At 41.5% G+C, this 71,468-nt stretch overlaps 1 protein-coding gene across 3 annotated transcripts; it reads left to right on the forward strand.

Moving 5' to 3' along the window:
• Nucleotides 1-1,326: 1,326 nt before the first annotated feature.
• Nucleotides 1,327-29,573, forward strand: dapp1 (dual adaptor of phosphotyrosine and 3-phosphoinositides). 3 transcript variants are annotated; one of them, XR_014699658.1, is made up of 10 exons: nt 1,327-1,669; nt 3,282-3,404; nt 3,902-4,035; nt 5,256-5,386; nt 13,313-13,360; nt 13,539-13,601; nt 15,518-15,603; nt 17,809-17,934; nt 22,005-22,092; nt 26,024-26,046. XR_014699658.1 is itself a non-coding variant. In XM_084569027.1 (9 exons), exons 1-9 carry the CDS (start codon nt 1,614-1,616, stop codon nt 26,045-26,047), a joined length of 753 nt encoding a protein of 250 aa, XP_084425153.1. In that variant the 5' UTR covers nt 1,327-1,613; the 3' UTR covers nt 26,048-29,573. The 3 variants fall into 3 exon arrangements, 2 of the variants coding, with proteins under 2 accessions (XP_084425153.1, XP_084425154.1); XM_084569027.1 differs by lacking the exon at nt 17,809-17,934 and having other exon boundaries at nt 26,024-29,573; XM_084569028.1 differs by lacking the exons at nt 17,809-17,934; nt 22,005-22,092 and having other exon boundaries at nt 26,024-29,573.
• The last annotated feature ends 41,895 nt before the right edge of the window (nt 29,574-71,468 follow it).

The raw sequence follows: 71,468 nt of genomic DNA on the forward strand, positions 1-71,468 counted from the left end.
ACATTACAATAAGGAGCTGCAAGAGTCCAGTATGGTTAAAGCACATTCTAAATTTCGTAAAATGGACTATTTCACCAAAGGTCAAAGAGACTCACTTTAAAATAATCAATAGGGTTTACCCTGTTGCAGAATTTCTTAAACGAAGATTTAAGTTTGAGGTGGACCCTTGCACCTTTTGTAGTGTTAATGACGAAACATTGGAACATTTTTTTTTTTCATGGCCTATAGTGAAAAATTTTTGGTTGGACATTAGAAATTGGATAACACTGAAGGTTGTTGACATTCCGACCTTTGATATGTCCCATATTCTTTTCTATTTGGATGGTCTGAACTCAGCAGTTTCTGATATGATTAATGTGGTGATACTTATGGGTAAATATCACATTCATTGTTGTAAGTGGAGAGATACAAAGCCCTCCTTTAGCCTATGTGTTTTATTAATGACTTTAAATTGTTTTTTTTGTTTTTTTATCTCTGAAGAAAATGCACTGTGGAAAAGCAAGAAAGCTTTATGATGCTATATCTTGTTTTTTGTTGTTTTAATCCATGTCTCCCCTTCAGTTTTTGCTACTTGGCTGTCGGTTTTTGGTTTTTGATTTTACCTAACTGTTATACATGTTAAAGAAGGAAGGACCTGACCTTATGTACCCCCCCAACACACACTTTTTTTCTATTTTATTTATTTTATTATTTTTTTTAAATTAATTATTGTTCAGTATCCGACAACATTATTTTTGTTTCTTTTTGTATGAATATTTCCTCTGCTTGTATTTTGTAATTTGCAAATAAAAATAATAATAATAAAAAAAAGACTAGCAGACCAGTGTGCAAGCAAGGTTGAGTGACAGCGGGGACGGCCAATCACACAAGAAACGACAGAGCCAATCGAGGAGCTTGTGGGCGGTCTGAACTAAGGAAAACAGGCTTCAGCTTGAGCGGCCGTTTTCCGCTTGGTCCTAGTGCGTGACGGGTCTCTGTTTACTATAGCGTAACGTTGTTTTTGGACGGTAAAATGTGCAGGGAACCAAAACGGCCTTTTGAAAAAGTGCAGGGGACTGTCTGTGTAGGGGAGGCAGTGCCTCACCTGCCTCCCCTGACTGCACATCCCTGAATAGTATCACATTACTGAGTAGTAATGATTTTGATGACACTATAAAGAATATTAGTAAAACTATATTTTTTTTCATATAATTATTATTAATTTTTTTGTGAACCTCTTCTCAGTGTTCCATTTTGTAGACAGTCCCTGCGCATGCCTCTCTCAGTTGCTGCGCAATGAGATGAGTGATTTTTACCCAAGACGTCTCCTTTTTGTACCTTATCACAACAGGAGCGACTAGTTTTTATTCAAATTCAAATATATTCTAATTTTCTGCAACACATTTTCAGAGTTTCAGATTTGTCACTCTTCTTCCTGTGTATTTATTTTATTTTTTTCAGGGTTTGAAAATCTCATAAATAGTGGTCTGGCCGACAGACGTGTATTATTACAAATGTCTCCTCAAAGTTTATTTCCGTGTTCGATTCAAGCTAACCGCTCTCACTTCTCTTTTTAACTGTTGAACTTTTAAGACCTACAAATTTAGACGTGGTGCCTGAATTCTTCTGGAGAGATGAGTTTTTACAGTGATGCGTCTTCCGAAGAAATCGACGAATTAGAGACTTTGCGGTAAGACCGTTAACAGTTTGATGTCGTTATTGATACCTTTCACTGCCTAGTACCTTTAAAAACTAATTGTAAAAATTTGGAACCAGATAGCTTCCGCGATTCAAGTTCCTACTTTACAAGATACTGAACAAAGAATGGTCGTAAGGGAGTGGTAGGCTACAGATTCACAAGCATCGAGAAACTTTAACCTTATATTAAAAAAAACAGTTTTGGTAAAATTACTCTTTGGTTTATAGCCTTATATTACCTTGCATTAAAATGTTATAAGTTCTAGGCAATTTCTCCAATTACTTTTACAAACAAAATCGTGACACGTATGCGTACACTTACGATTTTTTTCTTGGTGTTTCAATACTGCAATACACAGTAAAAAGTAAGAAATAATAACAACAAAAAATATATACAAAGAATGTCTGATAAAAAGAAGTTTGGATATAAATAAAGAAGCAACCATTTAAATAAAAAGGGAACTGTGCAGATTGTGCTTGAACTGTTAAGTACATTTTGATCAGAATCAGAATCAGGAAAAGACTTTATTGCCAAGCATGGTTATACATAGAAGGAATTTGCTTGGATGTTGTTGCACTCATTACACGTAAACAAATAAAATAAAATGAAAAAAAATAAAATAAAACAAGTATTTTTAATAAAACTCTAATCTTTCAGTTCACTGTGTTTTCTAGTAGTACTTCTAGTTTTCTATTGCTACTTTTATGTTTAACGTTCCCTTTTTTGGTTTGACTGGTTGTAAAGCATGTAGCAAAACATTATCACCCAATTCTGTGTTTCCTCTTGTATCTCCTTCTGCACCTCTACTATCCGTCACCTGACAAAAATATATTGATGCATGATATGAACAGTGGGACAATTTGGGGTGCAACAATCGTCAATTTTACGGTCATAGAGGAAAAAACGTAGTTTCACAATTATCATCAGCTTTGTAAATGATGATCTTGAAGTGGATATGCTGCTTTATTGGGAGCCAGTGAATGTGTTGCAGGATGGGTGTAACGCATTTCTTTGAGTAATTTACACAAAGAAGTCCACTTTTCTTTTTAAACACCCTGGCTGCGCCTAATTACCAAACACACATGCACACACACACTCACGCACATACGCACATGGACACCGATTCAAACGTTAATGTAAATGAAACCTCTGATATTACAATCCTTCTAGCTGACGTGACCCAGGCAGAACAAACGCCCAATTCACAGTAGCAGATTAACAAGGACTCCTGACCGCAGACTAGCAGACCGGTGTGCAAGCAAGGTGGAGTGACAGCGGGGACGGCCAATCACACAAGAAACGGCAGAGCCAATCGAGGAGCTTGTGGGCGGCCTAAACTTTCCGCTTGATCCCACTGCTTGACGGGTCTCTGTTTACTATAGCGTAACATTGTTTTTTGACGGTAAAAAGTGCAGGGGACCAAACGGCCTTTTGAAAAAGTGCAGGGGACATGTCCCTTGTGCCCCCCCCTCCCTCCAAATTACGTCCGTGGTTAGGACTGTTTTGGAGACACGAGGAAGACCTACAAAGTGTAAGGCAGGTGGTCATAACATTAATGCCTGATCAGTGTATATAAATATATATATATATATATATATTGAAGGTGGTACCACTATGACCTGTCCCGCCACGCTGCAGAGGCCCTTCTCTTGTCCAATGGAATGGATGGAAGTTACCTCCTGAGAAACAGTAATGAGGGACCAGGCTGCTTCGCCCTCTCTGTCAGGTCAGTCTGCCTATTCCTACCATCATTCAAAATTTTTATCAGTCATTATTGAAAAGTGTAAGTGAGTAGATGTTGTTCTTCAATTCACTGCTTTATTAATAAAATGTTCGTGATTGGCTGCTTGGCTTGTGTTTAAAAACATTTAACATAAAATTTGGTTTATATTTTTAGAGTAGTTTAAGAAACTAACTAAACAAACAACAACAAAAAGGTAATCATTCCATTTGTATTTTGTACTGAAAACAAACCACTGTAGTGATGGGAGAAATTTTAACTAAAATTTGTTGTTGCAGCTGCTCTTTCTGGCAATAGTCATTAGTCTCCTTACTTGTCAGTATGAGTGAAATCTTCTCCAGGTAGACATTCTGATGTCTGCCTAACTCTCCTGAATTTTGCTCTGCTCACTTTGAATGCTAAAGTGCAAATAAATTATTATATTCTTGTAAAAAAATAAATAAAATCTGACATTAAATGTTTGTTTTAACTCTGACACATAGGGCAAAGGATTCAGTAAAGCATTTTCACGTGACACGCAAAGACAATGGGTATGCTTTTGGCTTTAACGAGTTTGCAACCCTCCAAGACTTTGTCAGCCACTTTGCTAATCAGCCTCTCCTGGGCAGTGACACAGGTATGTAGACCATGACCTTGACCTACAAGTTTACTGTACATTACCCCTCAAAACAGTAAAACAGTGTTTATTATTTTGCTTTCCTATGATGGAAGTATGTAGCCTATTATATGTGGTGTCATGGCAAACAATCTTTATTCTGAGTGTTGAGGCCAAAATGAATCTTGGTTAATCTATACATTTATTTATAACTTTATTTGAAAACAGACGTTTAAATTACTTGGTTTATTAGAACATAATATTTTTTTGGTATTGTAGCATATGTATTATGGACTGCAAATTTTGTTTATTGTTGTTTGCCCCTCCTTTTTTGGGTCAGAGCTGCCGCCTGCAGTGATTGAGAAGTGATTTAGGACACCCGGGGAAAGTAATGCAAACACTGGTGAAAGTGGGAAGCGGGACAGTTTTTTGACTGCAAAAGGCAGATTGCAGAAATGTTTTTCTTTTCCTTTTTTGTAACACAAGGAATATAATCAGCTGAAGTGTCCCCCTTTTTTTGTTATTAATAAATGGCATCCAAGCTGAAGTGACGCTGAATCTGCGACTGTCTTTTGTTCTTGACTGCGTGACCCGCTCAGTAGCGGCTTTTGCGAGTTCTAAAGAGAAGCCGTAACACTGAGACCATCTATCTTTATTCACAAAGGAGGCATTCAGGCACAATAGAGAAATGTAGTTAACATAAGCTCTCATGCGAATTTGTAGACTTGGTTTCAGCTTTGGCAGGGACATTGGTCAATGCTGGAACTTTTTGCAAAAAAGGTTGCAAAAGCAACCTACTTAGAAAAGCTTTCGACAGTCGTTAATCAAAAGTTTTTTACCGGTTACGTATAATCCCTAAGGCTCTGTTGAGATGGGCTGCGCTCCACATGGGTGAGTGGGTATGATGTTGAAAGACCCAAAACCCCAAATGACCCCAGGAATATCACTGATGAATCATCACAGCAAGTAATAGAGATATACTATCTTGTAACCTGTGGGTAACAGGCCATTGCCCTTGAATTGTCATTATATAAAATGAGAAAACCTGATGGTCAATCGGATGGTCAACTGTCAAACCAAACACAAGATTTGCATACCTCATACGTACAGATTACACACATGAAACAAAAACAGCTGTCATAAAATCTCCCTTATACATTGTGCTGGTGGATGTTATCTGTCCTTCTGTGTCTTAATGCTAGATAATCAAGCATCTAATCTCCTCTCCGTGTCCCAAACAGGAACCCTTATCGTACTGAAGTGTCCATATCCCTGGCATGTGGAGGAACCATCAATCTACGAGTCTGTGCGAGTTCACACTGCCATGCAGACAGGCCGCACAGAAAAGGATCTAGTGGCAAATGCGCCATCGGTATGACAACTACTACACACACCTGTGAACAACTGATTTTATTATATATCAAAATACCTCTGAGAAGATTTCTTTTTATATATTTTTTATTAATATTATGCAATTAGCTATGATGTACAATATATATCCAGAGAGTGTAAGAACTATCCAGTTTATTTTTCATAAAAAATAAGTATTTGTGTTCCCACTATGGGATAAATGACCATTTGCATACTAATGACAAATGTTGACAAAATACATTTATTCCTTCAATTCAAGAGTCTGAAAAGAGAAAAAAGAAGCAAGCCATCAGCGAGCTAAAACCTAGAAGCCAGACCAATTACAATTCAATTCATTTTTTCAATTCAATTTTATTCATTTAGCATCAATAACTACAAATTGTCTCAAGACGCTTTACAAAATCTGGTCTGAAACCCAGCCTGAAACCCCCAGAGCAAGCCTGAAGGCGACTGTGGCAAGGAAAAACTCCCTTTTAACAGGAAGAAACCTTGAGCAGAACCCAAAATCATATGGAGGGACCCATCTGCCTAAAGTCAGCCAGGTAGAGAAAGAAAAAGTGAGAGAAGAGAGGGGATAGGAGGAACGATATAAATACATAGATAGATAAATCTGATAAAAGCGTACATGTAGAATCTGATGATGATACAAATACAAGATATAGCTGATGATGTTACATGACAGTTTGAGAATATAAGAGATATCATATGAAAATTGTTCATTCAGGTAGGAGTGGGTAACTGCGGGGGGGGGGGGGGGGCATACAGCAGTTAACATTCTAGAAATTAGATAATAAATTGGAGGACGGGGGTGTGGCAATGGTGCGGAGCTGATCGGTCGCATTTTCGGGCTCTTTAGGAATGAGAACACAATCTTTATCAAATTACAGTTAAGTGTATCTGTAATCTAAGACATGTCGACCAAACAACCTAAAACTACCTTGGGCCATCATAAAAAGGCTCAGAGTAAGACCGAATGACTCAAGGAAAAAGGGGAAGATGCTAGCACGCTAACCAACAAGCAAACTCCATGAGCCGCGGTTATCTTAGGCAATTGCAGCAATTGAGTTTTGACTGCAAAAAAATGAGATCAAGTCAGACTTTAAGGACTTTGCAGGGAGACTGGAACAAGCAGAGGATCGTATTGGTGACATACAGAGGTGGCAAAGTATTCACATTCTGTACTTAAGTAAAAGTACAGATACTTGTGTAAAACAATACTCTGGTAAAAGTACTGATTCAACTCCTTTACTCAAGTAAAAGTAAGAAAGTACAGGCTCTGTAATGTACTTAAGTAGAAAGTAAAAACGATTTTGCCATTAATGAAACAATACATCCATTGATAATTTTGCAAAATGAAAAAAGTTCTGACAGAATAATCTAGACTGAACTGACCAGAGGTCCTGCATGAGCATCCGGATAATTTTTAAGGATAAATTGAGGGTTATTGGGTTGTTTTTTAAACTGAGAGCAGCTAGTGTTAGCTATGCATTCGCCATGAATTCTTGGAGCCAATAACATCGAACAGTTCTCTTAAATAAAGCCATGGATGGGGAATGTCTTCTGAAGCTTCGCTATCAGCACTACACTCCAGTTCACTTCCTTCCTCCATGCTGCTGGAGGTTCTCTCTCTAACTCTCAACAATACCTTTCCTTCGACTGTCCCTCTTCTTCTTCTTCGACTTTCCCTCTCTAGTCCAGTGCTCTAGTCATGTCCAATCATGTCACATATTTTACGTCTTGTCATCCATGGAGGTTAAAAAAGTAATGAGCCTGTGTTTCCAATGTAACGAGTAGAAACTACAGATATTTCGATTTGCATAAACATAATAATTAATTAGATTATTATTGGATTAATTAAGAGAACATTTCTGACAGAAATTGTATAACATCCTTCCAGAAGTTTTGGATCTTTGCACATTCCCATAAGCAATGGAATAAAGTTCCTTTTTCATTCAAACATTTGGTGCACACATATATGGTAGGGCTTGACAGGTGCTATGTGCACTCTCATCAACCACTTATTGAAGTAATTGAAACCTTGTGTTTATTGTTTGTTTTTGTGCTTTAAACAGGCATCATTCCGTTCCAACTCGTTAATATCTCCTTTTTCCAGGTGTTTACTTTATCTAGTGTTGTTTCTGTACAATGTGCAACTAATATACTGTAATATTTAGATACTTGGCGCTTCCCTTCTAAGTTAGTAAGTGTTATTTCCTCACATTTAGATAAAGATGGTATACACATTATCTTTTTGTGTTTTGAGTGCATGTAGCTTTTTAACTGCTAATATGTGAAGAAGTGCTTCTTCAGGATTTGGTATCTCTGACATAACCAATTGAATGAAAGAAAAACTCCATCTGAATAAAGTTACTTTACTTTCTGAATATCTTTTGCATTCTATGACCTAAATCCCCCATCCTTCCAGAAAGGTGTAAGCCGTTGATTACCCCAAATAGGAGTGAATTGAGACAATACAGGCATATCGCCTATGTCCGGGCTATTCAATTGGCGGCTTCTTTCTTTCAAGCCCGAAGGTTGGCTAACAAGACAAAATATCTCTCTCTACTTAAAAAACAAAAATGAGTTCAGTAGTTGTCCATATGAGGAGGTTTGCCAACCGTCCCTTGAAAAACAGAATCGTTCTGTATTTAGAAACAAAAGTATGCGTCCCGAATTACAGTGAGAATCAAAAATAGTGTGTAAAATGTCAATGGAATGAATGAATAACAGGGCGCTTTATGTGAAAATTCATGGTAAACTCTCAGGCTGTCTCCTGCTCTGTGACCAATGAGCTGACAGCGGGAATCCTGCTCATCTCAGTGGTCGAGGTACTGTTGTTTGCGAAGAAGATACTGGAAGACAACAAAGCAAACAACTTTTACTCACACTTTCTGTTAGAACATTTCTTATTGCACTTTTACAAGAGGGATGCTCTGCTTTCTATTGTTTTATATTAATTTATACAGTTTTAAATTAAGCAGGACAGATTTCCGTTAATTGTGTTATTTTGTATTAAAACTAAATTGTTGAATAATAATTTGTTTTGCACATGTTCATATCGCTCAAAAATATGAATCTAATTCAATTCAGGTTTGAGTCAAATAGTTTAAACATAATTTCACACACAAAAAAAAGCTAAAAAAAAATTGGGTGAAGGCAGTCAGGTCAGCTGGCCCTGCCAATGAGGTGTCCCTTATTTAATTTTCAGGGAGATGGCAACCCTTTGTACATATGCTGTTCTGCATTTACAAAATAGAATACACTGACTTCTTCAATATGTGGTTGTAATGTCTCTGGCCCCTTAGTTTGCCTCAGTTTCATGAGCTGGCCCCAATTCCCAATTAATTGAATAGCCCTGTGCTAGAAGATTGTTCTCTGCCATTACGTTTTCCATCTCACGCACCCCCACACTCCCATCATATCGAACTTATATGATGGAGTGTGAATGGTGTGTGTGCTTGTGCAAGCGAATAGATAGATGCGTCTGTGACTGTAAAGTGTTTTGAGTACCAATAGGTAGAAAAGCGCTATATATAAAAACTGCGCCATTTACAGTAGCTGGATTTAGTATCCAAAAAAAAGGTTCAAAAAAGGCAACTGGACATGTAGAGTTTTTTTGAGAAGACGTTTCACCACTCATCCGAGTAGCTTCCTCAGTTCTAGGGGACTGGTGGGAAGTCTGAGGTTTAAATAGGAACTCCTCCTGAAAAAACTTGCTTGTTATGCTAAAAACCAGAAACTGGTGCAGCTAATTTCCATTAACGACTGGGTACTTACCTGTTGTTGAGAGGGGACTGTTTTTGTCCCCCTCCTCTTCCCTATGAATGGTGCTCTAATGACTCTTGTCCGTCAGAGGCTCAAGTGTCCAGGTGTGAATGAGATTGAAACTTCTTGGGTACAGAAGTTAAAACTGTATTGTAAATGGATGGCAAATTAAATCTCAGTCCACCTCCTCTGTTTAGTGAAGGTTTTTCCAGTCTGACATGGATGGCTTACTTTACTCCTCTTTTAAACCATCGGTCTTCTCTGGCTAAGATTTGGACGTTGTTATCTTCAAAGGAGTGCCCTTTGTCCTTCAGGTGTAGGTGGACCGCTGAATCATTTCCGGATGAGCTGGCTCTGCTGTGTTGGTACATGCGTTTATGGATGGGTTGTTTGGTTTCCCCAATGTATAAGTCTGTACACTCCTCACTGCACTGAACGGCGTACACCACATTACTCTGTTTTTGCCTGGGTGTTTTGTCTTTTGGGTGGACTAGTCTTTGCCTAAGTGTATTTCCTGGTTTGAAATAAACTGAAATACGGTGATTTCTGAAAATTCTCCTGAGTTTCTCGGACACTCCAGCCACGTAGGGGATGACGATGTTTTTTCTTTTGTTGTTATTGTAATAGATTGAAGTAATTTACAATTGAAGTTGTCACACTGTGGGCCTTCACGGCAAAGGCCGTTAGTTGCTGTGTTATGTTTTGGTTGGCCAACACTTTTTGGATGTGTTTACTGAGCCAAGCGGCACCTGTAGTGGGTGTGTCTGTTGCTGGAAGTTTTCGAAGTAAAGAAGTGTTCTGAAGCCATGCCCGGCCTGATTATTGTCTCCTGCACAAAACACTACAGTTATCCTCCTCGCTGTCCTTTTTGGGGTATCTTTTTGAGCCTACAAAGGCCCAGTTTGGATATCCACATGTCTTGAGTGCCCGTTTAATGTGTTTTTGCTCCTTCTCCTTGCCATTCAGTCTAGTGGGTACAGTCTGTGCTCTGTGTTGGAGCATTCTGATGACCCCTAGTTTCTTGGAGAAGGACGTGAAGAGGCTGTTTACGAGGCAGAACCCCCGCAAGGCTGCTGGACCAGACGCTGTGTCTCCATCCACCTTGAAGCACTGTGCTGATCATCTGTCTTCAGTGTTCACGGATATATTCAACATCTCACTGAAGTCATGTCATGTGCCAGCTTGCTTCAAGGCCTCCACCATCATCCCAGTCCCAAAAAAGCCAAGGACTGGTGGACTCCATGACTACCGCCCTGTTGCCCTGACATCAGTTGTGATGAAGTCTTTTGAGCGTCTTGTGCTTTCTCACCTCAAGGATTTAACAGACCCAATCCTGGACCCCCTGCAGTTTGCCTACAGATCAAACAGATCTGTGGATGACGCCGTCAACCTGTCCCTCCACCTCATCCTCCAGTACCTGGACTCCCCCAGATCATATGCCAGGGTCCTGTTTGTGGATTTCAGCTCGGCCTTCAACACGGTTGTTCCGTCTCTACTACAGGACAAACTCTCCCAGCTGACCGTGCCTGACTCCATCTGCAGGTGGATCACAGACTTCCTGTCTGACAGGAGGCAGCATGTGAGGCTGGGAAAACACATCTCAGACTCCCGTACCATCAGCTGGACTGTCTAGTGCATTTGGAAGAACACCGAAGCCTCAACATTGAAGTGTATAGAAAACCCACACACAGATCAGCACTTATTATTCGATTCCCACCACCCCCTGGAACACAAACTAGGGGTCATCAGAATGCTCCAACACAGAGCACAGACTGTACCCACTAGACTGTATGGCAAGGAGACGGAGCAAAAACACATTAAACGGGCACTTAAGACATGTGGATATCCCAACTGGGCCTTTGTAAAAGGCACAAAAAGATACCCCAAAAAGGACAGCGAGGAGGATAACAACAAAAGAAAAAACATATATTACAATATATATACAATATTTTTTTCTTTGTAATAGCTGTAGCTGGGATAGGGGAGAGAAGGAAAATATCCAGTTTAATTTGCCTGAGGCTCCTTGGGGCTCTGAGTGAGGCTTTTGTATAGCTGTGTTGGCTTCATAAGTAAACAGCAGAAGTAGCAGAAACTGTGTTAATGTGTACAAATGAATGATGGGAAATGGAATGATTAGCCATAACATTATTACCAACTGTGGTGTCTGGGACCAAGAAATCAGTAGCAGATCCTTTAAGCCCTGCGAGTTGAAAAATGGGGCTTTCATTGCGATCTATGGAATTTGGAGGCCAACACCATGAAGTTGCTGTGTTCCTTAAACCTGAACCCTTTTTTGCTTTATGGGGGGGCGCATTATTCTACTGAAAGAGGCCACTGCAATCAAGGAATACCATTTCCAGGAAGAGGTGATCTACAACAATGTTTAGATAAGTAGTATGTGTCAAAGCATGACCCAAGGTGTCCCAGCAGAGCATTACCCAAAGCATCACACTGCTTCTGCCAGCTTGCCTTCTTCCTATAGTGCATCTGTGTCTGGCTGGAAACTTCATATTTCTGATCTGCACAGCTGCATGTTTCTCATCTGTGGTCCTGGCCTCATCAACCTGTCCAGTCTTCATAGCTTACAGTTATCTATTCCTATCGAAATGGCATACATAATTCTTTAACTTAGTTATGATACCTCATGTATTTGTCCATTGTCATAAGCAATGGGCCATTGTTTTTTCTTTATGAGTACACTATATACCTATAGAAGCTAGGCAAACGCTTTATGCCACAAGTGTTACCACGATAAAACTATAATTGATGAACTCATCTCTCCAATTAATATATCATAGTCCTGGACAAAACTTTGCATTGGATGAGCTCTGTCTGTACATTTTTCACCAGAACTTAGATCAATAGAACTCATATATCTACTAAACATTTCTACAATTACTACTATCAATCTACCGTGTAAAATGCATCACCTAGTATCATTTACTCTTGTTTCTAAAATGTACTGTTTATATTCTGCACAGATACTTCCATTTATCTAACCAGATCTTATTGTGGTATCGGCTGAAAGGGGGGTCTTCATGCCTTTGTGCAGGCTGAAGACAGGTCGCAGTTTAATCTCTAATCTTTGTTGCGGATCTAGAAAGCAGTGAGGACATGGAGGGCTAATTCATTGTAAGTGAGACAGCTAACAACAAGGGTGTGCCAACTGCCCGGTCTGTGAAGCTTGTGATGACCTCTGGTCCTGGACCTCCTGGGTAAAGGAGATGAAACTTGAAACTGATTAGGAGAGATGTTGTCTGGTAGGCTGTGAAATAAGTTTGATGGGGCACAAGGGGTTTTGTTGCAAAATGTGGCTGTGATTGGACTGATGTGTGAATATCATCACTGTAAAAAAATCCCTGAGCAGATCATTGCATGAATCTGTGGTTTTAGTATCCATGGTGAGTAGTTTTCTGTTTTCTCAAGGGAACTTTTAACCTGCTTTGATTTAAAAGTCAGAATCGCTGAATTTACGTATTTCTTGTGTGAATACAGGGAGCGACCATATAGGGAGCGACCATATAGGGAGCGACGCGAGTTGAGGCTTTATAGCACAAAACCCTGTCTGTTGCCATAATAACAGAGACAGACTGCATGCTTAAGCCACAGTTAGCTATGTCCATGAGTGTGGCCCTGCTTCTGAACTTTAGTTAACTAGTTAATTCTATTAACTGAAAATATTCCAATTTGAAGTAAAGCATCATTCTCCTTTGAGATGGTCTCTCAGGTTTATCCCATGCTTCCTCTGTACCAGATTGTTGTGTATTTCTGCAATAAAGTTCTAAAGTTTAGCATAGGGGTCTTTGGAGAGAACCTCAAGTGGCCATTTGGAGAACTGTCACTTTTGGCCCTTCCACTTAATTTTTTCAGCCCTTGAGGTAAGTATTTGGAAGCCCTCAGCTTGCTTTATCCAGTGTTGTTCAAAGTTTATTCAAGGCATGTTTAATTTCTCTCTGAAACTGTTCTACTGACGTCAATGTTTAATTGAATTCTGCATATGTTGTAATGGATCTTTTACATTTTATTCATTTTATACTTAAAGTATAAAATAAATTGACAGTGCACAGTCTTTAAGTACAATAACCCAGAATTATACTTGAAAATAATTGCTTCTCACTCACTGTATAATAATGTTTCCACTGACACAAGCATGTCTTTTTAGCTGGGCACAAAGGAGGGCTATCTCGTGAAACAAGGAGCAATTATGAAGGTAAGAGTTGCATCTCCCCATGTCTAAACGCAAATAAGTGGTTATCAGAAAATGGGATATCAGTCTCACTCCCTTGCTTGGACTAGTTATGTACCTGTTATGGAGCAGGATTAAGTTAATATTTTGGGGCTCAGTGTTTGTGAGGCTGTTAAAAATATATTTGTGTACTTTTTTGCAGAATTGGAAACGGAGATGGTTCACACTCAATAGATACGAACTGAAATACTTCAAAAACAAAATGGTGAGTATCTATTCAGCTTTTTAACTTTGTGAGATAAATGCTCTTTCTGTTGCTTGAGCGTACCAGAGAAACAACAATAGCGGTTGAGCTTGTAGTACATTCATGTAAAACAGCCGGGGGGGACTGGGACAAAAAATCGGCCCTGGCATTTTGGACCAGACCGGCCCACCACATTCGGTAACACACACCTTTTCGGCCTTTTTGGTCTCTTGATTGTGTATACCAACTGTGCAACTCTTAACCACGTAACTTAAGCATGAGTTAACGGGAATCAGTGAGAATGGACACATTAAATACTTCCATAAAGTGTAATTCATTAACACTACACTCGATCACAGTAATGAATCTTAAAGCAACATTCATCCATTTTTACTAGTGAATACCCTTTGCACTACTGGATTTTTGGCATTTTATTGTGGGTGGTGTTTCAAAAAGCTCTGTAACATAGCAGGCTCAGGACGGGCAAAGTAATCTGTGTCCTCCTGCTCTCTCACTGTGTCTCTCCTCACTTTCGCCGACACTCTCCTCTCTCTCACTAACACTCTTCTCTTCTGGGGAGCTCAACAAAATATGAATAGAGACTGTGGGGTTAGTTTGTTTTTTGTTGTTTGTTTGTTTTAACATAAGGATGAAGAATTATTGGATTTTCTGATAAAACACATACACAGCTGCATTGGCATATCACTGGCAACGAACAAAATTATGTCATTTTAAAAAGTGTAATGTTCTTTCATTGTAGCCTACATTGTCTTTACCCACCTGGGCTACATAAAAACGGCCCCAAACTAATTTTATCCAGACCTAAAAAGTAGCTTAGCCTAGTCCTATTAGTTAAACAATTAATAGCCTAATAATGAAATCAGAATGTTGCCCGCTGACTCACTTTTCATGTTGGTGAGTGGTGGCTTCACATTTACAAATACGCCTAGAATTTTTGGATTCTCTTGTAAAGAGGCACACAGCTGCATTGGTATAACATAGGCAATAGATAAAATGATAGAATTTGTGTGATTTTCTTTCATTTCTGTACATTGTCCCTAACCACCTACATAACAACTGCCTAACACATTTTCCCAGGGCCAAACAGTAGCTTAGCCTTGGGCTAGCCTACTACTCACTCCACCAACAATAATAGTCCAATAATGAACACATTCAAGACTATTTAGTTAGGACGGAAGACATAAAAGTACTAATCTAGGCTGATTTTCTCATCTAGTCAGTGTGCACAATGTATTATAAATAGCTGCTAGTGGTAAGGATGTTAACTAATTTCACCTGGGTTTACAATCCAAACTAACTTGGCCATAGAACATTAGCCAAAATTATTTTATTGACGTTTTATCGTTTTTGGGTTGCTTTAACCTGTTCATTACACAGCCTAAGTGTTCTGAAAGCAGTCCAGCTTACCGCAGATTCTACTACATGTTCCTGTTCACTGTGAGTGCCACTACCAGAACCACCGTCACCACCACCACCACCACTGTCATCAGCCACGGGAGCTGATGAAGGCCCTGCCATGGCAAACATGTCTGTAATTTTGGCACATTTAGCGAAAGAGCAAGTTTCTTTTTTTTCTCGCAGTTTCTCTGCACCTCCTTTGCGTTTTCTCTCCATCTCAGAAAATCCTAACAGATAACTTTACGTTCATCCTACATTGCACTGCACACCGGCTCACCGAGCCAAAGGAAGGAGGTGTTTCATGATATGATTGGGCCAGTCCCCTGTTAGTCAAGAAAATAACCAATGGGTCGCAGACCAGTGTGTGTCAAGGGCCGGTGGCTCTTGAGATGACTTTTTTTATTTTTTGCCGAATGCATTACGCAGGTAGGACCAAAGTGAAAAGGGGTTGGTACAAAATGCCTGGTATGCCAGATGGACAGTCCCTCCCTGTAAACAGTCATACTTTCCTGTTGCAGTGTGAGGAGCCTGTTAGAGCCCTGGATCTGCGAACCTGCTCTGCAGTCCAGTTTGACTACTCTCAAGACAGGGTCAACTGTTTCTGGTAAGTGACCCCATTAGCCATACTTAAATTTGCTGAAGATGAACCAAACTGTTGTGCCGTACGGTAGTGTCTTTATTAGTGGCAAGTGTTTAATTAGAATACCTCCTCTTCTCCACCTTGGCTCAGAGAGCTCCTCTAGGCTACAGAGACTGTAGTTATGATAATATGATATTTACACGTCAAATTAATCAAAATCTCAGCACAGCATTTGTGCAGTACAGAGCAGCAGCATGAAAATTGCTTGGACATGACTGCTGGTTATAACATGTAGTTGTAATTGGCATTATTCAGAGAATTTCATAGTTGTGACAACATAAACAAAGGATTTGTGAGCGTAATGAGTGAGTACGAGAGAAACGTACGATGTGAAGGACTGATTAGCTGACACTAATTAATTAATCAGAATCAGAAATAGGAAAAGACTTTATTATATAAGTATGTTTTTACATACAAGGAATTTGCTTTGGTGTTGTTGCACACTGTATGCATAAATAAAATAAAATAGCAATAGTAAACAGAGAACTCGGCACTCAAATATACAAAAAATATACAGTATACCCTGTATATACAACAACAGGAACATTTACATTGGGATGGTGGCAGGTTTGATGTGTTCATTGGGGGGCTCTGGCATTGTTCAGCAGACACACTGCGGATGGGAAAAAATCCACAGTTTTAGCTGGAGTTCTGGAAGTGTACAGCTTGTCGAGAGACTTCGGACTGCGGAGCAAATGACACGCTGTAGTCTGCTCTTGTCCTTAGCAGAGGTGGCAGCATACCGGGTGGTGTCTTTGGCAGTTTAAATTTCTAAAGCTGCCGCAGGTACATCCTCTGCTGTGCTTTTTTGATTAGGGCACTGATGTTCAGCTCATATTTGAGGTCCTGGGAGATGTTGGTGCCCAACAAACGGAAGGACTCCACAGTGTTGACTGTAGAGTTACACAGGATGGTGGCCAGGAGTGGGGCTGTGTTCTTTTTGTAGTCCGCGATCCTCTCCACTGTCTTGGAAGTGTTCAACTCCAGGTTGTTACGGTACACCAAGTCACCAGGCAGTCAATCTCCAGTCCGTAGGCAGTCTTATCTCCATATGAGATGAGCCCGATGAGAATGGTGTCATCCGCAAACTTCAGGAGCTTGACAGACTCATGACTGGAGGTGTAGCTGTTTATGTACAAGGAGAAGAGCAGAGGTGAAAGGACACAGCCTTGAGGGGAACCCACGTTGATGGTACGGGAGTCTGAGATGTGTTTTCCGGCCTCACATGCTGCCTCCAGGAAGTCTGTGATCCAGCTGCAGGTGGAGTCAGGCACAGTCAGCTGGGAGAGTTTGTCCTGTAGCAGTGATGGACAGGTCCTGGCATATGTTCTGGGGGAGTTCTGGTGCTGGAAGATGAGGTGGAGGGGCAGGTTGACGGCGTCATCTACAGATCTGTTTGATCTGTAGGCGAACTGCAGGGGATCCAGGAGTGGATCTGTTGTATCTTTAAATTGTGAGAGCACAAGGCGCTCAAAAGACTTCATGACAACCGATGTCAGGGCAACAGGACGGTAGTCATGAAGTGGTCCTTAGCTTTTTGGGGACTGGGATAATGGTGGAGGCCTTGAAGCAAGCTGGCATGTGACATGACTTCAGTGAGATGTTGAAGATATCCGTGAACACTGAACATCTTTCTTGTCTGTAACCTTAATCACTTGGTGCTGTGTGGTAGTTGAAAAAGGCATACCCTGATAGCAGAAGCCTCTTTCAGAAGGAAAATTCACCCTGCCATAAAGCAAAAACTTTTCAGGAATGGTTTGAGAAACACTACAGCAAGTTCAAATTGATGTGTCCGATCGACCGTGGGATGTGCTGGACAAAAAAGTCCAGTCTATAGAGTATGGAGAGAGATATGTCTCAATATTATTCGTATATGCAAACACCGCGTATGATATAATTTGCAAACGCAAAGTCAAAATTTGTGACTTGTAAATTGGTATTTGCACAAAGGTGTAATGATTTATTCAAATGTTTGGAAACTTGCAAATTAAATCATACCAATTTGTAAAAATATATCACTTCTCGCATGTGCATCTGTCTTGAAATTTCATTTGTCAAGTGTTGAATCTGCATTTGCAGATCATCCAACACGCACATTCATCCCTGCTTCCGCTTGCGTAATGTTGAGACATTCCTTTCGCCTTTTTCCAATCCGATCCATATGCGAAGGTCTTAACCCATGCAAGAGCCCCTCCCTGGTCGGTGTTGATCCTGCTTTACCGATGTACATTCGTTCCCCACTCTATGTGCTGATTGCTGCCCACACACTCCGGTGAGACAGACAACAAAGACATGGTGAGTGAAATGCATTAGTTTTATGTTTACGATAACGTTTGTTTTTGAGACAATGCGTTGGCAGTTGGCATACAAAGACAATTTCTGTCTAGAGTCTAGCCTGAATGTTAACAAGGGGCGCTAACTTTTAGCTATGTGGCTGACGGTTAGCGTTAGCTAACGATTAGCGTTAGCCTAAAATGCGGCTCAGGAAAGGATGGACTGCACTGTTTTGCTGTTAAACCTGCTTATTCATTTTGAATAAATGATATAGGCGAACCTAAGAAGGAGATGAAGGGGAAACACTTGAGATCTGACACCAGAATATTGTCATCAGGATCAGTTTTAATAGAATTACAGTAACCATATTACCTAAAGATACAAAAATGTTAATTTCCAATCATTTGTGCTTTGTGCATGTATGTTTCAGCTGCTGTAAGGCGTAACTGCCTAACATCTGGGGCCACAGACCAGGAAATCGACTCGACCATCAAAAGATGGTTACAACTCTCTCCAGGTAGAAATAGGTCTTGCATGAGAATCAATGAAAATTGGTGAAAACAGATCAGATCATTGTAATATTGAAGTAAATGAAGGTTTCTGTCTCTGCTAGCTTAAAACAGAGTCTCATGCCAAATTCAGAGATACATAGCTTTCAGAAAAATATTGTGACACACCCCTCTTTAGTTCGTTAGTTAGTTTGTGCATACTGTAAGGTAAGTCGACTAGCCTGCTAGCAAGCTGCAAATGATCAGATCAGACATACCTGCCAACTTTTCAAAAAACCTTGGAGTGAGATTTTGTCGTGGGTGACCAAAATTATGCCGTGCACACAGTCACACAAATTGGTGGCTCAGGTATGAGATAATTGAAATTAATTTGATGTTGTACCCATGTTGTACCCTGCATGTTGGTGGTTTGTGGGGAGGTCCAAAGCTGTTGATAGGGGCAGCCCACTGAAGATGGACAATATTGGTTACATTCTGTGAAGCAGACATAGCTGAAGGTCCACCCCCAGGAGATTTTGGATTAAGTAGATGTGGTTTCCAGCATTCTAGTGGATTTTTGGGCGGTCTGCTAACGATGTGCAATACCTGAACTTATTCTGATTCATGTTCGGCATCATGACTTGTAGGTCTTAGTCTGTAGACTTGAGCTGAACATTCAACCAGAAAACTATCGTTGTGCCTAAATGACAATAAAGCCTTATTCATAGATCAGTGTTTAAGATTTGACCTAGGTAGGTTGATTGATATTTTGATTAAAATGGTATTAAACTAATTCTTAACTAAAACCTAACCTATGTTGTGAACAATTGTATTCTTAAGAGCACTTAATGATTTATGTTCAGCCAAAAACGACACAACATTAGTTAGGGAGGGACATTATTCTTCATTCAAAGTCTCCCACCACATGGTCCATCAGAGACAAATAAAGTGCAACAAATAAAGTGTAACAAATAAAGTGCTTAAACAGTACAACTTTTGCAAGCAATAAAACTGATGAATGCATTACAAAAATAGCTAAAATGAGGCATAATCAGTATCAGATGCAGATCAGAAGCTGGGTAAAGTCCTTGTCTGTGATCTGTGTGCATGGTTATACTGGCCTAGTCTCAGCTCAGATTCTCTTCTTTATCAGACTACTCAAAGTAGTTTCTGGTTTCTCCTGCTGTCCAGGCGGTCTCTGTATCTCTTCTTCTGTCTACCTCGGGGTGCAGGCATAGAAGGGGTGCACTGCAGGTGTAGCGCAGCGCAAAGGTTCAGGGGCGCTCATCAGCGCCATCTACCGTCGTGGAGTTTGAAAAGGAACGGAAGAGTCTCGGACCAAGATCGGATTTTTTTTTTTTTTTTTGCGTGAGAAATTGGATGTGTGGCGTGAGTGCGTGTGAAAACAGGCAAAACCGTGTGTCACACGGCGAAAGCGTGAGAGTTGGCAGCTCTGGATCAGATCATTGTAATATTGAAGTAAATGAAGGTTTCTGTCTCTGCTAGCTTAAAACAGAGTCTCATGCCAAATCCAGAGATACATAGCTTTCAGAAAAAATATTGTGACACACCCCTCTTTAGTTCGTTAGTTAGTTTGTGCATACTGTAAGGTAAGTCGACTAGCCTGCTAGCAAGCTGCAAATGATAATTTTGGTGAAGCCAAATGCAACTTGACGACACAAACATTGCCTGCAACCCAAGGTAACTCAACATCCATAAAATAGTGATTTGTCCAAATTCAAAACACTCTGTTTTAAGCTAGCAGTGACAGAAACCTTCATTTATTTCAATATTACAATGATCTGATCTGTTTTCACCAATTTCCATTGATTCTCATGCAAGACATATGATATCGGTCATTCCCCCATAGCAAAACTGGTCTGGCCCAGTGATGGGCCACACAACCCACTTCCACTTGGCCCACATGCATGAATGAATTGCTGCCCTTATGTGGCCCACATCTGGCATCCAACATGTGTGCCACATAAGGCCCACAACTCAGCCAAACTGCAACAAAAGCTGGCCCTAATCTGGCCCTATGGTGGGCCAAACCATTTTCCTGTGGTTCCTGATGTCAGCCTTAATTCAACCTTAACTCAGCCACTTAATTTATGTGCCATATTTGATCCAGATTATTTATAAATATATATATATATAAAAATCAACAAGTACAGTATTTAAGCCTTCTTGAGGTGGCATGGGCCCACTTGAAAACCCCATGCTGCATACTGCTGTTGTTTAGGCCAGGTTCCTGTAGTCTTCATATTGCTTGGTAGCTATGGTTAGCTGCTGAGTAGGCCATACAAGCCAGCAGGCTTAGGTTAGCTTATGTTTCACAATGTTTGAATTATCCTCTGCTGCTCTGTGGTCCTACGAGCCAACAGCATTTACTTAGTTTATTTAGATTTTAGGTTAAGCTAGCCAGTAGCATTTGGTTAGCTTATATTTCACAAGGTTTGAGTTAGCGTCTGCTGCTGAGCGGGGCCATACAAGCCAGCAGCATTTACTTAGTTCATTTAGATTATAGGTTAATCGTCATATCACATGACTGTAGGTTTGTTAGGGTTTCTCAGCTGGACAGGGCCTCTAAATGTGTTTTGCCTGGGATTTTGGCACAAGGGATTGTTACATCTAATCCTGTGTATTAATGAATAAGCAAATGTTTATTTTTTTAGTAATGTCAGAACAGTACACACACCTGCACATTAAACAAATATTTAACAAATTTAAAAACTGTACATTTATGATTCTACACATGTTCATACATTGGATAAATTGGATTCTCTCCACTCTCAGAACGAGTTTAAGATATGGTGCTGTCCACTTCCTGCTTTCTCTTCATCCTCTCCAGTCTGCCACCATCTCTACCTGGAGAGAGATGTAACCATCTTTTGATGGTCGAGTCGATTTCCTGGTCTGTGGCCCCAAATGTTAGGCAGTTACGCCTTACAGCAGCTGAAACATACATGCACAAAGCACAAATGATTGGAAATTAACATTTTTGTATCATTACGTAATATGGCTACTGTAATTCTATTAAAACTGGTCCTGATGACAATATTCTGGTGTCAGATCTCAAGTGTTTCCCGTACATCTCCTTCTTAAGTTCATCTATATCATTTATTCAAAATGAATAAGCAAGTTTAACAGCAAAACAGTGCAGTCCATCCTTTCAGCACTTCATAGAGTGGGGAACAAATGTACATCGGTAAAGCAGGATCAACACCGTCACCTACTGGAATATTTTATTTTTTTGGTTCAGATTCAACACTTCACACATGGAACGTAAGAGTCGCAAATGAAATTTCAAGACAGATGCACATGCGAGAAGTGATATATTTTTACAAATTGGTATGATTTAATTTGCAAGTTTCCAAACATTTGAATAAATCATTACACCTTTGTGCAAATACCAATTTACAAGTCACAAATTTTGACTTTGCGTTTGCAAATTATATCATACGTGTGGATTGCGGTGTTTGCATATACAAATAATATTGAGGGGCCTCTCCGTAATTGAGGCCCCACCTTGCAAATTGAAGGGCGTAAAGGATCTGCTTCTAACACCCTTAATTCACTTAATGTACTTCTCTATGTCCACAGTGTGGTGTTTCCAGAGCGAACATTTTATCTTTGTGCAAAGACAGGTGTGGAGGCAGATGAGTGGATCAAGATCCTGAGATGGAAACTGGTTTGTTCACACTACATGTTATACACAGTTTTTTCAAAAGTGGGATTTTACCAGTAACCTAAATAACTAGAAGTCTATTACAGTGTACTACAAAAAAATGCCCAAAGAACAGTACTTGCATGTACCAGTTATGCAGGGAATGACGTTGACAAAAGCTATCTACTTGTCTGGTTAACTGAGCTTTCGGTCTACTAGACAACCTAAACGACAATCTGAATTCCAGAGAAGTTGTAACGGTCTTTAAATTTATACAAAATGAAAACTAAAAGACTTTCAAATCACATGAGCCGATATTTTATTCACAACAGAACATAGATAAGTTAACAAATGTTCAAACTGGGAAATTGTACACCTTCATCCACTAAATGAGCTCATTTCATATTTGATGCCTGCTACAGGTCCCAAAAAAAGTTGTCACAGGGGCAACAAATGGCTAAAAAAGCAAGAAGGTTCAAAAAGATTCAGCTACGAGACCATCGAGCAAATAATTAATTTAATTGATATCAGGTCTATAACATGATTAGCTATAAAAGGGATGTCTTAGAGAAGCAGAGTCTCTGAGAAGTAAAGATGGGCAGAGGCTCTCCAATCTGTGAAAGAGTGCGTGAAAAGATTGTGGAATACTTCAAAAACAATGTTCCTTATTGCTATTCAATGTCAAATAGCAAAGGCTTTGCAACTCTCATCATCTACAGTGCATAACATCATCAAAAGATTCAGAAAAGCTGGAAATGTCTCCGAAGACCTTTATTGGATTCCCGTGGTCTTCGGGCCCTCAGACAACACTGCATCAATCATCGGCATGATTGTGTCACTGACATTACTAAATGGGCCCAGGAATACTTCCAGAAACCACTGTCGGTTAACACAATCTACCATGCCATCTGCAGATGCCAACTAAAGCTCTGTCATGCAAAAAGGAAGCCATATTTGAATATGGTCCAGAAGCGACGCCTTGTCCCATGGGCCAATACTCATTTGAAATGGACTGTTTCAAAGTGATGTTCTATGGTCAGACGAGTCCAAATTTGACATTTGACATTGAAACCAGATGTTTACATACACTGTGTTAAAAGACAAACATTTTTCCCTCACTGTCAGACTAAACTTCTCCTGTTTTAGGTCAGTTAGGATTAGCAAAATTATTTCTATGTCACAATAATGAGAGAGAAAGTTTCTTAGAGAATTTTTTATTACTTTCTTCAAAGTCAGAAGTTTATATACACAAGGATTACTATGTCTTCAAACAATGAAGGAAAGCCCCGATGATGATGCCATGGCTTTAGAAGCTTCTGATAGGTTAACAGACAATATTTGAGTTAATTGACCTTTGGCTAAGCCCCGCCCTAGAATGTAGATTGACCAATCACAGCTCCCACAGGGGTCCGACACTTTTTCACAGCGCTCCATTGACTTTAACGCAGGCGTCTCGTATTTTCGGTCTCGGCAGGCTATACTGTCGGTAGCTATATATCCAGGGTATGGATAAGCCCAATGATGTGCGCGCAAAACCCTGTGGAGCTAACCAAAACATCACCGTTACAGTTTAAGTTGCATAGTTGTTGATATGCTAGCACACGCTGAAGAAATACAACGTTATACGTGCGTAACGTTAGTCCGTTTGCTTCGTAATAACGATTATAGAAGTGAATAGAGACGTACCCAGCTTTGCATGAACAGTGTTGCTCCTTGATATTGTCAGTCCCAGCCTCCGTCTCGATTAATAGGATATGCGGTGGTTAATTTTTTGACTGTGACCGGTATGCTTTTGCCTCTGTTTGGATGCCTTGTTGTTCGTTGCGTTTCACTTGTATGTCCTGAATATAGCCTTCGAACGCATATTGCAGCCCCTTTTGCCTACTTCTATCGGACACTTTATTTGCTGCTTTATAAAAGTTTGACAAAAGTTCAGCAGGAAGAGCTGTCACGGAAGTCGGTGAAAGCGCGAATCAGACTCAAAAACGGGTTAACTAACTGTAACTGTATTGGTGGTTTGCAGTCACGTGATTACAATGACCCACAAATTTCAGATGGGGGGCAGGAAGTGTCTTGCAGGCAGGATAATGCAGGACAATCTGTTGGTAAAAAGGACAGAGAAAAGGAATTATGCATTTACAGATCAAATCTGTTTTTCACAGTGACATGCACAGTGATACTATTAAGTAACAACCGACAGACTGCTTTGTTTACGCCGCTGAGAACCTAATTTAGGTGTGCTTCTCTGCTTGCTGAACTTACTCTTAAACACCAGACAGTCCTCTATGATACGATATATCACACATTTCCAGTTTCCCACAGAAACTAAAGTCAAAATAAGCTAATATCTCACTGGAAACAAACTATAGTATTCTCACAATAGCTCTGCTGTCACATTGTCATGTTCAAACAACTGGACAAATTACTAAAGCAGGGGTAAAGATGGCCTAATTTTGAATGTTTACATGTTGATTTGGTGTTCATTTATTATGACTTACCCCACCAATACAATTGCAATGTGCTGTAACAACTTCTCTGTTGTCCTTAGCCACGACCCACGTTTTCAACGGTGTCTCAGTAGACCTCTGACAATGGTTGACCAAGAAACATTAGGTAGAAACCAGTTAGCTACAGTTAGCCAGCTAGCTTGTAGCCTGGTGCCAGTGGTGCATCCATGTAACGTTACATTAAAGTTGAAACAGCAATGTAAAGAGAGTGAATTACATTTACTCACCCGGGCAAAAATAAGCCAGGAGTCATTCAGTGCTGCTTTGGATCCGAGGCCGCTGACCCAATCACTTGTATGCCTTCATTTGGCTAGTGGTGTAGTAGGAGGTCTGGAGGATGAATAATTTGTGATGTCGATGGCCTCGATACGAGGCAAGTCCGACAACAGGTACGAAAAATCACCTTTACTTAGTGTGCATGGGTCATATCCTACATATTTTTCTACTTCTTCATAATACCAGCTACGTGCAGACTCACCCTACTCAAGTTTCCATCATTTCTAATTACCGTTCTCCACTTCCTGCCCCCCATCTGAATTTTGCGCGTCATTGGAATCACGTGACTGCAAACCACCAATACAGTTTCAGTTAGTTAACCCGTTTTGCGTCTGTTTCGTGCTTTCACCCGACTTCCGCTTTTCCTCGAACAACTTCCTTTTCTACTCAAACGCCTTCCGTTTTTATTCAATTTTGACATATAAATGTGAGAGCATTTGACATGTATATGTGAGAGCATTTGACATAAATGTGAGAGCGTTTGACATATAAATGTGAGAGCGTTTGACATGTTAATGTGAGAGCATTTGACATATGAATGTGAGAGCATTTTGACATGTATATGTGAGAGCATTTGACATATAAATGTGAGAGCGTTTGACATGTAAATGTGAGAGTATTTTGACATGTATATGTGAGAGCATTTTGAAATGTAAATGTGAGAGCATTTGACATATACATGTGAGAGCATTTGACATGTGAATGTGAGAGCATTTTGACGTGTATATGTGAGAGCATTTGACGGGTGTATGTGAGTGTTTTGCGTTTGACGTGTGTATGTGAGAGCGTTTGACATGTGTGTGTAAGAGTTTTGCATTTGACGTGTGTATGTGAGAGGCTAATTCTGAATAATGTCGGCCCCTCATAGTAAACACGCCCCTGTCCCAACTATTTTGAGACCTGTAGCATACAAATTTGAAATGAGATAGCATAAGCATAAGATAGCATGAGAATGCATAAAATCGTAATGTTTCTCAGTTCAAACATTTGTTATTTATGTTCTGTATGTTCTTTTCTGGAATTTGGGTTGTTTTACTGAATGACAGGAAGCTCAGCTCATCTCAGATTCTCTGACTTGTTTACACATTTAAACACATTTACATAATTTAAGGGTTAACTTTACTAAGTTGTATAATTATTTCAGTCTGCACTGAGACTTCACATGTTTTCAGTCACAGATAAGAAAAGGACAATGATGGCTGTCACTGGAGACACAATGGATGGAAAGAAGTCAACTCTTCATGGAAGACATCACATTCACTGCATGAACAATGAAGAACATTGTTCAAAACAAAAAAATAAACTGAAAAGTTGATTTGAAAATCACTGTAACATATGATTTATCCAGCCATGTAAGTTCACTTTACCCTGTATGCTTTAACATAACACATTTACTTTTACAGTTATTTAAAAAATATTGCTAGTGTAAAAACAAGTCCAACCAGGACTCCCCCCGTGGGATTAACACCTTTATTTCTGAGCTTAATATTATTGATCCATGGCACTTAAGGAACCCTTCAGTTAAGAATTATATTTTTTTCTTGGCCAGACACAAGACATACTCGAGAATTGATTACATGTTAATTTCCGCCTCCCTAAATTACTGTATCAGTTCCACTGATATCCTTTCTATTGTAATATCAGATCATGCCCCTGTGTTATATAACTTTAAGTTCCTACCGACCCACAGTAAAGATTCACACAGGTGGCATTGCAGTAGTTAAAAGAGTTACTCCATTTTTTTGAAAAAATTGAGAAATTATCTCAAAGTATTTTTAGAAATTAACTTGGAGACAGCAGCCTCACCCGAAAAACTTTGGGAAACAACTAAATGCTTTATAATGTGAGAGGCCTTGTCATATGCCTCCCATTTGAAGGCGATCAGGAGGCGCAGGGTTATGCGATTAGAAGATGAGATACGAACTTTGGAATCTGACCTCAAACAGCAGTTTTCTGAACACAACAAATTTGAACTGAATAATTTGCTCAAGGCCAAAGCTGAGTTTATAATTCATCGTACGAGACTTACATATTATGATCAGAGCAAAAGATCGAGCAAGCTTTTAGCCACCAGATTAAAGCAAAATGAATCCTTTTCTACTATCAGTGCAATCCAAACATCATCTGGACCTTTCACCTATGATCCAGGTGAAATAAATAGTACTTTTGCAGAATTTTATTCTCTTCTCTTTATGGCGGACCCTGCCCCTGACTTGGCTGCCCTTAAATCGTATTTGTCAGAACTTAATTTACCACTACCATAAATTAACACTGACTGACAATGATGCAGCATCCCTTTAAACACCATTTACTCTTTTAGAACTTAAAGAGGCATTGAGCTCAATGCAAAAAGGGAAATTGCCTGGCCTTGATGGGCTGCCTCCAGAGGTGCTTTTGGAACTGTGGGATATCGTTGGGCCATTGCTTCTAAATCCTTTTAACTATGCTTTAGACACTGGTTCCTTCCATCGTGACCAAAATACATCTCTCATATCAGTCGTGCTTACTGTGCACGCTTCGGCCTAAAATGCTCTGATCACGAAATCACACAGCCAGTTACCAACACTAGTCTAATGATGAATAATTGCTAATATGACCTGCAGCACAAACCGTAACGTGAGCATCCTCAGTGGAAAGGTTCACAGCGCGTTGCGCCCATTGGCCAAAGAAGATCACCTGTTTGGGCCTCGTGGTTTTTTAGACTAATTTTTTATTATTATTATTATTTAATTCACAAGATTCTTAAACTACATGAAAAAGACTATTCAAATATCACATTAAAATATAAATGTAAAAAAATCACCCGCCCAGCACCCCCAAGATGTGCTATGGCTATTATAGGGAGAGCTACAGCACCACCTAGCTCCTCCTTGGCACCGCCACTGTGCAGATGTACAAACAAATAATATTCTGTCTAAAACACTCCCTTTGCAGCATGGAACTCGCCATGGTTGCCCACCGTCCCCGCTCTTTTTTGCTTTGTCAGTTGAACCACTAGCACAGACAATTAGATTAGACCTGCACATCTCACCCATCAGCAGGGCTGGAGTGGGACTCATTTTCAGCCCTGGAGTTTCATGCCTCAGACTGGCCCACTTTAGATCACGACCTATTTTATTAAAATAATGTAATTATAACTTTACATGTTAAGCCTACAATAGTGCACTGTTTTCTAAAGCCTTGTATTTCCGTGTATGTTTTCTAAAATAATTCCAATTCAGTGGAAGTAATGGTTGCTTCACAATGTGGATTTATTTCAACATGAGTGCACATCTCCACCATTATTCTTTGCAACACAACATCCCTTTCAACAAATTAAAAAAAGAATAAATATTAAATATTAAATTTGAAAAAATAAAAAAGGGTTGCACTCTGTAATAACATTATAATCAGAAATTATATTTCACAAATACAACATCAGCATGTCCTTTTCTGCAAAATCAAATATCAAGCAAATTAGTGTTCACAGATATCTAATCCTTAAAGGAACCGTATGTAAGAAATGTATTTCAATTAATCATAAAATGGCCCTGATATGTCACTAGACATGAAGAAATCATGTTCATTTCAAATACTTATATCACTGACAACAGTGGTCCAGCCAGGATATTGTCATTTAAAAGTGAAAGTTGCAGCCCTCAACTGATGTTGATGTTGCCATGTTGTGTTTTGGCCTGAGGCGCCACCCTCAAGCTATCTACTAATCACGAAGTCAGTAGAGTTTCGTCATCCGGGTTGCCAGCTCTGCTCTAGTTACCACAGCTGCAGCTACGAACGTGTCGGATAAAACATGTATAACATTACTAAACCTAAAAGACCTCGTTATGAATCCGAAATACGTCGTGACAAAGTCCGGAATGACATGGAATTGACCCTCGACTTTTGGATGCTATATTCTACCATGTTTGTTGGTATAGGCTAAAAGCCCCGTGCTTCCGTACATATAGACAGTGGATTTTCCATGGTCGCCCGTGCTAAATGCGTTCATAAAAAGCTTTATATCGCACCACTAGCAGGGTATGAAAACAATCTATGTTCCGACTGAAATGTGGTATTACAGTACATCTTTACGAAATATTTGGCTAATCGCCATTAGTAAATTTTTGCGATACATAATTACTTCGCAAAACATCTCTCATGAAGCATAAACTTTATTAACAGAAAAAAAAACTTACTGTGTAGGACTCGTCACTTGCCATTGGAAGCTCCTTGTAGCAGCCTACGTTCCTGCTGGATCCTGCAGCTTAGCTGGCAACCTCGAGTCAGGGGGGAGGCTGAGGGGATACACCGTTCTACAGTATTTTGAAAGTGATTGCAGTACCAGTTTTGGCCAGTTTTGGCCACAATCCTACATACGGTTCCTTTAAACATGAACAAAGAATAACACTGTTCTCTGCAAGTTTGTTATTCACAGTATTCATCATGAATTATCTCAGGCAAGGACGAAATTTGGATTTCAGAAGTGGGGGGGGGGCACAAGTATTTTTAATAAAACTCTTTCAGTTGACTTTTCTAGTAGTTCTTCTAGTTTTCTATTGCTACTTTTAAGTTTAATGTTCCCTTTTTTGGTTTGACTGGTTGTAAAGCATGTAGCAAAACATTATCACCCAATTCTGTGTTTCACCTTATTAGTCAACTTCACTCCAACTCAGTACCACCAATTTTACACTTATTTATGGAATATATGGTAAACAGAGCTCATTTACATAGCACCACCCAGTGGTGGGCAGGTCAAACATCACAGTTTGGGAAAAATTGAATAAAACGTTCAAACGTTAATGTAAATGAAACCTCTGATATTATAATCCTTCTAGTTGACGTGACCCAGGCAGAACAAACGCCCAATTTACAGTAGCAGATTAACAAGGACTCCTGACCGCAGACTAGCAGACCGGTGTGCAATCAAGGTGGAGTGACAGCGGGGACGGCCAATCACACAAGAAACGGTAGAGCCAATCGAGGAGCTTGTGAGCGGGTCTAAACTAAGGGAAACAGGCTTCAGTTTGAGCAGGGACTTGTCCCCTGGTGCTCCCCCCTCCCCCCAAATTACGTCCGTGATCTCAGGGCATTTATCATAAAGAGCAGGTCTACACTATACTCTTTATTATATTCATTCTAATAATATTCACTTAATGAGCAATCCTACCTGCACACTCTGGACCTGTGGGCTTATGGCTGGTGCTTGGTGATGCATCTTGCATCTGAGGGGCTACAAGACAAAGTTTGTGGCCAGTTATGTGGCGTCGCATCATACTATTATTTAAATTATGTAACGTTAGCTTAGACAGGCTATATGTTACAACGCCACGCAATTCATTGACTTGATAGGCTAATTAATTAACTTGAACGGTGCAGGTAAAGTTGCATTTTGTTCAACATCTTGTCTTACCCGTTTCATCATCTTCATTTGTCGTTTCAGACCGCGAGCACGTTTTATTGAAAAAGCTGCCGATTTGGCTGCATCTGTCTCGCTTTTTCTGCGCCACCCTTGCTATTTTTATTTTCCATTTTGCAAACACCCTTGCACTTCTGGGGCTGGAGCCAGGCTCCAAACACCACTGACAGTGTGTGGTGTGCACGGACGTGTTACGTCAGGCTGGGTCTGCAAAAAATAGAAAAAGAGCTGCAAGTGGAGATGGCCCAGCGACAGCGGTAACAGCATACACGTTCAGTCATGGCACTGAACACCGGCCCAAAACAAATAAATAAATAAAAACAATAATTGAAAGTCAGACTGGCCCACCGGGAATTGTCCCGGTCCTCCCGATTAGCCATTCCGGGCCTGCCCATCAGTATACAAGGTACACAACGTAAAATTTCGCTTTATGTAGATGATGTATTACTTTATTTTGTTTTACTAACATTTCCCAGTCTCTACCTCAAATACTCAAAGTCTTCATGCAGTTCAGTCTATTTTCTGGTTATTCCTTTAAATGCCCCTGCAAAACACCTCACTTTACCAGTCATTCAACATGGCATAACTCTGCATTTACATATCTAGGCATAATTGTAACCAATTTTACATTCAAAGGTGGTCTGATCTCAAGATGTCACTGCAAGGCAGCATTGCGATAGTGAAAATTCAATGGTTTGAATGTACTTGGCCAACTGAATTTCCTGTTTTCTATGATCCCAATGCCTCCACCACCACCATGTTGAAAGAGCTCATATTCGCCTACGCACGTTACTGCGAGCAAGACACTCTGGAAGCTTAACAGTACCTCATTTTAAATTATACTACTGATCATTTTAAATAAAGTAATTGACAATTTGGTGCAACAAGAATGTTGTCACACCCACAGATAGAGACAGAGATGGTAAAACCACATAAGTTGACAGACATACTATTTTGTGGATTGAAATCTAGATCTGTGTGTAGAAAGTTTGGGCCATTCATAGGCAACTCCTTGAAAATTTGGTTTGCTGTCCAGAAACATATGGGATGTAACGCAGAGCTCTGTGACCACTCTCCTGTTTGGTATAACTACAATTTATTACAGCATTCTGGTCCCTATTTTAATGACAGTTGGGCTTCTGGAGGATTTCACATTCTTCAAGATCTGTATGACAGAAATGGTTTGATTTCACTCCGAGAACTCAAAGAGCGTTGCTTTCTCCCTGGGTTTCCTTGGTTCTTATATTTCCAGTTGAGGTCTGCAATCCGTGCCCATGGAGTTCCATGGGATTCACCTTTACCCTCTCCCCGTGGGACTCCTGGATTTCCTTCTCGAACACCCTCTACTGGATTAGTGTCCATTATCTACAATGACCTGCTCTCTAAAAGTGTGAAACCTCTGGGAGTAATCAGTTCTTGGAACCGTGAACTTGAGGGGCAGGGTTATGATCTGGACTGGGACAATATTTGGACCAACATACCCATCTCATCAAAGAATCCAGCACATCAACTTATTCATTACAAATTTGTTCACAAATTTTATGCCACCCCATACAGACGCTTTACAATGAAACTGACAGATAATCCCAGCTGTACAAAATGTGATCAGAATATTGCTGGCACATATCTTCATGTTTTTTGGGAATGTCCCTCTGTGTTTGGCCTCTGGTCCAACCTACAATTCAGTTCAATTCAATTAAATTAAATTTTATTTATATAGCGTCAATAACAATACAAATCGTCTCAAGACGCTTTACAAAACCCGGCCTGAAACCCCCAGAGCCAGCCTGAAGGCGACGGTGACAAGGAAAAACTCCTTTTTAACAGGAAGAAACCTTGAGCAGAACCTAGCTTATATGGAGGGACCCATCTGCCTAAGGCCAGCCGGGTACAGACAGAAGAAAGAGAGAAGAGAACAGCAAAATAAACATACATCTGTCATAGACACATATCTGACTAAAGCGTACATGTGGATTGTTATGATACAAACTGATGATGTTACATGACAGTTTGAAAATGTAAGAGGAATCATAGGCAGGTTAGTCCAGCAAAGGCAACTGGACTTGCCTTTTTTAACCTTTGCTGGATATACCATGACCTGGATGACTGAGAACCTTCACAGACATAGGCAGGTTAGACAATTGTTCATTCAGGCAAGCGTGGATAACTGCAGGATTCCATGAAGACTGGGCAGACTGATAAGACCACGACAACAGATGTAGTATGGAGCTCCACAGGAAGCACACAACTCCAGGCCAGAGATACTCACAAGAAGATGGAGGGGAGGGAAGGGGAGGGACACACAGCAGTAAACATTCTATACAGTAATAGCACATAATTGCATGACTAGTAGTAGATAGGAAATTAGAGGGCAAGAGCTCTGTGCCAGAGAAAAGAAAGTGGAGGATGCGAGAGAGGAGAGAGAAGAAAGAAGGAGGACATGTGTTTGGTGCATCGTCCCCCAGCAGCCTAGGCCTATAGCAGCATAACTAAGGGATGGTTTCGTCCAGCCCTAACTATAAGCTTGATCAAAAAGGAAAGTCTTAAGCCTGACCTTAAAAATAGAGAGGGTGTCTGCATCCCGAACCCAAACTGGGAGCTGGTACACAGGTGCCTTGAAAATATTTTAGGATTTCTATGCATCTCCCCTTACTTCTATTCAATGATGACTGTGTTCTTAGTTCTTTAGTGGCAGGGCAATGGCACATTGTAATGCATTGTTCAAAATGTTCAATAAAAAGTTTGTCACAAAAAAATTTGCTAGTAGTATTTTTTAAAAAATACAAAAGTGTAGTGTATCTTGCGCAAATGTTCTGTTATTTCCTATAACCACCTCTGTCATTTTAGCAAACATTACTACTATGACTATTTTTTGATCCACATTTTCCTCTCTAGAGAATATTTATGGCTGCAGAACACTGGGTGCATTAACCGAATATTTTCCATCATTGATCATTTTTTTAAAAACTGTGATGATCTGTGATTTCCTGGTACACCGATTACACTGATGCACACGTTAGAGCTCGGCTAACCATTAATTTGCAATCGCAAAGTCAAAATTCGTGACTTGTAAATTGGTATTTGCACAAAGGTGTAATGATTTATTCAAATGTTTGGAAACTTGAAAATTAAATCATACCAATTTGTATACATCACTTCTCGCATTTGCATCTGTCTTGGAATTTAATTTGTGACTCTTGCTTTCTGTGTGTGAAGTGTTGAATCTGCGTTTGCAGATCATCCAACGCGCACATTCATCCCTGCTTCCGCTCACATAATTTTGAGACATTCCTTTCGCATTTTTCCAATCCGATCCGTACGCGAAGGTCTTAACCAATGGTCTTAACCCATGCAAGAGTCAACCCCCCCCCAAAAAAAAAATCCAGTATTTGGCAGTGTTGATCCTGCTTTACCGATGTACGTTCGTTCCCCACTCTATGAAGTGCTGATGGCTGCCCATCCACTCCGGTGAGACAGACAACAAAGACGTGGTGAGTGAAATGCATCAGTTTTATGTTTACGATAACGTTTGTTTTTGAGACAATGCGTTGGCATACAAAGACAATTTCTGTCTAGAGTCTAGCCTGAATGTTAACAAGGGGCGCTAATGTTTAGCTATGTGGCTAATGGTTAGCATTAGCCTAAAATGCGGCTGAGGAATGGACAGACTGCACTGTTTTGCTGTTAATCTTGCGTATTCGTTCGACCAAATGATCCGAATCAGAATCAGAATACTTTATTAATCCTTCTAGGAAATTTTTTTGTTGCTGTTGCTCCCATAAAGTGACAGTTGCTAGTTGAATGAAGGTAATACAAAAATATATAAAAAATAAGTAATAAGTAAGATGCATTTAAAGTGAAGGAACAATATTGCACAAGTGTTCACGATATACAAGAGGTGGAGTTTGCAAAAAACTTAACGGTGTCTGAAGTGTTAAAGGTGTTAAGATTGACCAACACTCAGCGGGAGGAGTTGTAAAGTTTGATGGCCGCAGGCAGGAATGACCTCCTGTGGCGTTCTGTTGTACATTTGGGTAGAAGGAGTCTGTTACTAAAGGTACTCCAGTACTGGCGTGTGTTGTGGAGTGGGTGAGATGTGTTGTCCAGGATGGTCTTAACTCTTGCCAGCATCCTCCTCTCTGACACTGTGTTTAAAGAGTCCAACTCCACCCCGACAACATCACTGGCCTTGCGGATCAGTTTGTTTGGCCACCACAGACTCATAGAACATCCTCAACATTGTCCGACAGATGTTGAAGGACCTCAATCTCCTCAAAAGGTAGAGTCGACTCTGTCCCTTCTTATAGAGTGCCTCAGTGTTCTTTGACCAGTCCAGTTTATTGTCAGTGTACACTCCCAGATACTTGTAGTACTCCACAATGTCCACCTAGGCCCCCCGGATGGTAACAGGCGTCACTGGAGCCTTTTTCCTCCGCATGTCCACAACCAGTTCCTTTGTCTTCGTCACATTCAGCTGAAGGAAGTTGTCCTCGCACCATGTGACAAAGTTTCCCACCACAGTTCTGTACTCAGCCTCCTCACCATCACTGATACATCCTACTACCGCAGAGTCATCAGAAAATTTCTGAAGATGGCAGGACTCTGTCTGGTAGTTGAAGTCCGTGGTGTAGACGGTGAAGAGGAAGGGGGAGAGGACTGTCCCTTGTGGAGCCCCAGTGCTGCTGACCACCCTGTAAGATACACCGTGTTGCAGCCGCACATACTGTGTTCTTCCAGTGAGGTAGTCAACAATCCAGGACACTAGGGGGGAATCAACCTGCATTGCTTTGAGCTTGTCACCCAGAAGAGTCGCCCTAATGGTGTTAAAAGCACTGGAAAAGTCAAAGAATGTGACCCTCACAGTGCTTGCCGGTTTATCCAGGTGAGCATATGCGCGGTTGAGCAGGAAGGTCATGGCATCCTCTACTCCAAGTCGTGGCTGGTAGGCGAACTGGAGAGTGTCCAGTTGAGTGTCAACTATGTCTCGCAGCTGTCCCAGAACCAGTCACTCGAAGGTCTTCATTTTGTGGGAGGTCAGGGCCCCTGCAGCCCCAGCGACTACAGAGTCGCTGGGGCTGCACAGCACAGGTAACCTCTGTAGACTCAGGCTCATGTTGAAAACCAGTTGAAAGTGTAGGGTCCTGTCATCCTCTCTGGAATTTAAATTTACGAAGTTGTTTTGCAGAAGAACTCTTCTAACAGATCAACCTTTTACACCTTAGCCATAAAGGTGTCATGTCCAAACACTGAACAGACCCACACTATCAGATCTCCCTGATGCTGAGGACGTCATCTGAGCCAAAAAGACAGATTTACACTTTTGTGGAATGTCCCACTCTTGTTTCTGGACTAATTATTTCTGAATCGAAAGAACATCAACACGATATCAGGAACTACAAAGAATGAAAGCTACCTCTTGGAGTGGAACACCGATAAGCAGGTCGTACATAACTTTCTTTCCCCAGAGCCAGACTCTGATCTGCATTCTCCTCTCTAAAAATAGCCTAAGTTTGATAATATGACTATCGAAATTGTAAGTTATATGTTGTTGTTCAGAAAGTGCTTACGATCCCATTAAGACGATTTTGATCCTTGTACGATAAAGCTAGCCCAAATTAACATAATTTGTCACAGTAAGGATGGATCAATATTGCCATCAAGTGGCTATCTTTAAAAGTATTTTTTTTCTTTTTAATCATTGTTGAAGTTGAAGCATGTAGAACCTTGGATATGTTCTTATACTAATGGTAGCTATTAGTATAAGCTATAACTGTTAAAATTGTTATTTTAGAAACCCTAACCTTTTATTATTAGCAAGATATCCTGAAGAACCTGAGTTTATTAATTTATTGATGCTTTTGAGTTACTTTGATTTTGTCATTCAGATATGTCATCTTGTCGTTTTGTAATGTTGAGTGTTGCTGCATAGAAAAACATTGCTAACGAGCCATGATGAGTGATGGAATGGTTAAATTAAATAATATAAAGTAGGTTAAGAAGATCAGGCAATAAGACATCTCGAGACAAAGAAGTCGGCGTTCTCTTCTCTTTCCGCGCAAAGACTTTAGAAACCCGATCCAAACACGCCCTGAATAATTAACACATAAAACCAAAGAGACGTTCCCTCTTCTCCGCTCTTTCTCCGCACTTTCTTTAACTTTCTCCGCACTTTTAACTTTCAACTTTCCATTTCCGTTTTACTTTTATTTTAGTCTTCTTCGTTACGTACGTAGTCACGTTTATACTTAGTAACTTTGTTTTAAGAACAACTTGAATATTGTTGGTCATTTTCAAGCTCTGTTTGTTTCTCGTCGGATGTTTTTTCCCGACGTACAATTTTTATAGTGACTTAAATATTTTTTTTAATATAGTTTTATTTGATTACACTCCTATATTCTATTGGTCCCTCATTTATTCATAGTTGTCACTTCATTAAATACATATTTGTTCACACTTAAGAAGTTGTTTGTGATGTTGTTTTACGGCAGAGAATGAATGGTACAAATTGTAGAAAAGGACTCACTCCTTCAGATATGCAAATCATTTAACTGAGACTGATAAATTGATTTAAATCGTGTTCTTCCTACGATAACAGGAGGTGGTGCCCTAACGAGACATTTAAAAGGTGAAGACTATCCTACAAAAGACTCCACACAGCTGGGTGGTACAGGCCCTAAGCACTCTGGGACAGACGCCATCCGGGCATGCAGCCTTTCCTGAGTGTCCTCAGCCATCTAGGTGGGGGGTTGCTGCTACGCCTCTGGAGAGGGCTGATGGAGGAGGTAGTGGAGGGGGGAGCAGGGCCATCAATACGAACAGGAGCACGAGAGCTGCGAGGTTGGGGAGGGTATGGTGATGCCATCGTTGGTGTTGGTGATGATGATGGGAAGCTCACAAAGGGGTTTGTGGGGGGTTGGGTGGGGTCCACTGTGTCAAATTGGCCCTGTCCACACCTCCCTCTGCCCCACTGCCAGCTGGTTTGAAACCAGTGATGTTTCTCATGCCTCTCCATACCTCCCTCACATTGTTCTGCTGAAGTTTCACCTCCAGCTTCCTCCTGTACGACTCCTTAGCCTCTCTGATCTTTGCTTTCAGGGTTGTTGTTTGAGTAACAGTAGACAATCTTTGTCGGGACAATGGAATCCACACAGAAGTTTATGTAAAAAGTTATCCACCGCGTAAGCCCGTCAATGTCCTCTCCACGTGATGGGTAGATCTGTATGCATCCCTCACGTTAGCATACAGCAAATCCAGTGTCCACTCCTCTCTGGTCGGGCAGTCAATATACTGTGTGAAATTAGTCAGTGTATCTGTCATAGGGACATGATTGAAATCACCAGAGACTACTATCAGCGCATTCGGATGTTTGGTCTGCAGTTTTGCAATGACGCCGTGAGTGACGTCACATGCAACCGTCGGGTTTGCAGATGGTGGGATGTAAACAGTGATGGGATAACATGGGGAATTTCTCTCAGCAGGAAATACGGCCTGAGCCCAACAGTCAGCACTTGTTCCTTGATGGTGATGTGGTTTGGGTTACACCACCTGTTGTTGACAAAGATGGCAAGCCCCCCTCCTTTCCGCTTACCACTTGCGGTGATGTCCCGATCTGCCCGGACAGTCTGGAAGCCGTTGATGGTGGTGTTCTGGTCAGGGATGTCACGGTGCAGCCACATCTCCGTAAAGCACATGATGCTGCACTCACGAAACTCCCGTTGGGTCTTGACTAACGCTTCCAGCTCATCCACCTTGTTAGCCAACGACCGGACATTTCCCATGATGATGGAGGGAAGACACGGCTTAAATCTCTTTCGCTTCCTCCTCGCCACTGCCTTCTTCTGCCTCGTCCTCCATCCCCTACCTCTTGTCCCTCGTTGCTTTCTCTTTATCTCCTCGGGGATGAGGTCTGTGATTTAGCCATGATCTGTGCCGGCGTGTCTCACGTCAAACAGCTGATCCCGACTGCAAACAATGACTGCGTCCCGTTGTTGTCCGAACGCAGGGGGATTGGAAGGGGCGTGGAAACGGGGTGTGGAAGTAGGCGAAAGGGGCGGAGAGATGGGAGGATACGGGAATGACGTTATTGAGTGTAAAAGTAGGAGGGGGGTGTGGAAATGGGGTGTGGAAGAGATAGAAGGATACCAGAAATGTGTGTAGTGTAAAAGGATAAGTCGATGGAGATCAAAGGTGAACATATGGGAATACTTAGAGCCTTTTTTTTTTGGAAATGTTGATGAAGTTGTAAGTGCCACATAGTGCCCTCTGCCACATAGGCAGACGCGCACACACGCACGCACACACACACACACACACACGCACACACACAGGCAGACACACAGGCAGACACACAGGCAGACACACATACTCTCTTCTGAGAAACCGCCACACACGCACGCGCGCACACACCCCCCATACTCCCCGGAGATGTCCAAGGACAAGTCCAGACATGTTTAAGCGGGAGATGATGAGCATGCGCAGAAGAATTTCTATGCAGTTTTGCCCCGGCCGGGATGAGTCCAGACATGTTTAACAGTATACAGTCATGTTATACAATCACGTGATGCCAACCGAGTCCGCCCATGTTCTGAGCACGGTGAAAAGCTAACGTTAGCTAAAGATAGTTTCAGTCGATGAGATCGTTTCGGTGCTTTATGCTTCAGTCCGAGCCAGATTTAAAAAAAATAAATAAAAATTAGAGCATACACATCCACGATCATCAGTGAGACGCCTGTGAGCGTCATTCAGGAAGCCTCTGTGTGGAAGGCGCTGAGAAAACTGATGGTGTTTAAGTGCAGATTTCCGCAGCCTCCGACGGAGCCGCTCCTGGAAGAGTGGGTTTTGGAGAGGGGTGAGAAATGGGGATATTCTTTCAACTACCACACCGGTGAACTGTGTATGTATCGCCTCTTTCCGGGGCAAACCTTCGGTTCTGACACCCCGAAAACCATAATCACTTCAAATGACTGGGGAGTATTGAATGGCTTGGTGTCCAGATGCATGCGAGGCGAAGCCGTTCCATCGTTTGTCCTGCTAAACGAAGAGGGAGAGGCCCATTTGAGGGAGGAGGAAGCCGTCAAGCTACATGAAGGAGAAGAAATTAGAAAAGTGATCAAGATAATATGGGAGACCAAATCCGACAGCTCCACCAAATGGTTTTACCGAGTAAGTTTTGAGATGTATGGGAAGAAAACCCCCGCCGGTCACCTGGTGGTGAAGCGTTTCAACTCTGAAAATGGAGTATTTTTCAGGACGTTGCGCGTGCCGGTATCCGAGTGGATGAAGATGCTGGACAAATCAGCCGATCGCATTACCACTCTATTCCACAACTGTCGCTGCTGGAAAGACGTTACGATGATTAGAAAAAACCTTTCTCATCTGTTTTAAATTTTTTTTTTTTAAAAGCTGAAATGCGGGCAAACAAGGCCACTCCCATCTCCCCGCCCCCTTCCTTACACGCAGCATAAAATTGCTCGCCCTTACCCCTAGCCTGAAGAAGACCACAACTTCGAGTCGGAGCATCATGTCTCTCACGTTTGATTTACCTTCATCTCCTCCCTTATCTCCTATTATAGAGGAAGAGGAGGACCAGACGTCCACATCGCCTCCATCTCCTGCGGCGGTCGTACAAGAGGAGAGCTTTGCGGTGTGCCACTCTAAACCCTCGGATGAAGACCTACCAGACGGTTTGCTGTCTGTTTCCAAGAAAACGTTAAAGCTGCCATCGTCCATCTGCTGAATATCACTCTGCACGAGTATCGTCGTGAGATCTGCTTCGGCTGCCAGGTTAACCACCCCAGCCAGACGAACCATGAGTGTTTGTATAAGCCCTCGACCTTCTTCTACACAACTCACTTTGCCCAGCTGATGAAGAAGCTCTAGACACCGCGCTTTATACCGGCCCTTCAGCAGCTGCTAACCGCGCTTTGTATCCCCGCTGATGAATCCAGAGTTCAAGGCGCTGCTGAAGCCATACTACACGAGCTGAAACATCTTTGAAAAAATCAGTGACCTCTACGATACGCTGATTGGAGAGGACGTGGTGAAAATAGCCCTACTTCGTAGGGTCTCCAATACCTGGAGAGGAACTGCGGGGAAAGGAGAGGAATCTTAGAGAGAAATACGTTCTTACGGACATTTGAAAACAAGTAAAAAAAAAAAATAAAAAAAAAAGTTGAAGTAACTGTTCCTATATCTCTTATTTAGAATACGTTGTGATATTTTGTATGTGCATTTATCTTTAGAATACATTGTAATATTTTGTATGTGCATTTATCTATCTTTGTTTTGTGCCATGGGTAATTGTTTGAGAGCACTGTTTAGGGCTGTGAAGGTGAGATACATTGTATGGGAACTATCGGCTATTCTACACCAGACCGTTGCCAACAAAGTGAAGGATGTTAAAAAATGTAAAATCAACAGTAGCGCTAGACCTTCCGATGTGAACAAATTAGAAATGCTGTTGGATTTAAAACGAGCTAAGGCTACAGAAGCTATATGGGAAGTGATGGTGCAAAAACCTCTAACGTTAATATCTGAAAGCTCTGTGACTGAAACATTTAGCCATGTGATCAGATATATTACCGACGGTTCACCCAAACTTGATGCGTTTCACCTGTTGACGCTTTACACTATGATCGTAGATGCCTTGTCCCGTTACGTTCAAGACCATCAAAGCGATGATATCTTTCATGTGTTGCAAAACTTGCACGGTATTATACTGCGCAAATTCACAGCTCCGGTTTTAATCGAAGTCTGGGAGATCTTGAAATGTGAACCCCGTCGCCGATAAGTCATGTTTTCTGTTGTTCTGTTGTGGACAATAAGCTATAAAGGTAAAAACAGTAAAGAGGTCTCTGTCATTCTTTAACGTTCGAGGGTGGAAGATGGAGAAAAGGGAAGACCGCCTGATGAAAAAGCTCTATTATACACCTTCACATCCGGGTAGTTTTGGAGGAGTAGAACGTCTTCAGAGGGCTGTACAGGATGAAAGCGGGGTTAAAGTAAAAATTGATCGAGTAAAAGAATTTTTATCGAAGCAGGATGCTTATACTCTACATAAACCTGCCAGGATACATTTTCCTAGAAACAGAGTATTTGTACCACGGCCTCAAGCGGATTCATGCAATATGCAAGCTTTATCAGAGTACAATGATGGGTATAATTATCTATTTCATCGATATTTTTTCAAAGAAGGCGTATGCTAAAGCATTGAAGACCAAAAAGAGAAGCGAAGTGACTAAGGCGTTTGCCTCGGTATTACGGGAGAGTAAAGTGCCTGAGAAAGTACAGACGGATGCGGGTAAAGAATTCTTTAACAAGACTTTTAAAGCTCTGATGAAGAAGCACGGTATTAGCCACTTTGCCACCGGCAGCGATCTCAAAGCCTGCATCGTTGAGAGGTTCAACCGTACGCTAAAGACTAGAATGTGGAGGTACTTTACGGCCAGAAACACACGTCGATACGTAGATGTTTTGCAGGAGCTGCTTAAAAGTTATAACGAGAGCTATCATAGCAGTATAAAAATGAAGCCGAACGACGTCACAAGCGAGAACACATCCGTCGTATTTGAAAAATTGTACAGGACATTTCCTTTTCGTCGAAAAAACACTTTGAAGATGAATTTAAAAGAGGGTGATGTGGTGAGGATTTCCAAACTCAGGGGGGTGTTTGACAAAAAGTATGAGCAGAGTTACACAGATGAGCTGTTTACCGTATCGGAATGTATCCCACGACTTCCAGCGGTGTACAAAGTAAAAGATTATGACGGTGAGCTTATCGACGGAACCTTTTACGAGACCGAACTACAAAAAGTGACCGTGACTGAGGATAAGCCGTATCAGGTGGAGGAGATTCTGGATGAGCGTTTTAGTCGAGGTAAAAAATACGTCTTGGTGCGTTGGAAAAACTGGCCTGAAAAATTTAATGGCTGGGTAGCCACCAGTCAGCTGATCGATGTATAAAGTCGGCGCACACCTCAGTTTTCATATCACAAAGAGTCATGGAAGCGAGAACAGAAGAGGGTTTTTACGTGACTTTACCTTCTAACGCCAGTCTCAATGTGTTTCCTGAAAACACTATCGCCAGCTACCGAGTGGATTTAGCGCAGCATCTCCATGGAGGGTCCTTGGCAAGTGGCGCTGACAGAGATTTCCTACCCACACACGTGGTATAATGCTCCCGAGGACCAGTGTGTTTTTCACTGGATCGACACGTGGCAGCATTGAGCCCTGGAGATGAATGCGCCTGTGGACCATTTAACCGAAAAAAAATTTACCCTGCACACCAGACATTTTGAAAGCGGATATTACGGCGGCAAAGAGCGCGTCATTAAACAGATAAATGCGTGTATGAGGGACATGCAGAGCAACATTACTCTACAACATAATGAATGTAGACAGAGGTTTCAGTGGTTAGGCAGTGGTCGCTATAGACTACGTTTTTTCCCACCGATGGCCTACATGTTAGGATTAAAACCCGGCGAGTGGTTCACGTGCGGCCTACTAAAAAAGTCTCGCTGATATAAAAGCAGGTTTTTATCATATGTTCTGTTATAGCGACGTGGTGCAGCATCAGGTGGTGGGTGACGCTTACGCGCCGCTCTTACGAACAATTCGAATTGACGGGAAATTTGGAGACGTCGTGACACAGTCCTTCAGCCCCGCTTACTACGTACCGGTTGCGAAAAGACACATTGAAAACATCAGCGTCGAACTCAAGAACGATCAGAACCAACCGATAAATTTCAAGTTCGGCAAAGTGATTGTGACTTTACATTTTAAACCGATTAAAACACAGCCCTGAAAATGGTGGTGGCGGAAGCTCATCCCGACCTTTATCGATTCGTAAGTTATTATGAAAATCAAGTCGGGAGCGGGCTGCCTGGGTTCCATAGAGCCCCTGTGATGTACGGTAAGGGGCTGGGATCCATATTTTCCAAACTATTTAGGTTTGTGACTCCGCTGGTCAAAAAAGGTTTTACCTTCGCCAAGCCTCATCTTAAAAACGCTGCCAAAAACATCGCATCGGACGTAGTCAGCAGGGTCGTGCAGCGCGTGAGAGGTCCAGAGGGGGAAAATCAAGAAGGATCGGGAATTATGCTTCTCGCTCGACGAGCGGGAAAGAGACCGCCCGGACGTCGCGTAGCAGCTCATAAAAAGCGCGAGCCAGCCGCTCGTACTAAATCAGTGCGGAGACGAAGGGCTAACAGAAGGAAGTCTGAAGATATATTCTCCTGAAGATCATGGCTCTTTTACATCACAAATCGCCGGAATGCAGCATGACGGAGCTTGGACTTATTCGCGGCTCCGGCCACGCAGTTGTCTATCAAGCAGAGCCAGTATACAGAGATTTCCCCTCTATCGGCTCTCACAGACGCCGGCCCCATTGAATTTTTAATTCCCAGTGATGGAGAGAAATACCTGGATCTCACCAACACTCTGCTTCTCCTGCGTCTGCAAATTATTAACGAGGACGGGACACACTTGGCGCAGGATGCTCGTGTGGCCGTGATCAACTATCCCCTCAATACCATTTTCTCGCAGGTCGATGTGACCCTGGGAGATAGATTAATCTCCCAATCTAGCGCCACACACCCCTACAGAGCTATGATCGAAACTCTGCTCAACTTTTCAGACGATTCGCTGAAAAGTCACTTCAGCGCCGGGTTGTTTTACAAAGACACAGCCGGTTTTATGGATTCAACCGTGACGGCAGCCGACGGTCCTAATAGAGGCCTGGTTAAAAGGGCCCAGTTTAGCGCCGCCTCGAGCGAGCTTCAAGTGTTGGGGCCCCTGCACGCGGACATCTTCTTCAGCGAGAAACTTCTTTTGAACAACGTCGACTTGCGGGTTAAACTGACCCAAGCGAGCGACACTTTCTGTTTGATGAGTCAACCCAACGCTGACTTCTGTCTAAAAATACTGGGAGCTTCTCTGTTTGCAGTGTTGGGAACGTTACTTTAAAAAAGTAATTAGTTATAGTTACTCACTACTTGTTCCAAAAAGTAACTGAGTTAGTAACTGAATTACTCTATAATAAAAGTAACTCGTGACCAGGGAAAGTAACTATTTGCGTTACTGTTAAAAAAAAAGTTGCTATATGTCAAAGAATTTGGATTTTTTTTAGCAGTTTTCACAAGTCAGTTGAAATGAGTAGAACAGACACGTGTTTGTACATAGCTTTCGATATTTATACACACACACACACACACACACATATATATATATATATATATATATATATATATATTTCGATAGGGTTTAGACGGCGAGCTATCATCTGTGGTGGAGGTATCGGTGTTTTTGGCCACTAGCTTTGTAGATGCGTGTGTCGTCGTGAGATGCTTCTTACAACGGATGTCGAGAAAGTCTTCGCTCCTGGACATAATGTACACATTACATGCACGTTCCTTCCTTTGACCACAATGAATTTTTTTATTTATTGAAGTAGTGCTTATATCTCCACCTTGAAAATGCCAACTTTTCATCGGATTGCTCCTGACTCGCCATCTCTGCTGCTTCATCGAATCTCCGTTTAGCTGTTGTGTGTGTGTGTGTGTGTGGCGCGTGTGCTGGCATGTGTGTAAAACCACTGGCTCTGATTGGCTACCATGAAACATGACTCTGCCTTAGCCAATCATAATCGCTTACCTCGTTATTAACCCACCTCCTCACTAGCGGTGAGCCAGGGATGCGTTCGGATTATACAGTTCATTCAATCAATGCATAGTAACGCACCCCATTTAATGTCCAGTAACGTTAACGGCGTTATAGCGACGGGAAAAGTAATTAATTAGATTACCCCGTTAATGAAAAAAGAACGGCGTTACCTAACGCCGTTATTTTAAATGGCGTTACTCCAAACACTGTCTGTTTGTGAAAAAAGTAACCGTTTCCCCCGCAGTACGTTTAGGTCATTCAGCGGCTCTGATGAAAGGCAACGCCCTCTACCCCTTGTCGAGAATCAATGTGAAAACCTAATAACCTACTCCTATTCCTCAAAACTCCAGACTATGCAATCAGGAGAACCTGTTTCTGGGCGTCATGCCTAAATACGTTGTTTTAGGCATGGTGAACCACAACGCCTTCACCGGAAGAAACGATCTCTTGCCCTTCAACTTTGCCCACCACGACGTGGAGTAGCTGGTCCTGTGTCATAACGGCAGGCAGATCCCATCCAAAGCTTTCCAACCCCGATTTAACAGCGGCATTTCCGTGAGAGAATTTTATAATCTGTTCACCGCCACCGGGAGACATCTGAAGGATTTACCTCTGCCTATCGACCGCGAAGATTTTGAAAGAGGTTATACTCTATTTGTTTTCAATCTGAGCGCCGACAAGGACGTCGGGGCTCTCTCCCCTGTATCCAGCGGTAGTTTGAGGCTGGAAATGAGATTCCGAGTTCCCTTACCTCACACCCTCACCCTCATCGTCTACGCCTGTTACGATTCCATTCTGGAAATCAATTCAAAACGACAAGTGCTGGTGGATTATTACTGAAACAATGAATTCTACGGAGCTGGAAACACTCTTGAGCGGGTTACTAGGTGGTGTGTTCCGCGGTGTCTGGGCTTCGGACGAATTACCTTCCCTACAACCCTCGCTACCCGTCTACTATATCGTGAACACCCACCCTCGTCATCTGCCAGGAGAGCACTGGCTGGCCCTCACTCTGGAAAAAGACGGAAAGGCCACATTTTTTGACTCTTTTGGATTCAGCCCGAATTTTGAATATTATCCTAAGAGCATCATGCATTTCCTGGAACATCAACGCGGAATAAAAAAGATCTTATACCACGGTCGTCAGCTCCAGCATGAATTATCGGACGTTTGCGGTCAACACTGCGCGTATTACTTGTGCCAGAGAGGAAGCGGCCTGTCTTACGCCAGCGTGCTATCTCACTACACCGACGATGTCGTCAGAAACGATGTCATGGTATCTGAATTTGTTAAAAAATTTCATAAATGTCTGGCGGTCCCCTGCCGGGGAAATTGTAACCAGTTAGCCTGTTCTCTACAAATGTTTAAAGACTGCCAGCGCTTGTGATATTAGAATGAAAAAGTCAGCGACATTGTACGGGTTTAATAAAGCTTTATTAATCACAAACTGAATGACAGACTCTTTCTTGCCATACATTTTATTTATTTATTTTATTTATTTTTTTAAAAAAGATCATATTAAGGCGTAAACTCTGCCTACTCCACAGGCGAGTATTGTCTCTTTTTTCTTCCCCCTTGATCGACAAACAGAAGGGGGTTCAGCAGCAGCAGTATCCGTCTGCAGAGGGCCAAAGTTTTTGAGTCTCCTAAACTGTTCACGGGCTCGCGGGTTAGTCACAGAGGTCTCAGGAATATTAATCTCTGACAGAGTCATGAGAAATTCTGTCCATCCATCGGGAGGCTGTTCATTCACTTTCTTATAGGAGCTGGTCAGATGTTTGACCAGATCGAGCATATGAGATCCTCTCACAGTTTTCCCTCTGTAGATAAATTCACCTTTCGGCGTCCAGCCACTGTCGCTCTTGGATAGTTTTTTCATCACATACTCTGCATTTTTATGACTGCGAGTTGGCAGACTCTTTAAAATATCTTCCTCCTCCTCCCCCCTCCCTCCTTGCAGCTCCATATTCTCCCCCTGATGCAGCTCCTCTCGTGGCAGACTCAGAGTTATAGGTTGAACTTCTTTCTCCCCTTGTCTGGCGAGGCTGAGATAGCGTTGGGGCAGAGCATTGTACTTCTTCATTTTTTTCATAAGGATTCAATCCTCTATCCTCTAATATCTCTCTCATCTTTTCATCCAAATCTTGCTGGGCCGTTTGTCTGATGGTGCTGCCTCTGTTGCCGCTGTCGGCTGCCTCAGCCGGTTTAACTGATGCGGCGACACCAGAAACATTTTCTGCGTTGTCTTCAGAGCCATGGGGAGTAGGAAAGAGGCCTATCGTCGTCTAGCAAAACCTCCTATTAATTCCCCTATAATAGGAATGGCCGCTCCTAGCAGAGGTAAAAGGAAGCCTCCTGTTTGTTGTAACACCCTGCGTTTGCGCTTCATGCAGGTTTTCTTATCGGCGATGAATCTGATATATTTCTTATGTCTTTTTAACTTCTGATATTGCTGCGGAGAAAGGGGTATATTTCCCTTCAAAAGATTGAATGCAATCTCACACAACGACTGGAGAAGATCAGGGGAGCAGCTCCTTAAAATACCCTGCTGTTTCTTTGGTGTGGCCCTGGCCAGAACTTTAAGTATGGGGCCGTTTCTTTTCAGACGAGCGTTTGTCATGGTTCTTTCTGCAAGTACACGATAGGCCACTCGTGGGGTAGTAACCCCGCTCTCAGTCTGAACTGGTCTGGGTGAGTTAAATCCAGAAATAAATAGGAGTGTGGCTGACTAGTGGCATCCTCTAAACTTTCTAAAAAGTATTTTTTTCTAGAGGGAAACATCTGTTGAGCTAATATATTCATCTGCAGTTTATCTTGGGGGTTTCTGAACAGCACTAAATAATTTGTGTTGAGACCGATGCTGAATTTACCTTGATGAAAAATATTCTGAGTGAGCATAATGACGCTCATATTTCGGTGATGCTGGTACTGGGTAAAAATTCTCACCACCTCCGGATGATCAGAAGCTTGAAAGATGACGTCGTCTAAAATAACCAAGTGTGTTTGATCGGCTGGAAAAAGAGTCTCATCTTCAAAAGAATCAGGTAATCCCTTGACAAACTTTATTTTTTTTATTTTTCTTCTGCAGTTCCATATACAAAAGTTGAAAAGAAGTATAAATCCACATAATATTGTCAGGTACATCATTCATGACATGTTCACAGTTTTCCAAAACATTTTTTACAAAAACAGTTTTTCCACACCCGCTAGGCCCCACCACCAGACATGAAAAAGGCAACTGCAATCTTATTATTATTTTTATTTTCAATAACCAAAGGGTTCAGTTCGCCCGTCAGCCAAAAGACGCCTTTTGTCATACACCACCCTGAACTTATTTCAGAATGAGGAATTTTTCAGACGGAAGTCTATTTTATCTCTCACAATGTTCTGCTGAGGCACCGTGATGATGGCGCCATGGTCAGGATTTTGAATGTAACCCTCTACCAACTGTTTAATGCTGTCAAAATTGATTTCTTTACAGCTTTCTTGAGTCAGCATGATTCCCTTAACACGCAAGGATACTTTACCCCCTCTGGTCTGATAGGCTTAACTTTTAGGCCCCGCCGCTGCAAACTCTTGGATGCTATCCCCACCCAGCTCGTCGGTCAGCTGTCCCAAGTAGTTACCCGTGGGAAGCGGGGTCTCTCCCTCTCTGACGATGTAGATTAAACTGTCCGTGTCGTAGTCAGGATTCTGTACCTTCTCCATGAAACTGTACAGAGTCAAACGAGCATAGGCAGTGGTAAATGCAGCGATGAAAATGTTGTTGCTTTTCCCGGGAGGGAGAATGTAACGCTCACCGTACCGCCACTGCACCATCACCACCTCGTCGTTCAGAAAGGCGAAATGCTTGACGACATGCTGCTCTGAAAACAGAAACTTGAAAAATTCTTCAGGTTTTCTGACGAGGCTGGTCTGAGCCAGCTCGGTTCTCTGCGCAAACTTACCCCAAAAGCTGTTGAGACACAATTTGGCTATCTGTCTTTTAGTGGGGTTAGGATGGATTTTAGTCAGATCTAACTGGATACCCTGGTTAGCCACGTAGTCTCTGACGTACCTGTCCCTGCTAGCCTCATCCAATGCTTCAGAGGGGTAGCCTGAAGCCTCCTGTTTCCCTTTCAAAAAGGTGTTGATGTAACCCCTAAAGATAGTGTCACTCTTTTTGTCAAATGCCAGACTTCAGTTATTTCAGCGACGCAATATCCAGCGTCTAGGGCTTTTGTGAATTCGGGGTGCCGGATAAAGCTCTCTCTTTTTGCTATGCATGCACGAGCCGGTTTGATTGTTTATTTCAGCGCACACGTGGCAGAGAGTAAACACCAGTTTACCTCGCTCGGTTTTGTAAGGCAGAATGGGCAGAAATAACCCTCGAGGAGGATGCACGACAGCTTTGATCAGACCAAAGTACATACGCGGATCTTTAAAATCCCGACGGATAATTTCAGGGTGGCCGAGAGGGTACTCAAAATGCGCGTTGACATAGGGGTACAAGGATGTCACGTCCACGTAACAAACCTGCTCAGTGTCACACGCCGTGTACCTCAGACGGATGGGACAAGTTCTACCTCCAAACAGCGCATCGCGAGGCGTTAAAGGCTGTGGAGCGCGATGATGACTCAGGAACTGTTTCACTCGATCATCAGACTTTGTCATGCGGGTCCAGTCATGCTCCCATATGAACTGTACCGAGACCTTTAGCTTAGACCGCAGGTTTAACAGCTTTTCTTGCCAGGCCGAGTGGAGCTGCTCAAAGGGAATCTTTGTCAGGGGGTTAACTTCGTGGGGTGAGAAACACTTGGGACACCCGTGAAAGAAAGCCGAGAAACTCCCACACCTTTTTTACACCGTCAATTTCTGCATACCCATCTACAACATATTTCCCCAGCCTCTTCTTACCTCCGTTGAGAGCGTGTCGAATAGCGACGTTTTCGCTGTGTGAAATCCATTCTAACCACAGAATCCCTGCGTTCGAGTAGTTTCTGAATTGACGGTTGTAGTTATCAGTGGGCGGGAGAGCCAGAGTGTGGGGAGGGAGAAAGTTTGTTTTAAAAACTTTCATGCACGCCGAAGCGATCGTAATGCAGGTGAAAGGGTCGACACGTGTCTCTTTGATGAATTCTTCACGAAACTTTAAGCAAGACGCTACTAGGATTTCTGTGTCTTTATCGCAATAAAGCACAGCCTCTTTTTTGAAATCAAATGTACAACCATCCTTGGTGGCGTACCAGGCTATGAATTTTTTCATCGTCTCCGCCGACATTCTATCTACACCGTAGGCGTCTGGAGGTGGGTAAGATCCTACATAATGTAGTGGGCCTCTGAACTGAAAAGGTGCGGGAAGAAATTCATCGTCGTCGCGCGGACCGATCTCAGCATCCAGACCCATGGCTGCAGGCATGTCTGCTAAGCGCACGGTTAAGAATGAGAGTGAGTCAATGTATGTTTGATGGAATGCCTCATCCACCATCTGCAACGCCTTACTGTCTTGCATAATTATGCGGGGTGTCATATCTTGACGAATTAAATGGTTGAGAAGAAGATAACTATCAAAACCCTTAGCGTTGTGAGCGATGAAAATGTAATCTTTGTATTCCTGTTTTCTGAAACGCTTAAAGAAGGTTCCTGCGCATGTTAAGCCCCAGGAGCCCCATTTCTCACCTAGTAGTGTTTGTGTACTGATGTAGAAGGGTTTGTGTTCGCCTGATGCGTCTACAAGTGTTTCAAAGTCATAAAGCACTACCTGTTTTGAATGGTCAGTCTCAACTCTCAAAGGAGTCATGTAACACAGATGGTCTTTGCCCGGTTCCTTTACGGAGCACACGGAGCATGTTTTAACTCTACATCTGTGCTGGGTGGTGCCGTTGATCGCGTTGTAATACACCGCTTTGCAAGTATCACACTTTTTTAATTATCTGACAATTGCTGGCGGCTTTACCCGCCATAGGGCGGTGGTAAGGCACTTTATGCTTTATATAACAGGCGTTGGATCGGCACGTCATATTACAATCAGAACATTTGATCCGTTTTACTTTGTTTTTTGTACAATCTGATGTAAAGCATACAGAACAGTGGCCCGAGCAGTGGTGCTTCCATAACTGAGCATAACCTGTGTGACAATAATTGCAAACGTGAGGTGTACCCAGAAATGTTTTCAGGCTGGTAATACCGTAGTAGTGGTTTTGATGGAGGAAGAGATAGAGGGTTTTGGGGTGCATTCCTTCACACGTTTGAAACTTAGAGAGGACTCGCTCACCTTCCGCTCTGAAGAAGACGACGATTTTACAGTCTAAAGCCTGTTCAAATTTAATAATGTCATTAAATGTCACAGGAGTGTCGTGTGATAACCCTGCCTGATTCTGTAACACTCTAGCTTGTACGGTGGCCTCGGTTGTGGATAATTCCTGATTTAACAAGAGCGCAAGGTTAGTGGCGAAGCATAACTGATCGGTAGGGTTAACGACTATATGTAAGCAATGTGCTTTTTTCCTGCAGATTTCATCATTAAGAATGGTTTGTGTCTTTCTTTTAACACCCCCTCGAGGACTACGTACCACCTGCACGACTAATTCCAGCGTCTCATCCTTCATAATGGCCATGTTTGATAGCACTAATCTGTCGAGAAGATTCTGAAATTCATTTAGATCTATATCACCGTCGTGAGCGGCAATGACAGAGACGTTGTTTAGAAGTCTTTCCCCCCTTAATTCTAACTGCACCACATCCCCCTGTCTGGCATATGATAGAGCTCTTTCTACCGATTCTTGGACAGAACCCATCATGTTACAGTAAAACTCTGCATAATCAGGCACAGGACCGGGAGAGGGAAAATTTTGAAATTGTCGTATTTCAACGTTGTTAAATTTGTCTCTGGAAATCACCCTGGGGGGTTCAGGATTTTGTCCTGCACCCCTCTGGGCGGCAGGTGTTGCAGGTAGGCGGCTAGTAGATGGTCCGGGTAATGACTCAGCGGACGGATGATCGGCACGCGCTTTGGAGGGGGGATGTACATGCTCGGGGGACGGCTGACTGGTAGGAGGGCTGGGGGCTGGAGTCTTCTGAATGGTGAGAGACGGATTTTAAACATAATCGGACGTCGTTTAAAATGAAATTTTCAGATAAAATGTTCTTACCGACGGCCCGATCACTCTCTTGTTTCTCTGACGGTCTGGGGTTTATGGGGTAAGGCAAATCCTCTGTGCTGGAGCTGTCATTCCCTTCTTCACCTTTCCAAATCAAATGTTAGAAAATATCATGAGGAGTAACATCACATAAAAATTAAAAAATAAAACATCCTTGATAAAATATTCTTACCGGCAGTCACCTCACTCGGTTGTTTCTCCGGAGTGTCCGGTATGATGATTAACGCCTGGGACTCTTTCTCCGGAGTGTCCGGTATGATGATTAAGGCCTGAGCCAGATCTCTGACGCTGGAGGATTTACGGCCTTCTTCATCTTTTAAAATCAGACAGTCAGAAAGCATGTTAAACTATCATGATGAGTAACATCACTTACTTTAACATTTTATCAGTGCATCATTGATAAAATGTTCTTACCGGCAGTCACCTCATTCTTCTCCGGAGTGTCCGGTATGACGATTATGGGGTAAGATGGGTCCTGCTCATCAAGTCCCTGCTCACCTTCTAATGTCGGTTCAACCTCTGTTAAAGTATAATTCAAATAAAAGTATAATACCAATAAAATACAATACACATATAAATTCAGTGTGCGTGTGTGTGTGTGTGTGTGTGTGACAAAGAGTCAGCTACCTTCAGCAGTCTGAGGCATTGACCAGGCTACAGTCTGAGCAGGAAATGCTACAAACAGAAAAATAAAGTGTTTATAAATAAACTATAACTATTTCTAACTATTTCTAAAGTAGGATAAGATAGTTTAACTAACCATTCCGCACTGTTATGGAGGGTGTAGCGGGGTATTACGTCAGGGGTGTCTTGCATTAAAAAAAAATAAAATTTTGTCTTACTTAAGAGGCTCTGGCTGTCATCATCGTCATCATATTCACGGAAAAAGGAACCTCTTTTTTCAGTGTCTGGAAGAAAGGGCCTGATGTTATCCCTTTACCGTATCCATAGAATATGTATTTAAACATCTAGGTTTTAAAGGGGGTTACGTACAAGAATCCATTATCGCCGCTTTCAAAAAAATATTTCTCAGTGTCTGAAAAACTAATTTGGGAGGCTATGTTAGGTCTAATAAACAGAATTAACGGATAATAAATCGATAGACGTGACTTAACCGCTGATGTGTTTCTTTGGAGACTTTCAGATAGTCGACACCACAAGATGCTTGGCGGCCTATGGTTCTTGGGAGGCTTTCAAATAGCTGATAGTTTCACACCGTAGCAAGATGAAATGCACGTCTGACGCTCGGTGCCCCACAGTTTTATAAAAGACTTTGTCTACTGAAACCCGCGAATGTATTTATGGCGGTAGGGTCTCTTCCATAGACAGGTGGAGGAGATTAACTGTCTATATGTGTTCCTAAACATGACCTTTGACCACCACCATCCGTTGGAGGCTGCTGAAATCTACGTTTGAACACCATCACTTTTACTGGGGCATCCTGAACTGAAATTTACGTTTAAACACCACACTTCCACACTGAGGCTTCCCGAATGACGCTCACAGGCATCTCACTGATGATCGTGGATGTGTACGCTCTCTTGCTCATTTCATTTTTTTTTAAATCTGGCTCGGACTGAAGCATGAAGCACCGAAACGATCTCATCGACTGAAACTATCTTTAGCTAACGTTAGCTTTTCACCGCGCTCAGAACATGGGCGGACTCGGTTGGCATCACGTGATTGTATAACATGACTGTATACTGTTAAACATGTCTGGACTCATCCAGGCCGGGGCAACATGTCTAGCAACATGTCTGGACTCATCCCGGCCGGGGCAAAACTGCATAGAAATCCTTCTGCACATGCTCATCATCTCCCGCTTAAACATGTTCGGACTTGTCCTTGGACATCTCCCGGGGAGTATGGGGGGTGTGTGCGCACGTGCGTGTGCGGTGGTTTCTCAGAAGAGAGTATGTGTGTCTGCCTGTGTGTCTGCCTGTGTGTGTGTGTGTGTCTGCCTGCCTGTGTGGCAGAGGGCCAGAGTGGCTCGAGCCACTTACAACTTCATCAACATTTCCAAAAAAAAAGGCTCGAAGTATTCCCATGTGCTCACCTTTGACTTCCATCGACTTATCCTTTTACACTACACACATTTCTGGTATCCTCCTATCTCTTCCACACCCCATTTCCACACCCCCCTCCTACTTTTACACTCGATAAGTCATTCCCGTATCCTCCCATCTCTCCGCCCCTTTCGCCTACTTCTACACCCCGTTTCCACGCCCCTTCCAATCCCCCGCCCCCCACCCCCACCACACATCCCTTGACCGGGTTCATTAGTTCAAGGTCATCAATCATCATTAAAAGTGACTTAAGGTGTTTCCTTTTGTTTTTTCATATTACTTAATGACACAAAAATGTTAATTTCCAATTTTCATCTGTGCTTTGTGCATGCGAGTATGTTTCAGCTGCTATAAGGCGTAACTGCCTAACATCTGGGGCCACAGACCAGGAAATCGACAGATTGATTTGGTTCCACATCAGTCAGCTCCATTCTTATGACCACGATATCTCAGAAATACTAAGTGTTCAAGGGTCAAAGGCCAAGGACCTTGCGACCACAGTAAACATGTTTTTGGCCAAGAATTCATATGATAATTATGACAAAACAAATTCCACCAATGTCTGATTGGATAAAATGCAATGTTTTATATCCTAAAGGTTAAATGTCAACTTCACTGCGGGATCATAATGTTAAATTAAAGTCTTAATAGTCTTTATACAGTGTTATATGAGTCTTAACAAACATGAATTTAAGTCCAGAAGGCGGTGCGAGTGGAGGGTGGAGCATACCATCTGCAGAGACCTGGAGTCAATACACAACAAATGGTGCTGGACCAAGGCCAAGAAGATAGCCAGAACAACAGCCTCCTTGCTGTGTTTATGCTCCTTAAGACAAACACAGAAGGAGTGAGGAGGAGCTTCTCCCTGCAGGCCATTCGGACCTAGATCCCAGATTTGACAACGTGTTTTGAATTTGGACAAATCACTATTTTATGGATGTTGAACTACCTTGGCCTGCAGGCAATGTTTGTGTCGTTATGTTGCATTTGGCTTCACCAAAATTATCTTTGCAGCTTGCTATCAGGCTAGTCGACTTAGCTTACAGTATGCACGAACAAACTAACTAAAAAGGGGCGTGTCACTAACAATATTTTTCTGAAAGCTATATGGATTTGGCATGAGACTCTGTTTTAAGCTAGCAGGGACAGAAACCTTCATTTATTTCAATGTTACAATGATCTGATCTGTTTTCACCAATTTCCATTGATTCTCATGCAAGACCAATGCTATCGGTCATTCCCCCAGAGCAAAACTGGTCTGGCCTAGTGATGGGCCACACAACCCACTTGCACTTGGCCCACATGCATGAATGAATTGCGGCCCTTATGTGGCCCACATAAGGCCCACAACTTAGCCAAACTGCAACCAGAGCTCGCCCTAGTCTGGTCCTATGGTGTCCAAAGTATTTTCAGAAGTGGCTCCTGATGTCAGCCTTAATGCAAACTTAACTCAGCCACTTAATTTATGTGCCATATTTGATCCAGATTATTTATATAAATATATATATAAAAATCAACAAGTACAGTATTATAACTGTATTATAACTGTTTACTTAGTAACTGTTTCACTGCCAACTTCATTCACTTTCATCTATTTAGGTTTTCTTTTATTATTATGTGAGAAAGAGAGAGAAACTTTTTTTTCGATTTTTCTGTATGTTGTGAACGTATTGAGAAATTGACAATAACAAAATCTTGAATCTTGAATAAAGAAATGTTTATTTTGTCTTTAGTCATGTAAACACAGTACACACACCTGCACATTTAACAAACATTTAACAAATTTAAAAACTGTACATTTATGATTCTAGACATGTCCATAAACTGGATAAATTGGATTCTCCCCACTCTCAGCACAAGTTTAAGATATGGTGCTGTCCATTCCCTACTTTCTCTTCATCCTCTTCAGTCTGCCACCATCTCTACCTGGAGAGAGATATAACCATCTTTTGATGGTCGAGTCTATTTCCTGGTCTGTGGCCCCAGATATTAAACATAAACGCACAAAGCACAAATGATTGGAAATTAACATTTGTATCATTAGGTCATATGGCTATTGTAATTCTATTAAAACTGATCCTGATGACAATATTCTGGTGTCAGATCTCAAGTGTTTCCCCTACATCTACTTCTTAGGTTCGTCTATATCATTTAGTCAAAATGAATAAGTTTAATAGCAAAACAGTGCAGTCCATCCTGCTAATGCCACATAGCTAAACGTTAGCGCCCCTTGTTAACATTCAGGCTAAACTCTAGACCCGGCTATTCAATTGGCGGCCCCCGGGCCAGGTCCGGCCCCTGAGGAGTTTTGTACCGGCCCTTACAGTGTAGTGTAGTTACATATGGATAGTCTAATACAGCGCATGACTATGGCTAATTGTACATTCTCTCATGCAGTAGGAGATGGTATACACATGTCGGACCTATATTTTGAGGGACCGCACATGACCAATCAAAGTCGCTGTTCGCTGTTCGATGTTCACTCGAGTGTAACGCTCTGAGTGTTGACTGCATACCACTCTGACTTCTTTCTTTCAAGCACGAAGGTCGGCTAACAAGACAAAAATATCTCTAAAAGAAAAAAAAGAATTCAGTAGTTCCTTGAAAAACAGAATCGTTCCGTATTTACAAACGAATGTACCATGTAATGAATCCACAGTGTGCGGCGTTGGAATGCATGAGAGCAAACCAGCAAACAGGTAGCAACGAGTGACGAGGCCTTTCTCTGGCAGCTCAGGGTTAGCACCATGTACTTATTTACTAACCTCTAAAGAGCATTAGTATAATGCAGGGCTATTAAAATTAATTGGGAATTGGGGCCAGCTCATGAAACTGAGGCAAACTAGGGGGCCAGAGAATAAACATAATCACGGTAACAAATAAATTACAACAACATACGGAAGGAGTCAGTGTATTCTATTTTGTAAATGCAGAGCATCATATGCACAAAGGGTTGCCATCTCCCTGAAAAATAAATAAGGGACACCTCATTGGCAGGGCCAGCCAAACCGACTGCCTTCACCCTTCCCGGCATGGTGATTTTGTTTTGAACACGTGCAAAACAAATTATTATTCAACAATTTATCTGTAATACAAAATAACAAAATTAACAGAAACCTGTCCTGCTTAACTTACACAGAGCATTCCTCTTGTGCAATAAGAAAAGTTCAAACAGAAAGTGTGGGTAAAAGTTGTTTGCTTGGCTGTCTTCCAGTATCTTCTTCGCAAACAACAGTTTTCTCGGTGTACATTTACACTTATGTTGTTTACCTTGTGTGTTAAGAAATTTGCAATTTCTACTGTTTAGTACTAGTGTTTGTTTTTGTTTTTTTGTTTTTTACTGGCTGCAGGTACAAGAATACATACTATGTATAAATGTGCATGTGACAAATAAAAATCTATCTATCTATCTACAGTGTCTATCAAAAGGCAGTGCAGAAAAAGCAGATTAATTTGTGAAAAAAGTACAGTTTTTATTGACTCAGGCTGGTGTTGTACAGCCTGATGGCAGCTGGAATGAAGGACCTGCAGTAGCGTTCCTTCTTGCAGCGTGGATGCAGCAGTCTGCTGCTGAAGGAGCTGCTTAGGTGTCCTACAGTCAGATGCAGAGGGTGAGAGGGGTTGTCCATGATCGATGTCAGCTTGGCTAACATCCTCCTCTCACCCACCTCCTCGATGGAGTCCAGAGAACAGTCCAGGAAAGAGCCGGCCCGTCTGACCAGCTTGTTCAGTCTCTTTCTGTCCCTCTCTGAGCTCCCACTGCTCCAGCATACAGGATGGCAGAAGCCACCACAGAGTCGTAAAAAGTCCTGAGCAGTGCCCTGCACACTCCAAAGGACCTCAGTCGTCTAAGCAGGTGGAGACGACTTTGGCCCTTCTTGTACAGGGCGTTTGTGTTGTGTGTCCAGTCCAGTTTATTGTTGAGGTGAACATACAGGTACTTGTAATCCTCCACGACCATGTCCAAGCCCTGGATGTTCACCGGTGCAGTCAGATGTGGTTTCCTGCTGAAGTCGATCACCACCTCCTTTGTCTTTTTGGCGTTGATGTGCAGGTGGTTCAGAGCACACCAGTCCACAAAGTTGGCGATGACCTCCCTGTACTCCAGATCGTTTCCCTGAGATACATGCCCGACAATGGCTGTATCATCAGAAAACTTCTGGAGGTGGCAGCTGTCCGTGTTGTGTCTAAAGTCCGATGTGTACAGGGTGAAGAGGAAGGGAGAGAGCACAGTACCCTGCGGCGCCCCCGTGCTGCAGACTACCACATCAGACACACAGTCGTGAAGCCTCACATACTGCGGCCTGTTGGAGAGTTAATCGGTGGTCCATGAAGCCAGGCTACTGTTAACTCCAGCTCCTTCCAGCTTCCCCCTGAGCAGTGATGGTTGGATGGTGTTGAAAGCACTGGAGAAGTCAAAGAACATGACTCTCACAGTACTACCGGTGTTCTCTAGGTGAGAAAGACATCTGTGCAGCAGGTAGATGATAGCGTCTTCCACACCTATGCCTGGACGATAGGCAAGCTGCATATTGTTGTTCACCAGATGATGGAGGTGGCCCAGGATGATCCTCTCCATGGTCTTCATCAGATGAGAAGTCAGGACTACTGGCCTGAAGTGGTTCAGCTCACTGGGACGCGCAGTCTTGGGAACTGGAACCATGCAGGATGTTTTCCACAGGAGCGGAACTCTCTCCAGACTGACGCTCAAGTTGAAGATGTGCAGAAAAATCCCACAGAGTTGATCTGCACAGTCCTTGAGGAGCATGGAGCTGATGCCATCAGGGCCAGTAGCCTTCCTAGGTTTGATCCTCCTCAGCTCCCTCCTCACCTGGTCTGTGGTTATGGAGAAGTTGGAGGGGTGGTGTGAAGAAACCCCTGTTGTGTTAGGTGGGGGTTGAGGTGAATGGATCACCCCAGCAGAGTGTAGTGGGAGGAGGTGATAGTCCAGAGATGTTCTCGTGGAGCCGGTTAGTGCCGTCCACTCCTCCATCTTATTGGGGAGAGATCTCACGTTCCCCATAATAACAGACGGTACGCATGGTTTATACCGTCTGTTCTTCTCCGGACGCTTCACACACTGCTTGCTGTTACAAGTAAAGACGATTATGGGCCAGCTAACGTTAGTTGTCAACATTAACCAGTTTCGGAAATAAACAGTGGCGCTGTGTACAGTTGTTGGCTCCTGTTCAAGACTAAATGTTTTTAAATCAAAACGTGTCAAGGATCAAAAGTAGGCCAAATTCGGGTGATGAATGAAAGAACCAGTCATCCAGTCATCAATATAATCTGATCTGATTTTAGCTTAAACCCCTATTTATGCTTGTTTATTTATAAATAAATGCCCTAATTCTTCTTCTTTTTTTTTTTTTGCCTGCGCGCTTTGTGCACTGGCATGGATAGGGGCCCACTGACATTAAGACTGTACAGTCCCCAGAATTGTGTGTACACATAAACTACAAGAATAGAATGGATACTTAAATGTGATACTGTATGTTGTTTAGATGGCATGCAAGACCACAGCAGAGCATTCAAAAGCACACAGGGAGTTGCTGAGAGTTTCTCAGAAAAGACAGAGAAAGATACATAAAAAAAAGTGCAAGCTGTTGTCAGATCTCTGACAGAATTGACACAGAGAAAAAAGAAAAGTTAGAAGACAATGGCAAACATCTCAACAAAACCGATGCAGAAAGTTAAAGACTGGCTGAAGGCGATAATTTTATGACTAGAACAACACCACCACAGTCACATTGCTGTTGACCCAGAATGTCTCGATGGACAACTACAGCTCCACTGAGCCACCTGAAACACCTCATCTGCCTGCATCTAAAAACTGTTCACAGAGAAGCGGAAGGACAAAGGTTGGAAAGACAAGGGCAAAGGTCTACAGAGATCTTTATGCAACTACTGTGAAGCCTGAAGATGCTTTAACGAAAGGTGAAAAAAATACAAGAAAAGGTGTGACAGAGTTAAGAAGAAAATGGAAATAGCCAATTCCCCTCAGCTCAAATCCAAATTACAGATAAACCAAAGAACAAAGGATTTAAAAAGAACTCTCTTCAGAACATATGGAGCCCCCGAAGGGACACGGGAAAAAAAAAAATGATGGGTGAAAAAAAAAAAAAGGACGGACTTTCTCGGGATCTTGCAAAAGTTTCTCGGGATCTCGCAAAAGTTTCTCGAGATCTCGCAAAACTTTCTCAGGATCTCGCAAAAGTTTCTCGAGATCTCGCAAAACTTTCTCGGGATCCTGAGAAACAAAGTATTCTGGACCAGACCGGTTTCATTGACGAAAGAAGAGGAGCAATGGAGGACGACTTGGAGAGCTTCCTAAATTCAAGAGAGGTCCCAAAAGAGGACATACAACGAATGAAGAGAGACAAGGTGGGCATAGTAATAGGCCAATATTATACAACAATTAATTCATATTCATTAAAAGTTAATTAATTAATGTAGCAATGCAGACCCCGAGTCAGTGACAGGGTGTAAGCTAGGGCTAATGTTTAAGATAATGTTTGCGCTCATTACTTCCATGCTCTAACCAGTATGTGTATATATATATTGTATGTACAGTCTATGATAGAATGTGTATAAAAAGGCTCTAATGTTAGTCCTACGACCATAACGTTGTGTCGTTAGGCTGGTACAATGAAATACAACGAAACTGTATCGTGACTACCAGGTTTATCACTTGAATACAAATACGAAAAAGAAAATAATGCGTGTAGTGTGTCACGTTTTGTGGTGTCTTAAACAGCTAGGTTTTCATCTTGCTTGTCCCAGTGATGAATAAGCTTTGCATAGCATAGATTTTACCGTAGCTTATTTTTTTATTAATAACCTAGTGTTTGTCAGACCTAAACAAAACCAAAAAATACATCAACACATTTCTGCAACAGAATAAATACATGTGCTGTCACTTGCAGGGGTGTTCATTTACTATTAAACTCGAAACTGCACCCAATTAAATAAAAAACTAGATTTCTGCTTGAAATGGATGTAATGGACTTGAAGTAGGCCAGCTTTCTATCTAGCATCTCTGTGTATCTCTTTCTGTTCTTACTGTAATGCCAGCTATTTCCAGGTGCATTGAAACACTGCAGTGACACTGTTTTGAAAGGGGAGGGTTATGGCTTGGGATCTGTGTGTGTGTGTGTTTATCATTCATGTTCAAAGCAAGCATCTCAAATATGTCTTCTAATATTTTATGTTTGCAGATTGACAAGGCAGTGTTACAGGTGATGAGTGATGACCAGATGACCAAATATGTCACATCCTACGGTGACCGGATAGCTGTCCTTTCATTTTGTAAACAGAGACTGCTCAGTGCAGCACAGAGAAGGAGACGGTTTTACAAAGACTAAGGGACAATATAGGAACACGCAAAATGAAAGCAAAAACAAAAGGTGTGTTTCAAAATACAGGTGAGGATGTCAAGACAAAGAAATGCTCCAGGAGAAAAGTGCTCAAGGAAGATTGAAATTGGATGGCTTCATTTTGGCAGTAATGACTACCAGCAAGTGAGAACCAGGAATGGTGGAGGAACAAGGCATATGAGTGTGGACAAAATGACAACTGTTGCACAGATTTTGGACATAGGGAAGGACCTCTTGTTTTCCAAATGGGCGCTCAACAAAAGGGCAAGCTGCTGATTTTACATTCGATGTGTGTGATTATAAAAGAAACTAAATTCCCCTTGATGATACTGTTGGCAGAATCTATGAACAAACTAGGCTGAAGCTGCTGAGATTTTACATTTGCACAAAAGAAGGAGGCCTTTCAACAGATGAAGTTTCGTTATCTGAGAATTTATCTGAAGGAGCAGATTTACAGCTGGCTGATGGATGATTCAGAAGATGAAGATTTGATAACAGATCAGCTGGATGACAATGGCAGTGACAAAAGCTATGAGGTATATGGCAGTATGAAATATATTTGTAATCAATAAAATTATGATAATGACTGGGACAGATTGAACGAATTAGCCTGAAGATTACACTTAAGGTAATAACTCATTTAAACTTGTACTTTGTACTTTGCAGTTGTATTCCCTAAGAGAGAGAGAGAGAGAGAGAGAAGTTAGTCATTTACTTGCACCCCTGTAGGAATCAGTTTTATATGTGTTTGTTGTTTACATATGTGGTCAGACACATTTTTCGTTGCATTTATTTGATTTTATTTATTTATTTTTAATTTTTGGATTACTGTATTTGTACAGGCTTTACTGGTTTAATAGACTTAAGTGGGTGCTATTTTGAGCCACATGTGTTTTTTGCACACCATTTAATATTATAATAATATGATTTTATTTATTACTGCTGACAACATTCTTCTGTCTTTCATTTTCTTCCAGATGCAACCAAGATCAGAACAGCAAACCACTGATCTGACCAGTGGAGCACTCCCCACTGCCCACTACCCACTGCCTCTTCAAACTTTTGAAGAGGCAGATACCCTATTATGGGATTCTGAAGATGACCTTGGCGATGAGGAGGCAGTTATAATAAGAAGCAGCAGTGAGGATCTCATACAGGTAATGTGAAATAATCAGGAACATTTAAAGAAATGGAGGTAGAAATACTGAAGCCTAGCCAGTAAAAATAGAGCAATGCACTATATATTAATAGTTTATATATATTAGTAGTAATAGTTAATTTGATTCTATGAATTCAGAAATTCAGTTGTGCATCCATAAATAAACTATGTCCTATATTTGTTATGGTATATGCACTCTGTTTCCCCAATATCATATGGGCACAGGAATGAAATAAGTTACAGTGCTGTAGAACTCTTCCTGTACTTCACCCTATGTTTATAGAGCTTCATTTTGAATAACAATGCAGTGCTTTTGCTAATTTAAAACATTTTATATCGCAAAAAATCAACTAAGACCTGATGAAAACCTGTGGAATTCCACCCTAAGGTGGACTGTAAGATAAGGCATGTCTGATTTCTGACTGCATTGACTGAATTTACAAGGTTTGACTTTTGCCATTCCGTCAGAGTACAGAGCTGAATGCAGTACCTATGCGGGATTTACAACTCCCACTGCCATCAGCTGATGGCCTGCTCATACTAGATGCACAGGTGAGATGCATCACTGCAAGCAACTCTAAACACATCATTTAAACACAACTTAAAGTAACTGTTAATGTCATACTGATGTTGGAATATAACTGTAGCTAGTATTAAAAATCGGACATATTGGTGTCTTTTACGGATCTTTTACTGATGAAAAAAATCAGAAATACACAAAAACACGTTCTTCTTCTATCGTACTAAACTTTGACCTTTTTTGCTCTCATCTCATTGCACGCATAACACAAATGCCACCTTGTGGTCTAAAAGTGCAACATCACATAAATTAAATCGTGTTGTCATTACTTTTAACTGTATTTTTCACTGTTTTAAAATAAATCATGAAATGATGATTGATTGAATGAATAATAATAACTAAAGACATAACTGTTGTTGGGGCTAACTTGTCCTGGGATATAACACAAATTGCAAATAGAAAGCCTTTTAAAAACTGGAGGTGTGCAGTTTGTGAGAGGGTCTTATTAAAACATGAAATGAGGGAAACATTGGATCAAGTATTATTTTGACCTACCAAAAGGGGATAGGATAGAGGCTTTGGCCTCTGCTTCATTCATTGACCCCTATGCCTTTGTCATGTGTATGTTTTGGTTGGAGAACTGAATTTCGATTTGCCCTCCAATTCAAGCAGCCAGCTTTCCCCATCAACCTCAGCCAGCAACCCAGGAAATCCACAGAGCACAATTTGTAGGAAAAAGGTTGTTCAAGATCTTTTGGCTTTATTCATGGACAGCATTATAATGAATTCGACTTTAAAGGTGGAATTGGTAAATGAAAAAGTTGTAGATGATGCAGGAGTGTCAAGGGAAGTTTACACAGCATTCTGGGAGCAATTTCTCGAACAATGTGAGGGGGAAACAGAGCAAGTTCCACGACTGAGGCCAGATTTCTGTGAGGCCAAATGGCAAGCAGTTGGGCGTATCTGGGTGGAGGGATTGGTAGATCATGGTGTCATACCAGTGAAGCAATCAGTGGCTTTCATTTTTGCCTGCATTAATGGACTTGACAGTGTTGATGTAGACATCTTGATGGCATAATTTCTCAACTGCTTACCTCCCCTTGAGAGATCAGCTGTGGAGAAGGCTCTCCAGGGCACAATGGAGAAAGATGATGAGGAGGAGTTGCTCGAACTTTTTACAAGGATGGGTTCTCATATCCTACCTCCAAAGGAAGGCATGAAGGCTGCCATAGAAACAATGGCTCACAAAGCCATTCTGCAAGAGCCAAAATTTATAGTGGATTGCTTCTCCACACCCATGTCACAGGTAAAACCGAAACTCTTGGACAAGGAAAGTCTGTTGTTTCTTTATGAGTCAAAAAAGGCCACAGGCAAAAGAGTGTCACAACTGTTTGAAACAACAACGATGGTGCTGTCTCAGAGAGAGCAGACAACATTTAACCATCTCCAGTGTTATGTGAAAAATGCTGACCAAACAAAGGCTGAGAAAATCCTACGCTTTTGCACTGGGTCCACTGTCATACTATGTGTTGACAAAATCATAATTTCCTTTAATGTTGAAACTGGGCTTAGCAGAAGGCCTTGCTCATACCTGTGGAGCAACACTCGAAGTACCAAGTACGTACAGCTCTTACCCTGAATTTCGCACAGTTTGACAACATCCTCTCCAGCAACTACCTAGAAATGGACATCCTTTAAACTTGAGAGCAGTCTTAGTCGGGCCTAATGGTAACAGCCCTCATCATTGTGTGGTTGATAATATTTTATTTATTTACTTTTTGTTTGTCTGTTTTTGTTGTTTGTTTTGTCATTGAAATATCTTTTGCACTGAACTGTGTGGTGAACAGTCTGCAATTCTATTTTATGTTGGTGCAATAGTACACCACAATAGTTTCACTGTTTAATGATACTTTGGAAATGACCATAGCTTTCATTTCCACAATTTTGAGCCTAACCCACTTTAAAGGCTAAACTTGTTTTAAAGAATGTTACAGGGTTGTCCATCACTGGATGAATTGTTTAAGTGTTTAATGTTACACTGCCAAAACAGTATTATTATATTAATTATAATGCTGAGTGTTCATGTTTACCTAATCTGCAAGTTGATTTTGCTTGTGTGAAATGTGGCCTGAAAAGACCAGCTTGTAACTCGTACTATGCTTAATGGGCCTTCAGAATGATTATGTAATATTTCAATTATATTACTTTTATTTGCTGTCACCACATAATAACTTAATGCCATCTCAGGTATTTTTATAGTATGTGTGTGCATTTTACCACCAGTGACCTACAGTGATACTTTAAAGTTCTCAATTGGTCTGAATGAACAAACTGCACAGATTAGGCATAATTACAATTTATTCAGGGTTGCAGGCCAGGATTTCACACAGGAAAAAAAAATACATAACAATAAAAAAAACCTTTTCACAAAAATATTAAGCGTTTGTACTGTTTTCTACTTAACTCTGACATTACAGCGCTTGGCTACAAAGCTTGTTCAATGTCAGTTTGTCAGTTACATGTGACTTAATGTTTGTACTACTTGGTTGTAGAAGCAATTACAATTACAAAAGAAGGAAACACATTTATCAAATATTCACACTGCCAATTATTTGGTTCTTACCAAGATAAAAAAACTTAGATTTAGTGGTGTTAGATAATATATATATATTGGAACTACAACAAAAGTTGATATATCATCCTTTCGATCCTACTTCCAATTAGAAAAAGTCTTACAGGCAAAGAGACCAAGAGATACTAGATCACGAAGTTCTGAATCAAGCATAAGCTCACCAGCAAAGAAGAAGGCTGACTCAGTTGTTGCAGACACAGTTATTGCTGACACAGTGGATGCTAAGGACCAGGAGGCTACTCAACAGACGACAAGTCAACAACAAGGCTTCCGGGTCTCAACTGAAGTGGGTACAACACCAGGGATGATGAACAGCCCACTAGGAGGAAACAGTCTGACAGCTAAAGACACCCAGAATGAGAAGTACCAGAAAACACCTGAGATACAGTCTAGCCTGGGGGATTCTGCCCCTGAGCTAAGCGGGTATATGGACAGTTCATAAAACACCTTTTAAGACATTTTTACTACTTTAGAGCTATTGGAAGTAGTTTGAATCTTCATGTCCTTGTGTATGTTGCCTGTGTACTATATTTATGTGTCTGCATGTATTGTCTGAGTGTGGGGGGATGAGTGGGTGCTATGCTGTGTGTACTTATGTGGGCGTAGTCTCTGCACGAGTTATGGCAGGACTGGAAAATGGACTCATGGACATTGAATGGCTGAGATTCTCCTACCTAACTGTGGATCTTGTACCATTGGTGCATGCTTTGGACTTCCTTATTGCCTCCTTTACCCCCTGGATATTGTCCTGGTCACTATCCATGGCAGAAGATCATATGGCCTCACCTTCTGATCTTTTGCCCCTATATTGCATTGTCTTAATGTATAGTGGTTTGGGTTAGAGTCTATGGGATTTGAACATTTGAACAATAATGATGATTGTGTTGACTATGTGCAGAGATTAAACTACTCAAGCTACTCTCCTGATCAGGTGAAATACATTTTTAACAATAATAATTTCTCTCTTCTCCATGTAAACACTAGAAGTTTGCAAAAACATCATGATGATTTAGTTTCGCTTCTGACTATTACCGACTATGGATTTGATGTGGTGGCCTGTAGTGAGACCTGGCTGAATAAGAGATCACACATAGATTCTCTAAACATTGAGGGATACAGACTCATCAATAAAAATAGATCAAGTAAAATTGGAGGTGGGGTTTGTTTATATGTGAGGTCCAAGATCAACGCTAGGGTGTGTGAGGATTTGATTATCGATGACGGTCTCTCAGACTCTCTATTCACTGAGATCAAAATCAGCAATACCAAAAAATATATAATTGGAGTGGTCTACCGTCCCCCTGATTCAGATTTTAACTCGTTCAGGCTGAAACTAGAGGAACTCCTGTTTAATTTAAATAGTAACAAAAAGGAATGCATCATACTTGGAGATTATAATATAGATATGGTAAAAAATTATATGGTAAAAAATTATTTCATTAATACCCTACACTCAAATTCCTTCTATCCTACCATCAACATTTTTACCAGAGTCACCCAATATACTAAGACCATCATCGATAATATTATCACTAACATACCTAATACGAGTTTAACTTCGGGTGTAATCATCTCTGACATTGCTGACCATTTTCCGGTACTGTTATCTATTGACTTAGTGAGTAAACATTTAATTCCAAACCAGAAAACAAAAGTTAAAATCATAAATGAAAGAACATTAAACAAATTGTGTCAAAACCTACAAAATAAGAATTGGGACGCTATTTATTATTCCAATGATCCCGATTCTGCATACAATTCCCTAATAGATACCATAACTGATTCTATTCATTGTACCATCCCTGAAAAAAGAGTTATACGCAGTATTAAAGCCCATAAGCCATGAGTGATTCAGGGTATCTTAAAATCTATCAAACACAAAAATAAACTCTATAAATGCTATATAAAAAACCCTAATGATACAAACAAGGAAAATGACACTAAATTTAGGAACAAACTTACACATATTATCCGGAAAAGTAAAAGAGATCATTACACTGACTACCTCAAACGATCACTGGGTGATTCCAAGAAAATGTGGCAGATTCTTAATAGAGCCCTCGGTAGGGACAGGAAAGATTCAGTTCTCCCTGACACTGGTAGCTCTTCTGGTAAAGATGCCAATGACCTTGCAAACCACTTTATTAACTATTTTGTCTCCATTGGAGAGAATCTAGCTTGCAAAATTATCCCACCCCGGGGAGAGTCCTTTACTCATTATCTACATGGGAAGTACTCCAGCTCATTTTTTATGCGCCCAACAGATCATAAGGAAATTCGATCGATCATTGGGAACATGAAAAGCTCAAAAACATCAGGAGCTGATGAAATTAGTAGTGTTATCCTTAAGGCTATTATGAATTTCATTGTAGAGCCACTTGCTTACTGTGTAAACCTCTCTCTGTTTTATGGGACTGTACCAAAACTTGCAAAAACAGCAAGAATCATTCCAATCTATAAATCAGGAGATAAAAATGATATAAACAACTATAGACCCATATCAATCCTGCCTACACTCTCTAAGGTATATGAGAAGGTAGTGCACAAGAGGCTGAGTGGCTATTTAGATAAATATAACATACTAGACCCTTCTCAGTATGGCTTTAAGAAACAAAGCACTACCTGCATGGCTATCCTTGACCTTCTGGAAAACATCAGACATGCCATAGACAACAACAAACAGCCTATTGGCATATTTCTGGATCTATCAAAAGCATTCGATACCATCGATATCAATATTTTACTTAGTAAACTCCAGCATTATGGGATCAGAGGCACAGCATGGAGATGGTTCAAAAGTTACCTCCAGAATAGAGAGCAGTTTGTACTTATGAATGACCAAAAATCAGTACAGAAAACTGTCACTCTTGGGGTCCCCCAGGGATCCATTCTCGGGCCTCTTCTGTTCATCCTTTATATCAATGACCTAGTCTATGTCTCTGATGCCTTTCATAAAGTGTTATTTGCAGATGACACCAACCTGATCCTGTCTCACAAAAATCTTCTTGTCTTGCAGGAATCAGCAAACAAGGAGTTGTTGAAAGTGGACACGTGGTTTAAGTGCAATAAATTATCACTAAATATTAATAAAACAAACTATATTATATTTCGTTCCACAAAAAATACAAATAATGTGGAGAATATCTGTCTCTCTATCAATGGCCAAGACACTGAAAGAGTAAAATCAACAACATTTTTGGGTGTAGAAATTGATGAATTTCTGAACTTCAAAAGACATATTGATCAATTAGTAAATAAACTTTCCAAATATGTTGGACTATTTTTCAAAATAAGACATTTCCTTCCACTTTCAGCGCTCCTTACACTTTATAAATCTCTATTTGAACCGCACATCACTTACTGCAATATCATCTGGTGCAATACATATCCTAGTCATCTTTTAAAGTTACAGTCTCTTCAGAAGAAAATTATACGTGCAATATCCTGGTCAAATTACAATGCTTCTACAGCTTCACTGTTCCACTCATATGGTCTCCTCAAGCTTCCTGAAATTAACTACTATCACAGTGCATGCACTATGTATCAGGTGGTAAATAATATGAACCCCCGCCTGTGTGAGCTTGTACCAATCTCTCGTCCACTGCACACATACTACACCAGGAAAAAACATATGATAACTGGCACTGTAAGAAAACTGAAGAGCACTAGCCTGAGTATTGTTTCTAGGGGACCACTGATATGGAACAAGCTTGAAGGCTTTATAAAAATGTCCCAGTCCTTCTTGGCTTTCAAAAAAAATCTAAAACAGAAGTTGCTATCCTCCTACATCTGACTTATATAGTTAGTAGGGGTGTGGTTAGGGGGGTGGTGTATATGTCTATGGCCTAGCGTGGAAATTATGTCTGTGAGATGTATGTATCTGACTCTCCGAGAAGTATATGCCTGGGGTGAGGTGATGGGTGCGTGTGTGAGAGTGGGTTGTGGGTTAGGGTTAGCATGGGGGGGTGGGGGGGGGGTTATGGGTCCCCGCTATAAGCATTTCTTGCTTCCTAGGGATCGCCTTTTCATGCTACCATTTGTGTTGTTGTCAATGCATGTTGAATGTCTGTATTGTGTTGCTTTGTGCTCTTGTATTGTCTTGCACCTTAGCATGAATAAATAAATAAATAAATAAAAATAAAATTTTTATCTTGTTATTAGACACCCCTTTTTTGCAGTGCACAGACAGAAGAAGATTCATTAGTTTTCTCCAGCAGTCTGTTTAAGACCACACACACTCTCTCTCTCAGTGGTGGATGTGGGGGTCATCAAGCAGTCATGCGGTCAACAGGAGGAGTTCAGTCAGACAACTCCTTGACAACCTGAGAGTCATCATGACTTTTCCACAGGCTGGTAATGGATGTCCACTTGTCTTTATTGATCTATTTTATCATGTTTTCAATGTTTTGTTTTATATTTTAAATGGACATTAATATTTAAACATGAAAATATAAACATAAAACCAGTGTGGTCAGGGCTCGATACAAATCCACATAAGTGAATCAGACTCAAACATCAATTCACTGCATAACGATAACGTGAAGGTGAGGAGGGAAACTCATCAGCTGATCAGAAATCAAATTGTTCTACTTCACAGCTCAACTCACTGGCCCCTATAGGACACTATGAAATCCAACTGACTTACAGAGAGGCAGTGATGGCTTCTCTTATGTGTAAATACAAGCTCACAGCCTGATATGGATCTGTTGGTAGAGTCAGATGAGACTCGGCCATAAAAATATGGCACAGTTCATATACATCTGGATCACATGGTATTGGCACACGAAATACACATTCATTTTTGCACAGTTGAACATGTTCATCTTCAACAGAGGAAAGGAAGTCTCTGGTCCCATAGAGTTGAGGTAATGCATACATCACATTGGGCCGACCGCTGGGGACGTTGGTGTTTTTTGATGGTCTGATGGTGTGTGCATTCCAAACTTGTGCAGTATCATCCAATTCAACCTGTTAAAAAGAATAAAAAGGAAAATACAAATACGATTAGGAAGAACTGTACATACATACACACTTAAATATAGCACTAAATTATGACATCCACCTTCCTCTTCATTTTTCTTTCCTCTCCTCTCCCTCCCCTGACCTCCTTCCTGTCGCCTTCTCTCTTCCTCACTCCTGTTCATACCCCTCCCATTTCACTCACATACCCACCTCCCGCACATATGAAAACACGGTTATGCATAAACTCAACTGGATGAGTCCCATGCAACAAAACTGAAGGACGGCCTTGTCCAGAAACCCACCGTCAAAGAAGCCATGATCTCTGAGGTCTGCAAACAAGGACAACCAGAACTCCACACACAGACTGCGAAGAAAATTCCACCAATATTCTATTCTTTGGTTGGCGGTGCTTGCTCCCTCCAAGTAACTGTCAGCTGTGCCGTCTGGAGGAATGGGGACGAGGAACCTCTGGAAATCTCTCACACAGCCATTTTCAGTGCCAAGATCGCCCCTAACAATTTTGGGGCAGCCCCCAAAACGTTGCACTGCTTCAGTGTAATAGCCTCCAAACAGCTTCGGGTCACTGTTTGTCGTGTAGCTACGCATTAAGCCAGATTATTTTTGTAGAGAAACCATCAATGCTTCCATTGATGCAGAAGCCATATGGCTTCAGTTTATCATACGAGTCCATGTGCCAGATGAAGTTCGGC

The sequence above is a fragment of the Chelon labrosus genome (assembly GCF_963514085.1).
Source record: "Chelon labrosus genome assembly, chromosome: 20".
In the NCBI taxonomy this organism is placed as follows: domain Eukaryota; kingdom Metazoa; phylum Chordata; class Actinopteri; order Mugiliformes; family Mugilidae; genus Chelon; species Chelon labrosus.

Bases quoted from the DNA above. Each gene is read 5' to 3' on its own strand.
- dapp1 (XM_084569027.1), top strand. From the start codon at position 1,614: ATGAGTTTTTACAGTGATGCGTCTTCCGAAGAAATCGACGAATTAGAG. The intron at 13,602-15,517 runs GTGAGTATCTAT...TTCCTGTTGCAG, and splicing joins AATACTTCAAAAACAAAATG to TGTGAGGAGCCTGTTAGAGC. The intron at 22,093-26,023 runs GTTTGTTCACAC...ACATGTTTTCAG, and splicing joins AGATCCTGAGATGGAAACTG to TCACAGATAAGAAAAGGACA.